Source organism: Coptis chinensis, chromosome 6, assembly GCF_015680905.1.
Source record: "Coptis chinensis isolate HL-2020 chromosome 6, ASM1568090v1, whole genome shotgun sequence".
In the NCBI taxonomy this organism is placed as follows: Eukaryota; Viridiplantae; Streptophyta; class Magnoliopsida; order Ranunculales; family Ranunculaceae; genus Coptis; species Coptis chinensis.
Genome location: NC_141461.1, coordinates 9920736 through 9991908, shown reverse-complemented (window position 1 = coordinate 9991908; position 71173 = coordinate 9920736). Strand labels below are relative to the sequence as shown.

The following is a 71173-nucleotide window of genomic DNA, read 5'->3' as shown; positions in this document are numbered from 1 at the left end:
CCTCTGTGTATTTTCAAATTCCAAAAAAAATGTATTTGTTATAGAACTATATGTATCAGAAGAGAGCATGTCGGCTACCTCAGAACCCCTTGCTTCTGCATGGTTAAGCAGCAATTTCATTATATCAATGCCATTTTCGAAGGTGGGAGGGGTTGTGCAAGATATTTTGGTGGAGAAGAGTGACCATCAACACCAGTACTATCGAGCCATGTACCTGTCTTGAACGATGACTCACTTACTCAAACCCAAACTTAGTTTGTGTTATGTTTTAAAACATATTTTGCAACCTAAACATTTGGTCTCAGTACACTTGGTTTCATCTTTTTGGATACATTCAAATTTTCTTGCTCTTGCAAATATCCTACTCAGATACTGGAATTCAACTTTTTATAGTATATCTTATACAAAAAAAAAAAAAAAATGTACTTTGTTGTTTATTTAGTAACTTAGTCAATCTTCTACATTTTTACTCTTATTGTTTTTATTCCAAAAGCACCAATTGAATTGTATTCATGTATCTATCTTCATAAACTTTGACTCATTATGAATCGCAATTTTAAGTTGGCAATACTATATTGGTTAAAGGAAAATTAAATTTTCAACTAGCTTCGTGTCATTAACTTTTAAATGTCATTGGTTGTCTTTGTTTCAATTTGTTATTGCTGCCAGTTACTTCGTGTTCTAGTTATTTGGAAATCTACTAAAGCACGGAAAGGATGCTTTTCTAACGAATGTTGGAAATATATTTGAAAGGAATTTTTGAACTTTCTAGATCTAGATATATCGATTCCATTTCAAAGTTTTATGATTATGCTATTCAAAGCTTTGAGCGTGGCATTGCTGCTCAAAATGGTGGTTCTTTTGCATAGGAGGTAGCTCCAGTGAGACTTCAATTATTATTTTGGATGGTCATGATTAGTATACTTTTATTAATATTCTTGAAAAAGATCTGTAAATATTCTTTAAAACTTATCAATGATAATTTGTTGATTAACCATTATTACATTGTGAATATTTCGATCCAGGAATTTGGAGTGGATTTGGAAACATGATTTTTGCTTTATGGACCTCCTGGTTGTGGTAAAACACTTATTGCCAAGCAGATAGCAAACGATGTTGAGGCCAATTTCATACATATTAAGGTCTATCTCTTTGGTTTACACAGTTTAGGATACAATTTGAGGATAAAACTCAGCCATTCAAATAATGATTTAGGATCTAATGGATTAGCTATAAGTTTATGGTGTTAGTCCAAAAAGTCACATTATATGGAAGACCTTGGTAACTTCTACACCACTAAGTTTTCAGTTCTTCTTTTCTATTTGATTCAATAATGTATCATTGATGTGAATTGAAAGACTGCTGCCACTTTGGTTTCTTACATTGCTATATTTTAAGTTGAGCACTACTGTTGTTTGGTTTTTTACCATACTTACTTGGTTCCATGTTGAGGAACTTCTTATCCCAATTCATCTATTCTCATGCATGCATCTCGATCTGTCTGGGGTCAAGTGTTTTGTGCGTTACTTGCTCAACTTTTTTGCTTGGTTGCAAGCATTTTGTTCTTACTTCGCTTGTTGATCTTTTTCGCCATAAGGGCTGTCACAATAGTTCATAATTGTTTTTTTCTTTCTTTTTTGTCAGCTGTTTTTTCTAAGGTTTGGTTTTCCGGATATTTACAAAGGGTCCTTCGAGGTACTCTGTCTTGCTTTTTTGCCCCTACTAAACAACTAAATTTTAGATAGTTTGTAATATATGTTGCAATTCCGTAGTGCAATTCAATGGATAAACTCATATATCTCAGATTATTGTGTATGGATTTTGTTTAGTTGTTTAGTTGTACGTCATAAAAATATATTCCGATTGATTTGTAATGCAAAGTCCATAGCTCCATTTTGTTTCTATATCTTTTGATTCAAACATTCTCTTTGTGAAAATTTCTTTCCATAGCACCATTCCGGTTCTATATCTTTTGAAAAAAAAAATTCCCTCAAGCATTATATGGTTGCCTTACTTTGTATTAGCAACTTGAGTGTTTTACGCAAACTATACATTGTACTAGCAACCAGTACATGGTTTCTATGGTAATGTCTTACATGGGGTTATTTAAAGATTAAATGTTCCCATGGCCATGTCGTATATTGGGTTATTAAGAGACTACTAGACCCACCGTTTCCATGTACACATTAGATATTGCAACTAGGGGTGCAAACCAGATGCGGATATGAATCCCAAAATTTATAATTCCGAATCGAATCCGAATCCGACGGATAGTAAAAAATTTATCCAACCGAGATATCGAAACGGATATCGGATAATATCCGATCCGAAAAATTAAAATTAATTAAAATTTTATTTGCTTTAAATAATTCATTTTACCACTATAAAACTAATATAAATATATATATTTGTTATTTATTATTATTATTTTGTTATTATAGTTTTATATTATTAGTTTATGATTTTATATAATATTTTATACAATAAAAATGGGGTTCCGAATTTGGTGCACATAAAAAAATTTAATCGAATCTGAAATTTTTAAGAATATCCAAAACACGAACTAATCGGATTCAATATTTGGATATCCACTTTTCACTTTTAAAGCATTAGATAGTTTTGTTCAAGGGGTTCCTATTTGGTGCTTTTAATCATAAGAATATCAAATGTACATTTTACAGGGAACTATGAGTGAGTTATCGGTGGCATTACCTAAAGGACATGTTTATTGATTGGGTTGATGTTCCCAGGTCCCTCTACGTGAGTAATGGTCATCACCTTAAGAATGTGAGCATTAGTAGGTAATGCCCATTTTAAGTCCTTTTCTCTTTAGAATATATGGCATGCAAGATTATTGTTTATGGAGCCTAGCTTACCGTATTGGTTTAGCACTTTAGATCAACATGTTGAAATTCTAATGAGTAAAGCATATGAACTTCTAGGTTCCTTGAAAAATGGTGATTGAGTTTTCTGTCATTATTCTATTATTCTAATGTGCTCTATTTCATTCTAGATAGTTGTTGTATTGGGTTTATTAGTGCTTGATTGTTTGATTATTTGTGAATTTATTGTTTGTTTTTTGGTGTTTGGGGATTCATGTTATTTGAGGAAACTGATAGGATTGGATGAACATATGTTGTTAATTAAAATTGAACGTTACATGTGCATGTCATGTTAAAGAAAACTTTGGAATTAGACTTTTTGTGCAGGAGATTAATTCTTTATTGCATTTGTTATGAAAGGTATATCTAGATCTCAGGGAAAGTGAGTATATATCAGTTGGGAAAGAAGGGTACATACTGAACTAACAAAAAGATATGCAAATTTTGTACTTCTTGCTAGCATTGCGCAATGGAATTCGTAATAATTTATATATACATATGTTAGGGGAAATTAGGGTCTCCCCCCTAAATACACACAAAAAAAATTTGGTCAACCTAATTTTACTTTTTTTGTTGTGTGTAATTAAGGGGGAGACCCTAATTTCCCATCTAATGGGGGGAAATCCTAATTGGCTCATCTAGTGGGGGGTAATATTGGTTAACCCTATTAAACAAAAATAACTACTAAACCATCTTCTTAAAGTTCTAGCCTTCTTAATATTAAGTTAAGAAAGAAAGCTTACCCCTAACGAGGCTAATACTTTTATAGTAATTGTAATTATGCTATAACTCTAACTTAATTACTTTGTTTTACCGATGTAATTTAATTTATTGTGTAGTGTTATTCTTTTTTTTTTGTGTAGAGGTGTGTTGGTGCTAGCCTCTAGGCATTAGCCCAGTTCTGGCACTCGAAGTTCATTCATCCATATAGCATTCCAACTTGCAATCTAAAAATCATGTTGCGTCTATGCCCTATCTGGCCTACTTCTCCAACTGATTCATGTGACTTCTAATTCTGGATGACGAGGTTGGTTTTGCGTATATAATCAGCATGAAGCACGTAGATTGTCTGATCATCAACATTTTTTTTTTCTTTTTTCTACTTTTCTTTCATTTTGTTTCGCATCTTGGTTTTGTGAAACTCATGATAAACTTTGGCTCTTTAACCATATGACAAATTTTGTAAGATTATTTCAGTCGTTAGCCTGTAAACAAGTTGATCATATCTAAAAGTTTCTATACGCAATTTTTTTTTTGTTTGTTACCATGATGGTGTCCTTTCAATTCATAAAGTTTTAGCATGTAAATTTCAAAGGTTGTATGTATCCTTACATAATTTTATAAACTGAACCTCTGTTCAGAAGCTCATTAATGAGCTTTCTTTGTCAGCCTCGTGGTACACTTGTATAAATAGAATTTTATATTGGACAATTAGAGTAGGATGCATGAATATCCAATGTGTCGAAATGGAAATTCAATCAACATCCCCAACCAAATGAAGCGAGATGATATACTCTGCACATGGAGGCCAAATTTGTAACTTTTCTTTCAATTATCTCGAGCCCCATCTTATATACTGTGATAGAGTCCTAAACATGTATTAGGCAAACTACCAGCTGGAGTATGTGAGTGCATGGTTTCGAGTTTCGTTTAGTTCGCTAGTGTATGTGAGTTCATGGTTTTGAGTTTCGTTTAGTTTCACACTTTAACATGCTTTTATGGGACAAAATTTTAGAAGAACCTCGCCTTCTGTAGCACTGATCAATTTGACGCCCTAAGGGAGTGCACATATGCTAGTATATGTAATCAATACATGTAATTGAAAACAATAAACCTTTATAATTGACTGTGTCTTTACTTATATCATATGTGCGGTGTCCATAGCCAAAGTGTGTCCTGCATACAAAAATACTTACATATGAACGACACTCCGGCCTAGACTAGATAATAAAACCACTCTTTGAACCTAATGATTGCATTAAATTTATTTACTCTATTCCTTCTACCATGATCTTCCATTCTTCATAGGATCATATCCCTATTAGAATCAACCTGCCAAGTGATTCTTCACCAATCACCTTTGGATTTGGTTACTTTCGTGATGTGGTGATATTATTTATCTGGGTATCAAGTAATTGCAGAGCGCAGAAGTAATCAATTCCAACTTCAATTACAAGATCATGAATATATATAAGTAGCTCACATCCAGTATGTCACATATACACCCAATGACCCAAGGGTAATAGTGACTAATATCATAAAAAGAAGTACAGTCCACATAAAATACCTACTGTAGGGGAGTAATATCCTCATTAAGGAATATTGCACACGCGTGGAGCATAAGCGAACTCAGGACATCGACCTCCAAGACCGATCTATAAGCAACTCCCTCCATGTAGGTGGTACGCTTAAGCTCGTTCAAGGATATCTCAAGACAAATAAAAGACTGGAGACAGAACGCTTCAGATAAAACACACACCACCAGATGTAATCATCACCAAAATCTTACTTTTACATCCCATCACCGGGAAATATGGACTACCGCACCAACTCCCAATCAGCACACAATTCATACTAAAACCAACCCAACACACATTCATAATCTCCACCCTACATATGTACAAGAGGGTACACGTGTCTCAAGGATCAACACTCCCTTAGGCCTATAAATACCACCTACTTGAACTACGTGAGACCTGATTCTTCTCTCCCCTTAAAAATCAAGAGAAGATACGTAGGCAGCTCGCTCATTAGCGAACTCGGTCTCTCCATAACCCAAACCCATCCTCCTCTCCTCCATTGCATGTAAAGAAAAACCAAAACACTCATTTACATTGGCGCCATCTGTGGTCTCGATTACTTGAGAAACCACTCTCACACAACTCAAAAACCAACGATTCTCAAGCCCACAAAGCATGGCAAGCCTTGAAGCTCAAGTTCAAAACCTCGCAAACCAACTGGGATTAACAAACGAGAGCATTTCCTTGCTCAAGCAAGAAAATGCTGCTTTACGAGCACAAGTAGATGCTTACCAACAACAACCAGTCGGTAACGCCGCTGAGAACGGCATCAACGAAGTTAATCAACAGATTAACGAATGCTCATAAAGGATCGGCGAGTGCGAAGAAAGGATGCGACCTAGATTGTTCAAAAAATTCTCAAGACATACCGCGCATCTCCGTTCAGTGCCGATGTCCTCAATAAACCCTCTCCTCAAGATTTTATCCAACCACGTTTCCCAATGTCCAATGGCAGCACGTTCCCCGGTCAGCATGTGGCTCGCTACATTCAAAGTCTGGCGCTTTACAGTTCACCCGAGTTTGATCACCTTCACTGTCGATTATTTCCAGTCAGTCTCAAGGATTGCGCACTTGATTGGTTCTTCTTACTTGAGTCTAATTCTATCAAAACCTTTGAACATCTTACTGATCTGTTTGCCAGTCAATACGTGCACAACAAACGAAAGAAAGCAGATCTTGACTCACTATTCCAGCTATCATTCAGGGAAGATAAAACTATTCGCCAATTCTTAGGACGGTTTAAGGCCAAACTGTTATGTATGGAAAGCGGCCTAAAAGAGTCTTTTGCCACACTGGCATTTTCTAACGCTTTGCCGAAAGCGCTAATCGACGACCTCTCCGGATCATTGATGAAAGAAGCGCCGTGAAATGCCGTCGAATATGCGCTTCGGGTAGACAAGTATATTAAATTGCAAGAAAGTTTGAAGCTCCATGGCTTAGCCAAGGACCAGGAGGTGGCAGCGATCTCTGATCACACCCCGTGTGCCAAGAAGCGATCCAAGTCGCTTGCACCAAAGGCAGGTACCCGACCGAACAACAGCAGAGAGTTCGCTGTCTTAACACGATCCCCTAGTTACATACTGGACAAGATCCAGCGAGCCTCATATTTCCGACCATATGTGAGGCAACCAATAGATCGACCTGACAAGCCCTACTGCGCATTCCACAAAGCAAAATGTCATGAAACCAATGCGTGCTGGGGGCTTAAGCACTATCTCCAGGACCTCGTGGAAGCTGGTCATATAAAACAGTACACCAACATTCCTGACGGAGACTTGCGCTATAAACTTATGGCTCACCGAGTACGCAGTCGATCTCCGCCTCACCATAACCGCCAAGAGGTTCAAGCTCGCCCCCAACGCAGAGGACGTCCCAGAGACCGTTCTCGCCACGAGCAAAGACAGCACTTGTCAGATCGCGACAATGCTAAAACCATTCATATGATTACTTTCCTAGATGATTCTGTAACCTCCTCCAGAGAGAAAAGACGTCATGTCGGCGCTCTTCAGGAAGTGTATCATTTCACTTCACAAGCAGCACATGCCCCGCGAAGCTCAGGTCGGAACACAGGAGATATCATTTTCACAGAGGCCGACCTCAACAAGGTCTGCCTCCCTCACAATGACGCACTTGTCGTCCATGTCAAGATTAGCGACTAGACAATCAAGCGCGTCCTGATCGACCCTGGGAGTTCGTGCGACATTTTGTTCTACCACACCATTCAAGAGATGAGCTTACCCAAATCAGTCCTCATAGATCCGATTGCCCCCCTTTACGGGTTCAATGGCTCCAGGACCAACCCCGTCGGTGACATCATACTCCCAGTATCGGTAGGGTCTAGAGAAGATAAAGTCAGCTACAATATCACGCTTCAGCGTCCTAGACATCAAGTTGTCCTACAATGCCATACTAGGACGGCGTTGGATCCATCAAATGCAAGCTGTACCGTCAACATTGCATCAAGTTCTCCGTTTTCCAGGCCCTAGAGGAATGATGGAACTTCGCAGCAATCAACTCGAAGCGTATCATTGTAATCAAATCTTATCAGCAAGTAAGACCGCCAGTGTACCAATCCACATAAAGCACGAGCCCACCAGTTATACAATGGCAAACAACTTAGTTGCCGGAGTCAAAGTCTAAACTACACCGCAGAACGCTGGGGGCTCCAGCAAGAAAACCTTCTCTCCTGTTTAGACGCCCGCAATCGCTCTACTAGTCGTTACTTCACCAGTCAAAACCTCATATGTCAATCCAGTATCCGTCGTTCCATCGATCAAAGCCCCAGAGGTCGCATCAGATGTTGTCGTGGCACCATTTGCGACCCCAGAAGTCGCACCATCAAGTATCATGCAACCAGCCCCGATTCCAGAGATCACGCATACCCCTGTTGTCGTTGCCACAGAGGTCGCTCCAACCTCAGCTGTCAATCACACCGTCTCTCAGAGCAATAAAGCAGTCCTAGAGATCAAATCGCCAAAAGACACATCGCCATCAGACGCAGCACGCCCAGCTACAGAAAAAGAGCGTGTGAATTTAGGAACAGAAGACGACCCCAAGTTAGTCTATGTAGGGGCTAATCTTGACCCCACAGTCAAGGCCCAGCTTGCAAACTTCTTATCCATGAATAAAGATGTTTTTGCTTGGTCGTATATAAATGTGCCTGGAATAGATCCTAATGTAGCATGTCATAGATTAAAGGTCAATCCCAATGCTAAACCAGTTCGCCAACGGCCTCGCCGACTATCCCTGCGATTTCAGAAAGCCATCAACGACGAGGTCAACAAACTCAAGCAAGTCGGTTTCATCAGAAAGGTAGACTATCCAGACTGGATCGCTAACATCATCGCGGTTCCCAAAAAGAATGGAACGGTTCGCCTATGCGTCGATTTCACGAATGTAAATCAAGAGACACCGAAAGATAGTTTTCCCCTACCTCGCATTGACTGACTTGTCGACCAAACCTGTGGTCATGAACTTCTCTCCTTCATGGACGCGTACAGCGGATACAACCAAATCCCACTCGCTGAGGAGGATCAAGAGAAGACCTCATTCATTACAGAGCAAGGAATTTATTGCTACAACGTCCTCCCGTTCGGCCTTAAGAACGCTGGAGCGACGTATCAACGTCTGGTAATTGACATGTTCCAGGACATGTTAGGAGATACCATGGAGATTTACATCGACGACATGGTCGTCAAAAGCAAGAAAGCAGGCGACCACCTCACTCACCTTGAGCAAGCGTTCTCCAGGTTACGCCGAACCCGAATGAAGCTGAACCCAGAGAAATGCCTCTTTGGAGCGTCCTCCGGAAAGTTTCTAGGATATCAGGTGTCACAGCGAGGGATCGAAGCAAATCCATACCAAATCCGAGCGTTCTTAGACATGCCCGATCCACGGACAAAGAAACAGATACAGAAACTGTCAGGCATGGTCGCTGCACTTAACCGATTCATATCCAAGGAGTCAGACAAGTGTCGACTGTTCCTACAACTCCTCAAAAAAGGCGAGCAGTTTTCATGGAACGATCAATGCCATCAAGCATTCGCCACTCTCAAAGAGTACCTCACCATTCCTCCCGTCTTAGCCAAACCAACAGATGGTGAAACACTGGGGCTCTATCTGGCAATATCAGACTTCACAATCAGCTCAGTTCTCTTCAAAGAGGAGAACAACTCAGAAAAACTGATCTACTTTACAAGTAAGACACTCATGCCAGTTGAAAAAAATTATTCTTTCCTTGAAAGAGCCGTACTTATTTTGTTGTATTCGGCAAGAAAATTCAGGTCGTACTTTCAAGCACATCCGATCAAAGTACTTACCGACCTCCCTTTGAAGAAAATCTTCCACAAAGAAAACAAGACTACTTGTATGGTAGTATGCGCCGAAGAGCTCGGCGAACACCACATGGAGTTCGTACCTCGAACTTCTCAGAAAGGTCAAGTCGTAGCAGATTTCCTAGCAGATTTCCCTGTCGATGACCCAAATTGGGAACCAGAAACAGAGCTCGCAGACACAAAGGAACGTATCAAATCAATCTGGTCTCTCTTTGTAGATGGCTCTAGCAACCCTGGTGGGAGTGGCATAGGAGTCGTCTTAGTGTCACCCGATGGAACTATGGTAGAGAAGTCAGTTCGAATCGACTTCGCAATTTCCAACAACGAGGCGGAGTACGAAGCATTGATCATGGGACTTCACATGGCGCTACAGCTCGGTGTAAAGGAACTCCAAGTCTTTAGTGACTTGCAACTGGTCGTTCGCCAGGTTGCAAAAGAGTACACTACCCATGAAGGTAACCTTTCGAAATATCTTCAAGTCGTTCATCATTTACTGCCTTCTTTTAAGAAAGCTACCATACATCATTTTTTGCGTGACGAGAACCGTCACGCGGATAGTTTAGCTTACTTAGCCACTCAAACACCGAACTGCGTCCCAAGACAACTACTCATTGAAATAGTCGACCGACCTACGTACCAAGTCAAGCACGCCCTAGCAATAAGTTTATCTATTCCCCTCACGGCGCAATCACCGAAGTCAAACATGGATGCAGCCCATCATAGACTACATCCAAAGATGGCGCCCCCGCCGAAGCGTACCAAGGCGTGCAAATCCCATATCGCATCGCGTCGTTATTGCTTACTTCATAACAAGTTATTCAGGAAATCTGCTGGTGGACCACACTTGCGATGCATTACTCCAGAACAGGGTCAATTGATTTTTGTGGAAATTCACGAAGGAGAATGTGGAAATCATGCCGGAAGTCGCTCTTTAGCCTACAAAGCAATTTCCCAAGGATACTTTTGGCCCCGTATGCAGATCGACGCCAAAGCATACATTCTCAAGTGTATAAAATGCCAAACATTTGGCCACAACATCACCCAACCCGCTCGCGAGCTGATCAGTATAGCGAGCCCATGACCATTTCACATGTGGGGCATGGACATCATGGGACCATTCATCCTACAGAAAAGCACTGGTTTCAACTTCGTCTTAGCTGCAACCGACTATTTTACTAAGTGGGTCGAAGCCATTCCTTTAGCGCATGTCAAAGAATCACATGTCAGAAACTTCATCTGGACTCACATCATCACTAGATTTGGTTTGCCACACACACTAGTGATGGACAATGGCCCCCAATTCAAAGGCGGAACAGTTAAAAAATTTCTAGCCAAGTGGAAGATCGTTCATGCATTTTCTACTCCACAATACGCCCAGAGTAATGGTCAAGTAGAAGCCAGCAACAAGGCAATCTTAGAAAATTTGAAGAAAAAGATTGAAAAGAACAAGAGCCAATGGCCAAATCAGTTGGAGAACATTTTGTGGGCTCATCGCACCACAGCTCGGTCCAGTACAGGCGAATCTCCATTCTCCTTGTGTTATGGCACAGAAGCCGTAATTCCCACCGAACTGATAGTCAATACGACTCGGTCAGAGCTCGTAGAGACGGGACACAATGACTCCATTTTAGCACGAGAGGTCGACTTGCTAGAAGAACGGCGTGACTTAGCCGCCATCAGAATCACATCTTATCAACAAACTCTGAAGAACTCCTACAATAAACGAGTGCATCCTAGATCTTTTCAACCTAGCGATCTAGTGCTAAAAAAGACGCAAGACGACTCTAAATTAGCACCTACGTGGGAAGGCCCATACATCGTTGAACACGTTGTAGGCAATGGAGCATAGTGGATAAAAACTCAAGAGGGGAAATTGTTGCCCCACCCTTGGAATACTTATCTGCTGAAAAAAATTTATCAGTAAAACCACTGATGTTGTATATTTCGTTTTTCGTTTAGTATAAACTCAAGGTTAAATTTCTTCGTTGCCTATTACAATCTACTCCATTTACTTGCATCGAAAAGTCATACAATTCGCACCGGAAGAACGACCAGTACACTTACCTTGTCCAACACTCTCAGCGAGCAATACGCTGTCATAAGCTAATACTCTCCGTGAGCAGACAGCTATCTGGAGCTTACAGGTTCCACAGCCTCTCCAAGTCTTGTCAAGTCGAGGACCTATATTTCTAGGATCGACCAAACGAGAACGCTCTCCGTGGAGCGATAACTGACTCTCCGGAGCTTTACAAGCTCCACAGCCTCTCCAAGTCTTATCAAGTCGAGGACCTATATTTCTAGGATTGACCAAACGAGAACGTTCTCCGTGAGCAGACAACTCTCTGGAGCTTACAGGCTCCACAGCCTCTCCAAGTCTTGTTATGTCGAGGACCTATATTTCTAGGATCGACCAAACGAGAACGCTCTCCGTGAGCAGACAGCTCTCTAGAGCTTACAGGCTCCACAGCCTCTCCAAGTCTTGTCAAGTCGAGGACCTATATTTCTAGGAATCGACCAAACGGGAACGCTCTCCGTGAGCAAACAGCTCTCTGGAGCTTACAGGCTCCACAGCCTCTCCGAACCTCGCTCGTCGAGAACCTATACTTCTAGGGTCGACCATACGAGAACGTTCTCCATGAGCATTATGCTTATATAAGCCAACACGCTCTGCTTGAGCAAAACACTCTCTTGAGTATTAATTCTAAGCTCAGATCAATCCACCTAGTGGAGAACTCTTAATTCTAGACTCAGATCATCTAGAATGCTCCCAGCGTTTCTTCTCTTATAACATGATGACCAAGAAAGAAAGCGATAATCACAGGCAAAACGTTTCTTTAATCTAAGTCTCAAGCTCCTCAGTTATTTCAAGTCACATGCATAATAAGCAGGATGCTAACTACAAGCAATTAAGCAAAAACATGCATTCCAAACCCAATCAGTAGCAATACTCGGCCAACGCCAAAACAACTAGATCCACCGATCTGCTGGGTCTACCCAGGAAATCCAGATCGGTGTTTATTACAAATTTAACAAGACATCGAATTGCCACTTCCGTGGAAACCAGTTCTCTGTACCAAAGTGACAAACTGCTCAGGCAAGCCTGAAGACACAGCTCTATTGTTAACTCTCATATAAGAGAGGATAACGTAAAGAACACTCACGATTTTCTTTTTAGCTGAAATAGACAAGGATAGATTGCACCATCAAACATCAGTCAAGACATGCTTATCTTCGGGGGTCGACTAGTAGAAGCGGTGCCGAAAGCAGATCTCAAAGATCACACGATACCTTGCCCTGCTCCTGCGCGCCCCGGTCGCTTTCTTCAGAAGGTGATACTTCTCATCTAGAGCGGCATATTCGGCACAGGCCATGGTATACGCCTCCTGTGCTTTGCGCGCTACCCCTTGACATTTTTTGGCATATGCAGTCACCTTAGCTAACTCCCCCTCTAGATCAGTCATATCCGTAACCAACTTAACGCGTTCGGCGGCAAAAAAGATTCGATACTTGTTGGTCATCACCTTTAGCTTCCTCTTGTCAGCTCCCCACGCAGCTCGCATACATCCCAGCTCGATGTGCGGGTTATCATCAGTCTCAACATTTTGCACAGCATCTTTCAGTTTATCATACCCTGCAAGAAACTGCGCGTACAAAGTTAAAGATCAAAATTGCCATGGAAACAAACACAACAACTTAGCACATCATGAGCTCACCAAACAAGCGGCCATATCCATCGTCCCCAACAGTGTCTCCATATCTTCATCTTTCACTTCCGCCTTGTCACCATCCAACACGATCCCCTTTAGAAGGCTAGTCGCTATGAGTGCCGAGAGTGGCTACAGTCCGAGCGTTTTACCGTACGCTTCTTCCCCGTCTTCCCCAGGTAGTAGAATTCGCTATCCACATCCCCGAATCGTGGGGACAAATTCTCACCAGCGACTTGGTGACCTTGCCTCAGGTCGCTACGCTTCGCAGCATGATGTTCGGTGTCGCCTACCCACTGTGGCGACCTAAATACAATGCCACCAGCCAGACGACCAACTCTCCTTGGTCGATTGTTGCCTTTGCCTCCTACAGAAACAACCTTCCTCTTACCACGATCACTGTGCACATGAGGGTCGAATTCCATCTCCTCCATTACCAGAGGCGAAGTCTCTCTCATACTCCCTTCTCCTCTCACATATTTGCGGCACCTTGCCATAATCAAACCTACGAACAGAGATAATACCGCATGAGTTAAAGAGCTATCCACCAACTCCTTTTCAAAAAGGTACATCCAAGAATGAAAACAAACGTACCTGTAGAAGCAGTGAAGAAGGTAGTGCACAGCGTTAAGGCAAAAAGGAGCTAAGACAAGAAGCCAAGCAAATACCTTTGGTATTCTACGAACAATTTTACTTATTATGTAACATCTTTTCCCTAAGCACATCATAATTACCTTGAGACGCTAAACGTCAGGCCATCTGCCCGCCATCATTACGCTCCTTGAACCGCTCATTTTCCTACACGTGTCACACACGTGAGGAAATACTACCGTTCGCGGCAATGAACAGAACACTATACGTCCTATTCTATGTACAAGTCACAGCGATCTGGTAACATCATTACAGGCGACACCTAAAATTGAAGACAATTTAACGACATGACGCTCATTCAAGCCTCTACGTGTTACTTGCGGTCGCTTATCACCGGTAGACATCCGACATGCATAGTTATAGCAGCATCACCGTTCATACATTCAATCAAGCAAACGACACACACAACAGGGAAACAAGCAACAAGCATAGCATATAAGCAAAAAACGACCTGTTCGGACAAGCCCCAACCACGGTTCGTTCCTTAGCCGAGTTGCTGAGCCTACTCAGGAAATCCAACCAGGCTGACCAATACTCATCCTCACATGGTTACCCCAAACCAGTACGGGATACCAGATCGTTCAAAGTCGTAGCACATAAATGCAAGAAAAGCGAACTGCCCATGTTACCCCAGGAAACCAGCTCTATGGTATCACAGCTTACAAGCATACAGATTAGCAAGACAAAGTTACAACTCGCCATCTCTACGCGCAACAACTAGCTCTCCAGCCACAAGCGACTCGTCAATTTCAGCATCCCTCCCTTCAACCACAACGGACACTCCATCCAAATCCAAACTCATAAGCACATCAGATGTAACAGCTTCAGCTCGCAGTACCACGGCCTCTAGCACGACCACTGAAGAAGCAAGAACACTACCGACATCTCCCTGCACCTATTCCAGTGGTACGAGACATCCCATGTATATGCTCCTCTTTCAAAGCTTTGTAGTCCGCTTCCAGCTCAACAAAGTCAGCATCCAGGTCGTCATAGGCCTTCGTAGCGTCTTGAGCAACCTTCTTGCAGTACGTGTAAGGCATACTCATTCAACCTACCAATTTCCACAGTCACTGCGATGACGTTTTCTTCAGCAGCCTGTAGTTTTAGCCTTAGATTTTCTGCCTCGGTATCCTTTAGCATCTTGGCCAGACTCAGAGCTTGATGTGCTTTCTTCAAGTCCTCGAGCTCCTCACGTTCCATCTTAGCGGCGTCTTGAACTTTTTTCAACTCGTCTGACAGCTTCACCACAGTCTCTCTATCTGCCTCCGCGAACTAAGCAATCTCCTTCAACTTCTGAAACCCACTCACAAGCTGCAGTTGCACACATATGTTAATAACCAGTCACGAGCGCATATAAGCGAAACGAGATACATCAAAGGGGACAAATCCCGCATTACCGGACATTGCGCGATTTCCATCCGCTTCGGGTTATCAGCCCGACCCTCGTCATCTAGCTCCTTACGGTTCGCCCGAGCTATCTCGTTTCTAGCGACAAGCCGATACCTTACTCGACCTGAAACTACAATCAGTTCGCCTCACAGTTCGTTGAACCCCGTTGTCGTCTAAATACACAAACTGTGACTCTAAGTCATCCGCAACCATAACTGACTTTCCACTAGCTTTGCGAGGACCCTTCGGCTTCGCCAGCGGACTAGGTTCTCGCACCACAGGAGACGGACTAGACCCGCCCCAAAGCTGGCCAAGTCCATGACTCGCCGCTCGGTCACACCCGACCGACGAAAGCAACCGTAGCACCGCCGACCACCACTAGAAGAACCCCTACTGGAGCTTTCCCCAAGAGCATGCCATGCAACTTTGGCAGCTCGGGTAGCATCTTGCTCAGGGGCATCATTTCTTCTCTTTTCCGACCTGCTCCTTACACGAGGATTGAAGACCACCATCTCCGGCTCTACAAGAGCATCAATCGACCCCCCTTCAGGTCGGGAGCTCGACCCACCATCCCCTGCAGCACCACCTCCAGAGGGTTGTCTCAGGCCGCCATGAGCCCGATTCCTATCTTCCCGCGTTACCAAGTAGGGGTGGGCAATGGGCCGGGTTGGGCTAGCCCGGCCCTAAACATTTAAAGCCTTTCAGTTATTAGGGCCGGGGTAAAGTCCCCATAGAGCCGGGTCGGGCCGGGTCATAAGTCTAAATTTCAAGCATTGACCCTACCCTAAGCCCTCTTTAACAGTTTAGGGCCGGGCCTATATATTTTCTTCTTTTTACTGCATCAGTTTTAAAACTCATTTATATTACAAGAAAATTTCAAAGATTTGCAAACTCAAAGTCTCACCATTTTGAAATTTGAATAACAACCAATCTAGTAATAATTCTTGATAAGTCCAACAATTTAAAATGCATATCTACAATCTAATAAACTGAAGTACATAGAGACTCATATTTATATTTCAAAATTACAGTTAAAATGCACAAGACACATTTTGGAATGAGCTTTCACTAACATAAATCTGTTATTTCTTGTACTCAAATCTCACCAAAATTACATTTAACATTGAAGAACACAGACAAATAAGAGTATGGAATGAGTTTTTACTGACGTCAACCTATTTTTCATTAGGCTAGTGCCCAGTGCTCATTATTGTTCTTGGCGACTAGGTTAGACGGGGAGTTGTGAGGTATACGTGAGTTGTGAGATAGAAACAATTAGGTTTACAAGTTTTTATAATATAAGACAAGTTATTAGAAGTACCCATACGGTAAGTGATAAATTACAAAGGACAGTGTTATTTTAATTGAAAATATGTAACAAGGAGTTGGATAGTTTTAGTTGTGTATTTTATAGTGAAATTATAACTAGGGTTTGGTTAGGGCTTAGTTAGGGTCGGGCCTATGTTTCAGAACCTTAGCCCTGACCCTGCCTTAGAAGGCATTAGGGCCAGGTCGGCCCTGCCCTAAAGTCTGTGAGGGCTTTATAGGGCTTAGGGTCGGGTCGGTCAGGGCCGGGTTAGGTCGTTAGGGCCAAATTCCCACCCCTATTACCAAGTCACTCGATCTCCATCACCCCTCTCCTAGTCTAACCTCGAGCTCGGTCCTTTTGAGCTTTTCTTTTTTCACGGATCGCAGGCCCACCCTTTTCCACAAAGAAATGAGCAACTTTGGGCAACTTCGCTTGTTTTTGTGCTCGAGTCAGCCGTGCGAACCTCTCTATCTCCCCACGATCAGTTCGCGTTTTCACAGAAAAATCTACAAACAAAGCAAAGACACGAGTCAGTTTGAATCACAGGAAATCACCGAGTAAAGCGAGAAAAGCAAGACACTCCCACCCACCAGAAATGTTACAAATCCTAGTTTGCAACCTACATCCGTTAACATAGTAGTTGCCAACTAGCAGCAACGGCCTCTTTGTCCAAGCCTCATTGCTTACACCGTCAATCACAGCAGAGCGCGTCGTCATGGTTTGTAAACTAAAGTTGAAATTACCAGATCGCCTCACCACAAAGTGCTCAATTATGTCGGATACCCCTATGTGGTATTCCCCACTCGCATTCAAGAGATCGAACACCCTAAACAGTCGCCAGGTGTTACCAACAAACTGACAGGGAGACTTCCAACAATGAGCCAAGAAGTCACAAACCAATTTCGAGAACGATATCTGCATATACGCTCTCAGCTGGCCCTCACATATGATTACCCCATCATTCGGCGGGTTGTACTCCTCACTACGTACATTTTCACTCAACCGTGGTTCCTGTATCTCCAGATCGGTAACGTTGATCCCATAAGCTGCCCTCAGTTCGGGGAATGACCTCGCAACACGACGATCCACCGTCCTAGGGAGCAACCCACTTGACGACGAAGCCTCCCCTCGACCTGACGTGCTGGCCACAGCACCTTCCGACCCAGATCGTACATTACCCTCGTCTACCCTAACTTCCTCATCCCCCCCAACCTGAATGCCAAGACTCACCAATTCTTCCTCATCATCCTCATACTCACCGCAGCTTAATGAGACATCCCGAACCTCTTCAGATCGAGTATCGTCAGAATCCGACATTGTGACGTCTCCTTCTTATCAACTACCCAAGCTTAAACCCTACATCCTAACACCGACCTACCTACTCAACAAACCGCACTTGAACAAGAGGAAAACAAATTGAAAATGAATAGGCAGCAGCAACAGAAGCACTAACCTGAGAAACCTTAGCTTGCGTTTTTACTGGAGAAGAAAACAGGAAATACTTTTTCGAGTGTCCCAAATTTGATTTTGTACAACCGCCCGTTCAGTTACCAAGAAGTTATGATTACAGCCTATGCTCTAGCCCGCACACGTGTTCCAAGGACCTGCCTTTTCAAAGTTCCGAATAATACGGCGACACGTTTCTTTACCAACTTCTACGATTATGTCACGCGCCAATCACGTGCCAACTTCCCTTTCCCGCCAAATCATTATGCCACACGATTCAAACTTTATGGCATCTCAGTCAGAACGTTCACCATAGCTCGCTCATGTTCCGCACGAACTTCCGTTTTTCTCTCAGCAGATCGGTTCCATGGACATAAACAATCTACTGAGAGGGGGCTGTGTAAGGGAGTAATATCCTCATTAAGGAATATTGCACACGTGCGGAGCATAAGCGAACTCAAGACATCCACTACACCAGAAAAGGCGTTTACTAACAGTTATATCCGTTACTTATATTTTTACTAACGGTTATATCCATTAGCTATGGGGCGTCACTCTCACTTAGGCCAAATTTAGTAACGGATATAACCGTTACTAATAATAATTTTAGTAACGGTTATATCTGTTACTAAAATTCTTTGTAACAAATAACCATTTGTTGGTGGCAAATTAAATTTGTCATTTCAAACGGATATATCTGTTAGTAATGGACATGTTATTTACTTAACTATTGTTTGTAACGGAAATATCCGTTACTAATGGTCGATATATTTTTTAAAAAAATCAATTTTAATTTTGGGGATACTTGCACCCCTACAAGAAAAAGTTAGTACTCCATGTGACTTTGGGTTGGCATCCATTGTACACTCTACCAAATCTTACTAAACACATAACTTTTATAAAAAAAATAAATAAAAAATCAACCAAGTAATAACAATATAAAACCACTTATATTTCCACAAATTACACCAACTCTACCATTCAAATAATTTAACAAATAATACTTCTAGTGTATTTTATTCATCCACAAAGTAAACTACTTGCAAAAGAATCCATCTCTGTGCTCTCATTATCTTGTTTGTGATTTATACTTTTTGTGTTGTCTGAAAGAGGCTCCTCTCTGCTAGGAGTAAAATACTGTGAACCCACCTCATTATTCTCTTGAACATTTTCGAACTCATTTCGAGATGAAACCTGCATTTCAATCATGTACCGGTTTAAATACTATGGAAACAAACAACTCAATTCTTTAGCAGATGAACAATAATTTAATAATGGAGGAAAAAGTATCGGCAGTTTGAATAAAATACCTAGTTTGAATAAAATACCTTATTTTTTACAAGTGTAGAACAAAGTTCAGGAGAGCATTGTCTTTGTGTCCATTCAAACATCTCACAATCAAAAGCATCTGCAAGTTTGGACTAAATATCCATTTTCTCCTTCAAGAATAAAACAATAAGAAAGTAAGACATCAAATACACTACTAAAAAAAGGGTTTATAAGCTCAGCTAAAAGGTGAGATGTTAGAGTTTTTACCTCGGACTCCCTTCATCAACTTTAGTAAGTGGAGACAAATATCCAAGATGGTCCACGATCCATAAGAGAAACATCATTTCTAACAAACTCATCCTGTGCTAACTTCGAAAAGAATGACCAATGTTTAGGATCATGGTTTTCCATGTTCATGCTCAATCCAGTTCCATCACTATACAAACCGGACTTATGCTAGAGGAGTCTTGATCAATCTTTCCTTTGAAAATATATATAACGAGGAAATCCGAGGGAGGGAATCCGGTCATTGATGTCAATAAGAATATGTCTATTTCTCGGAACGCTTTGGCAACCGAGGACTTAACTTGAGGTGCATATTTAGTGGAGGCCCCTACCTAAACAGAATTATTTGATTGCTCGAGGACATCATTACTATGTGTGTCACTTTGGAAGCTATCTCACCCCAATGAAGCTCTAGTAAGATAGATGCACTTCTAAGCAATAGAACCACACACACTATGCACTTCGTAATTTTGGTGGCCGAAGTTAACACATTATCCATACCCAATAAAAATAGTGATGCTATGAATTCAGTGACAACATTGTTGTCACACGGACAAATAAAATAGAGATGGAATTCATGAATAATGGGGCCAAGTAAGAAGCACAATAATAGTTGAGAGAGGAATTAGGCTGTACTACAAGGAGGCCCTTAATCTGCTTTTTAATAATGATGGAGTGATCTTGTCAATCTCATCGCCATGACCTAGAGTTCCACAAGAGCCTTTGCCCCATGTATAAACCTACAAACGGGGAAATAGAGCTTTCGTAACTAGGACAATGCCAACAGGCCAATCATGTAATTTATAAATACTAACATATCCACTACATGCTTATCCCTAGCAAAGACGCACACAACATGAATATTCTTGCTTTTAAAGGATTGGATTGATAGGTGCGTGTGTGTTTCCATAAATTTCTACCAGTCATACCATGAACACCCATATCCATGTTGATAAATTCAAGGTCCAAACACACATTTTGACTTTCATCAACATATTATTTATCACAAAATCAGTAGCTACACTTACTTATCTTTCAAACATGCTATACCTAGTCTGATGAAAATCGTGAAAGACAAGCTATGCATCTCAATATTACACAAGTATCCACTTTCTAATGAAAGTTCAGAGCATACCTTCTTTGATGCCAAACAAATTTTTGCATCCTTCACATATACGTCCAACATAGCATCCAACACCAAACTGTATGACAAAGCAGACAGGTAAGCATCTAAGCATGCCCAGTGGTAAGAGAATAAATTATATTACAACTGGACTATGTTTCATTTCAAACCAATGGTTCCAAAAACTTTCACGAACTTTATCAATTTCCATTAATTAGTTCTTGTGTGTTCCAGGATTGGTATTGAACTCCATTCAAGAGGATTGTTTATTTCGAAGCCATGGATCCTTACCTTCAGCAATCTTAAGTTTCCACATCGATCACAGACTGGTATACCTGAAAATAAAACAACATTCACTTTAGTATATAATAAATTGAAACATTTTCAAGAACACACAGTCAAAGCATTAAAAGAAAAAGTATAAACGAAACAAATTTTAGGTTTAATCCAAATGTATATGCCAAGTTCTCTCAAACTGAAAAAGCGGCGGATGATTAAAAATAAAAAAAAAAAGTTCGCGATGAGAGAAACCAGTTCACGAGGAAGAGAAATCAATTCGTGAGGAAGAGCATTATGTTCAGTAAGGGAGAGAAGGAGAGTAATCTCTTGAGCGAGTTTACCTGGTTTGTCTAGCTTCCTCAGCAGTCAGCTCCTTCTTCAAGCTTTCCTATTTGGCCTATTTGTTTTTGGAAAATGAAGAACTTATTAGGGTTTTAGCGAGATAAGGGAAACCAAAATTATGACTTTTGTTAAAAAAAATTAAGAGGGAAGATGCGGACGCTGTGGTCGAAATTAGAATTTCAATTGTTTCAATTTTAGTTTTCTTTTCTTTTATTTTTATTTTTCTCTTTTTTGACGGATATAAACGTAAGTAAAGAGCAATATAACTGTGACCTAATTATCTAATTGTTACTCCAAATATTTGGTAACACTTGTTTCAATATGTAACGGATATATTTGTTACTTCATTAGTAACGGAAGTAACTGTTACTAACGTAAAATTGTCTCCATTACAAATTGACCATTTTGGTGTAGTGATCGACCTCCAAGACGGATCTGTGAGCAGCTCCCTTCATGTAGGTGGTACGCTTAAGCTCGTTCAAGGATATCTCAAGACAAATAAAAGACTGGAGACAGAACGCTTCAGATAAAACACACACCACCAGATGTTTAAATCACCAAAATCTTACTTTTACATCCCATCACCGGGAAATATGGACTACCGCACCAACTCCCAATCAGCACACAATTCCTACTAAAACCAACCCAACACACATTTATAATCTCCACCCTACATATGTACAAGAGGGTACACGTGTCTCAAAATACCACCTACTTGAATTACGTAAGACCTGATTCTTCTCTCCCCTTAAAAATCAAGAGAAGATACGTAGGCAGCTCGCTCATTAGCGAACTCGGTCTCTCCAAAACCCAAATCCATCATCCTCTCCTCCATTGCATGTAAAGAAAAACCAAAACACTCCTTTACACCTACTACAAATTCATCTCAAAATGTTGAGAACAGAAACAGGGAAAGAAAAAGAAAGATAACAATCATAACACGTCGTTTATTTCATCAGGTAATAAATTACACTACATTCTTTATCGTCTAAAATCGTATCCGTATTCTTAAAACTTTTTTTAAAACATATGAAATACAGTACAATACAAACACAAGGAATAATACATAGACTAGTATGGAAAACTCAGTAGTCTTTTTAAAAGACAAAAAGAGTCCTTTAATGTTTAAACTTAGGTGCTTTTGTTTGTTTGTTATGTTTTTTATACAAAGATAATAGAGGAACCAAAGAATATATCATAAAGAGATGGTAGTGGAAACTTAATGGACTCTCAAAGTAAGTTGTAGTAGTCGACTAACTCCCTTCCTTCTTATCTTTCTTAACTATAGAAAGTTATTGGAAACTACTTAAAGTTGCTCTACTTACTTTCTCTCTGTGGGATTCTTATTCTATTCTTGGTTAAAGGAGATATTTTACTATGCAGTTGGAACAAGTGAACAACCAAGGACTGAAAGCAGATTGGGTGATGTTCCGTAGTTGGTTTTGAAGAAAGAACTTGGCAAAAAAGCAATGGGTAACGCTTGTTGTGCAGTGCATCCTAATGCAAATCTTCACAAGCACGCATATTCCGTCTCTGGGGATAGGACAGCAGTTTCCCGGAGATCCAACAGCAGTGTGGTTCCAGTAATCCTCCTTCAACTTCTCTGTTTATATTGTTTTTAGCTTTGTCCTTGTTTCCAAGGACTCTTTGATCACCATATTGTTTTGTGCTGCATAACTTATAGCTACCTAACAATCCACTAGTATAGGTAGATATATCTTTATAAGGAATAGGAATTGCACATTGATGAAGGCTTTTTTATGTAGGATTTTTGTTCTATATGATGATTGGCAAAATGATATTCTTGTTAATTGTGATGCTGCTATGTTGATTGTTGTGTACAAAATTTAAAAAAGATCAATCAACCTGTCGCAATGCCTGACGAAAACCGGAAATCGGTAACAGAATGTGTTAACCAAGTATCTGGAGTTAGAATCAGAGAGTCTAGACGAGCTTCACATTCCCTGCCGCTCTCTTTTCTTTGTTTTTTCCATCTTCCTACTAGAGAATTGCCCAACTTTCTGTTTACTCATTCTGCAAATTACTTAGAACACTTTTCTCATGTGTTACCCATATAAACAAATTAGTGTTACCTTTCATCTCTATTCATCCTTACTGCAAAAAATTGTGTATTTATTCCATATAACTCTCGAGATGATCCAGTTCTTATAGAACACTCAAGACAATAACTCACTGAATCGCATGTATGCATATGTTATGTGATCTGGAAGGACAACACACCAAAAGAAACTGCATTGCTTCAACATGTATAATGGCACTGTTGTTTGCTTTCCCGTCAAGAAATATCAACTTGAAGTAAATGGTGTGGTGTGATTTTTGAAGATATACTGTTACTTTCTCCAACTCACAAGTTTCGGAATACTCATGCTTGTATTGAAAATAACATGAATTTTGTTTGTTCTGCAAACCAGGCACAGTCTGCTAACAGATTGGGGAACCCAGTATCGTCATCAATCCATGGTAATCTTGGGTCCAATATAGTCATTGAAAATAGAATAATTGATTTAACCAATTTTCCTGCATTCATAAACCAAAAGCCCTTTGCTGCAGGTGTAATTGCTCAAAGGGTGCGTGACGAACACTTAACAACGCCCAACAAGATTCAGAGACCACATACTGAAGACCAACAGGTTGCACGAGTGACTGGTGCTGCAAATGCAAATCAGGCAGATGAACTGAATATCCAGACAACACATGACGAACGCTTAATAACAAGGGTGCATACTCAAGATCAACAGGTAGCACGAGTGACTACTGCTACAAGTACAAATGAAGCTGATGAACCCAGATTGTCGTCAGTCCATGGTATGCGTTTTTGTGGTCCACTGTATGTAATTGCACATAGAATAGAATGATATATTTAACCAATTGTTATGCAGTTAACGATAAAAATACCCTTTTCTGCAGATGCAGCCCGAGACAGTGCTGAAGAACTTTCTCCGGTGTTTCTAAACTATCCCACAGCACCTGATGTCGAATGTCAGGTCGCTCCAGTGACTACTACTGCCACTGCAAATCAGGCAGATGAACCAACTCATATCATTGCAAGTAACAAAGAAGAAAATAGATTCTATGAGAACAATCTTGAAGCAGATGACGCCTGCAAAGAATCTAAGAGAAGCGACTTGCTTCCTCCACCTACAATGGAAGATGAAGATAGAGATGAATGTCCAATCTGTCTAGATGGTAAGTGTTCATTAGCTTTCTCCTTTTAAGAAATTGTTTTTACCGGAAGAAAAAAGTCAAACAGGCTGATTGTTGGGACTTGGGAGGAATAGGAACACTTACTTCGATATCTTCAATTCACTAGCAAGACTACAATATGATTAGTTAGAACATCGTTATACCAACTGTTGTTTCCTGATCTCGCATTGATTCCACTAGCAAGACTACATTATGCTTAAGAAAAAAAAAATTATGCTTGAGAAAGTCAGAGTTGGCATCTGTACTAAGGAAAGATATTCTAGGTTGCAGAATGCTGGTCTGACAGTACAACCTAAAACGATGACATTTTCTCTGTTCCTGTTTGTTAGTTCTGCATGAGTTTCTTGGTGTTCTCTTCAGAATTCAGCTTATTGAGGAAAATCTAAGAAACTAGAAAATTGAAGTAAACTGATTGCAATAGTTTAGAATACAGGATAGTCTCAATATGATAATTAAGACCATTGATTGGGATGCAGAAGAGTTGAGCATGATTTATATTAGTCGCATGAAACACAAAGCAAGTATAGTTTGCTTCTTAGTCAAAAACCCTCTCAAAATTGTACACCAAAAATTTGGATGATACTATGAATATAAACACACACCAATATAACTTCCCTAATAGGCTGACTTGTTCTTGTTTTATTAACCTAATAGGTTATGGTCCTTGCAGATTATGACGAGGAGAACCCACAGATAGTCCCCGAATGCAAGCATCATTATCATCTGGGATGCATCCTCGAATGGATGGAAAGGAGCAACACTTGCCCCGTGTGCAACAAGGTTTAATGCTCTAACCTTATATCCTCCCACTCTGCAAATGTTTTCCTTCTCCTCTATCGATATCTTCAATTACATGACTAATAATGCAAGTTTCAGATGATAACAATCTGCTTACTAGTGCTAACTGGAGTTTCTGTTTTTGACAAGTCTAGGTAATGATTTATGAAGAGACTAGTTAATTACAACGGTCGTTTGCTGGTCAAGTTCGAGAGTCGTCAGAGCAATAAACAGTTCATAATTACAATGCTTGCGAATGATTACAACTCAGCAGTAGAATAGAAGATCATTTTCTTCCAAACTTCATACTTATTATGTAGAAGATTTAGAACAGAGAAAACTACAAAAGTCTTTCATCTCATAGTAAATCAGGATGAGTAGTGACTAGCTGCTTGTAAAGTTAATCCAGCAGCAATTTTGTGTACTTATTATTGCTTTAGATATTTGTTTTTTTCTTCAAATATTGTCTCTTATTATTCTAGATATGTTTCACTACATGGTACATACTATCCCTTTCATGTTAAAGCACCACTGTGTCACACTGAAATAAATGTACTACTCCACTGCTATAGGTAAAAAGTATACAAAACAGGTACACCCTGTTTTCCAATTACACAGATAGTGGAATGAAACTAGACTATATTCTTTCCAACAAGAATGCCAAGTCCTACTAACGAAACATTTTCTTATTAATGTATATAGGGCTAAAAATAACTCTTCCAAGTATTTGTAAGTGAACAACAATAAAAAAAAAACAACTACATTACAAACAAAAATCTTATGAACTATAAGATTAAAAAAAAAGTATAGAAAAATTACATTACATTACTTATTCTCCTCTTGCAGATGAATCTCTTGTAGAAGCAAAGACCTGGCGCGATTAACGGTCGCGAAACAAAGACAAACGTGTTCCTCAAGGTCTTTCAACTGATTAAAAAAATTCAAATGGTTCTTCCTAAGCTGTTTGACCACTTCTTGAATTGGATATTTATCTCTACCCCTTTCAATACCAATCCTAATCAACACTTTATCACTCTCAACCACTGCATGCAATCTCGAAACGAGTCGGTCAATAGTATCAAGATCATTATTCAATACATAGACTCCTTTAGCTGCTGCATCAAGTTGTGCTATATGTTTCAACTTATTTTTATCTAGTTTTGATGGAAATGATATTTGTGATGGGTTTGACACCAATGTGGTTAAACAAAGTACTGAGTTGCGTATAAATCTGTTCTTCTTACGCGTCTTTTTGAGACGTTGGTCTAGTTGTTGCTTCAGTTCCACGAAACCCAAACGCGTTTCTTTAAAGTTTTCGTTTATTGGGTGTGGAAATGGATTGTCAAATAAATTGAATTCCACGAACACATCGTAAACTCGGTCACATTGGAGTTGACTCAGTGAGTCGAGTGGGAGGATTTGGAGTAAATCGTTGAGTGGGGTGTAAATAACACGGGCTTTTTTAATGCTGTGTTGAACAAGCAAGCAGAGAAGGTAAGAAGTTTTTTCACTGTGCTCGAAATAAGTGGAAACGAGTTTAGTCAAAGTAGTTGGTTTGACTCGGTGAAGTGCTTGGTCAACCAGTTCGCGGTTTGGGTGAAGGACTTGTGAGACTAAATGATGAGATGAGGAGGTGGACGTACTCACTTGATTTTGGTAATGATTGATATTATTGTGGTGCTCCTCCTCGGGATTGTGAATGTGGATTTTAGACCATATCTCGGTGTAGGAATTGGTTTGGACAGCTAGGGAGTATTCATGTGTGAGGCTGACTGTAGGTGAGGGTTGAGAATTAGATCTTGTTGGTGTTTCATCGTCTCGTGAATTTGGGTATGGATTTGGTAAGGAGAAGCAACGCAGCATAGTTGAAATGGGTAGAGCTTGGAACTTGTGTTCAAATTTGAAACCAACATGGTTTTTTTTTTATTGGGGAATTGGTGGAGCTGCTATGTTTTTGTCGAAGGGGGTTTGAGCCATGGTGGTGTGGAGGAGAAGCTAAATGGAATTGTCTGTAATTAAGTGTGAATTCTGACTTATGGAGGATCTATATTTGTTTTGTTGGGTCAATGAAGTACAAAATAGTTTTTCATTTGGTCCAAGTTACTAAAATGAGAAGATTTCTAAATCTGTATTTAGGAATTATTTAGTCGGCATAAATGGAATGTTTTTGAGATTTTACAAAATAATTCACCTCGTTTAAAACCGGGTCGAGGGATCAAATTGCTACAAACGTGTTCATCCACCGTTTATGTGCATCGAGATTAGCACCAAAAAGCTTGAGATGTGTGTACATTGCACGATAGCATTGAGGGAATTGGGTCGGGTTGACCCTGATCCGATCCCAAACTGAATCAAATTTGGGTAGGGTTCGGGTCAAGAAACATATCTGTTTTTGAATTCAGGTCGGATACAATATGACCTGATCAGGTTCGGGGAAATAATAAATTATCCAATTCATTTCAATTAAATACGAATTTCTAGTTATACTGTTTGGATTCGAATTTGGTAGAAATATTTAAAAAAATTCGGATTTGAAAACTATGAAAAAAAAAAAATATGATTCAGATATGGTTAAATTCGACTTGAACCCAGCCCAATCTCTACCCTATTTGAACCCCCTCAACCCAATTATAGAGGATCTTCACAAAATATTTTAGTTTTGGGTGGTGGATATTCATTTAAAAAACAGAGTGGTGGATATTTTAGAAGTCAACACAGTACTTTAAAATGCTTATTCATTTAAAAAGTTGGGTTTTTTAGACCTACCCCCTCCGCGCTTTATAATTAGGAATTAGACATAACTCCTCCCTTTTTATAATGAATTAGACCCCTAATTTTCTTTAGACATGTACCCCCAACCCAATTATAGAGGATATTCACAAAATATTTTAGTTTTGTGTGGTGGATATTCATTTAAAAACAGAGTACGTGGTGGATATTTTAGAAGTCAACACAATATTTTAAAATGTTTATTCATTTAAAAATTGGGTTTTTTAGACATACCCCCCCCCAACCCACAATTTATAGTTGGGAATTAGATATACCCCATTCTAATTTTCTTTAGACATGCCCCCTCTCCCCACTTTAACACTTGATGTCGGTCAACTAGATTTAACTCTCATTGTCCGTTAGTACAAGTTTTATATTTTATTCCAATAAAAAATATAAATAACAATCTAAAACTCTCATGATGAAATACCGAATATACCCTCAATGATTTCTATTTCGTATGCAATTTGCTATTTAAAATCAAGTCTTTCTATTATACTATTTTACAAACATGAAAACTCAACGGGTGTTTAAAGTTTTAATTCATGTATTTGATGGGCATTGAGGGCATATTCGTTCTCATGGGAGTTTTAGATTATTATTATTATTTTATTAGAAAAAAAAATAGAAATTTGAACTAACAATTAATGAGAGTCAAACCTAATTATTAACCGGCATCAAGCGTTAAAAATGGGGGCGGGGGCATCTAAAAAAAATTAGAGTATGAGGTTATGTCTAATTCCCAATTATAAGTGGGAGGTATGTCTAAAAAACCCTAAAATATTTTATTTGGTTGTTACAATAGCTTCAATTTGTAAATGTTGATGTATATACACATAGGATAGGACAAGAAATCGGGCCATGTATAACCCAAACCCAAATGGGCCAGGTTTGGGTCCATTTCTATATATATCATATTTGGGTATGGTTCGGGTGGAACATTTGGATTCCATTTAGGTTCAGTATGGTGGAAATAGTCGGGTGTAGAGTATGGCCATATCCGACCTGAACTCGACCTCGTTCCGTGCCGCATAAAATGGTGATATGAAAGGGTGTAGTAATTATAAACATTGACATCGTAATAATAATAATGCTGATGTCAGCAAGCATTTTTGGTTTATTATAATATTGTTTATATTTTCAATCATTTAATTAGTTTTATAAGTTCTTAATTAATTAGGAGCTTGGTTTTTGGTTTAGGTTTCCTATTTCTTTGACTAAGTACAGGATCGATTCAGAGTTTCCCTTTCGGTATATGTTTCATCTATTATTTTAATTTAGGTTTGCTAATTAGTTAAGAATTCATAAAGCAAATAGGATTTCAATTGTTCTAAATTTGATTAGTTAAAGCATGATTACAAATGTTTGAAAGTTTTATTGTATCTTAAGAAGCAAGTACAATTGTAAGAAAATTTTTGCTCCTCGGCGTTTTAGAAGCGAAAAGTTTCCTGAGCACCCATCCACCATCTTTTTAACTAATGATTAACTATATTTAATTAAAATCTAACCAAATATTTATTTTATTATCTCTTCAAATCATTCCATTTTTTTTTTTCTACAAATCTTTCATTTATTTGCTTTTCCACACACATATATATACAATGAATTTTTTCAAAAATTATTGTTGGTAAAACAAAAAAATAAAAAACCACTCTAACATTTATGAAAACAAATGCCTAAATTTTATCATAATTATTAAAGAAACGTAAATACAATTACAAAATGCAATTTTATTACAATCCAAAATACCGATGATAATAGTCAATAAAAAATAAATTTGAGAAATTCGTGTTGTAATTGAATGAATGAAACCCCTTGAAAAATCTACAATTGAAAATTAATAATTTAATTTTATTTTATTTTTATGGAAACACAAAAAATATATATATATATATAGAAGAATTAATATAATGATTTGGAGAGAGAAACAAAATAAATATTTGGTTAGATTTAATTTAACTATAGTGAATCAATATTTAAAATATAATAAATGTCTAGTGGATGAGTACTTAGGAGATTTTTCGCTCCTAAACGCTCGGGAGCGATTTTTTTCTCTACAATTGTTGTTTAAAAGTGTTTCTAATGAGTAGTCCAGGAGTTATCGATATAAAGAGCTCCTCAAACAATTCTTGGATTCAACTTACTATTTACAAGAAATTGGGCCTAACACCCAATTTTAGAGAAAATGAAGTCTATAGGACACGGTTTTTGGTGAGTAACTCACAAAGGACCAAATTCTACCAATTAGTAACTCACGAACCCACGATTTCAAATTTTGTAACCCTCAAGGACAAAATAAGTTGGCCCGACCATTTTTTTTTTTTTTAAATGCCAGTCATATCACTTTCGTGAAAATAACCCTTAAAGACAAATGGTCCGAATTTAAAATAAATATTTTCCAATTTTACCATTTATATTATTTTACTATGAACAATGAGTGTTCATACCTTCTGCTGGTGTATGAACAATGATTGTTCATATCCAAATAGGTGAATGTACCTTATACAATATATTGATGTATGAACATTGAATGTTCATATCCAGAAAATGATGAACATTGAATGTTCATACGAATGTTGAATGTGAACATTCAATGTTCAATGTTAAATACACTAGTCGTTTAAAATGCGAATTGGTGCGTTTAATATTTCGTTCACGAGTATACTTGAATTTCATCCCAATCCGTTTTATTCATATCAAGGGTATACTGAACATTTAATTTATCCGGTATTTGAGAGTTATAAAAATAAAAAGTGTCATACCCAATCAATATTCATTTTCGACATTTTTGTACTTGAGAGTTACTCCCTATACTATTTATCTATCAAATTGATTTATTTTGGTTACTTTCAGTTTCAGTATCGATGTATCGTGTGACCAAATTCTTCTTTATCACCAAGATGTGAAATTTAACTTAAATCACTTTTGCATGTCGTCAACTCCTATACAATTTAGAGCTTTCCTAACGGTGACTTTGTCAGTGAGTCAACAAAGTCATATTGTTGCTAAAAAAAAGTTTTCCCAATACAATGAAAGGTGATTCTTGTTGAATTTATGGGGAAAAGTAAGATGGTTATTGGTTTGTAATTTTTATCCATCAAATTGATTTATTTTGGTACCTTTGTAGATAAAAACGGAAATTTGTAGAGCAACAATATATATATATATATATTATATATATATATATATATATATATATATATATATATAAATATATATATATATCATCAACTAATAATAAAACTTGAACGTATCAATACGAACCTTTATACAGTAGCGTGAAATGTTGTTTTATTAAAAGTTTTTATATCGATTCACCATTTCATACTCAAGAAAAGGAAATTTTAATTGAAATGAAGGTTGGGAAAACTATAAGATGGTGTTTGGATCCTATTTATTTATTGCCAAAAAAGTGTTTATGAGTGAAAAAACATTTTTTAAAAAAATAAATTTGTTTAGAGCAACAATATAAAAATAGTTTTTCATAGTTCGTGATTCCAAATGAAAAAATTGTTTTATGAATTTCGGTTTTCAAAAACATGTTTTCGAATATAAAAACTAAAATATCTGAAATTTTGAAATCATTTAAAATTTTTCTTTGTGAAAGGCAAATGAAATTTAATGATGTTTTAGATTTTAGTGATTTATCAATATGCCAAAAATATCGGTAAACATAACGCGAAATACATTTCATAAAATAGTTTTAAGAAAACTCATCTAAACTATCGAGTAGGCAATTTTTATTGAAAAGTTGCTTTTTTTAAAATACCTCTTTTCACAAAAATGTTTTTAACAAAAATGATTTTTTAAAAATTTAGAAAACCTCTCTAATATCACTTAAATTATATAATTATCCCCAATAAATCTAGCTAATATTAGAACAAGTTCTTTTTATTTAATTTAGAAAAATCTTTCTAATAACTATTAGAAAAGCACATCTTTTGACATTGAGACTCTTAATGAGTTGCCTGCTAGCATTCCTCATTTTGAAATCTTTGGAAAAATAATTATTTTAGGATTTTAGAACCAATTTGTATTTATTCCCAAAAAAAACGATTATTTTAAATTAATTTAAAAAACAACAATTACTTTATTGAAATTAGAATTGTTATTGATTCCCAAAAAAATAATTTAGAAACCCTCATTCACTTCGTTTGGAAATTATATTCAACCCTCCTAATGTTTTATATTATTTTCCAAACAATTATACCGGTTAAATTCAAAAATCATTTTATCATTTTTTTGAGATGTTAGATCTTTAATTGAGTGTTTAAAAATTTGAAAAAAACAGTCCAAAGCGATGTAAGCACGGTTCGACTTATATAAAAATTGTCACATGGACTTAAAAATCAAAACTTGAACGTATCAATACCGAACCTAATATACAGTAGCGTGAAATATTGTTTTATATCGATTCACCATTTCATACTCAAGAAATTTTAATTCTTATGAAGACCGAAAACTATAACGCTAGCAATAAATTTGCATGCATGATATACGCCACTCACGAAAAGCACATCTTTTGACATTGAGATTCTCAGTAATGAGTTGCCTGCTAGCATTCTTCATTTTGAAATCACGAAACCCAAAAAGAAAAATAATTGATTTATTAATTAACAGGTGAGAACTGAGAAATAAAATGGCCAAAAGAAAATATACCATCACATTGCTACAATGAAACATGAACTCCAATACATTAATATTTTATACTTATATATGTAAGTAAAACACCATTGTGGACAATGTCAATACACGATTTTGTAAAGAACATACAATGAGTGTGGAGTACTTATTGGGATTGATGAAGTCATATAACTGTACGAACTTGATCAAGGTTTGGAGGAGCTTTTGGGATTTTGAGTGGAGGAGGAGCCTTCATTCAGTTCAATCTTAGATTGTGGATTTGTTTTTGACAATTTCTTTTTCATCAGCTCATACAACAAAGCCTGATTCTCTTGGTCAAGAAGCTTGGCTTGCTTTCTTAGTCTTTCATTCTCTTGCATTATGTAACAGTTCTTCAAGAAAAGTTCTGTATTCAGCTTTTCCATGCTGTCAAAACTTGATTATATTCCTGATATACCCTGAAACCAAATAGAAGTCGAAAAAATATATTATAAATAATTTGTCAGATTTCAAGAGAATTTAATATGAGATCAAAGTAAATTACAAAAAGGAACTAAATATGTGCTCTGAATGAAAGAAAACTATAAAATCACAAAGACAAAAACAAAAACAAGAACAAGAACAAATAATTTAAAATGAAAGATGACTATATGAGTACATCTTGGCCGTGATTTTTGCATTAGCACAATCTCTAGACCGCAATATTAATGAGAAATAGATGGAAAAAAGAAAAGAACGAAAATTACTCCCAAATCTCAATTTCGGATTAAAGAAGAAATGTCAGTCACCATTTAATGCAACTATTTTGTAAATGAAGAAGAAAATCAATCTCTGAAACAAAACTAGATTGAATATATGAGATATACATAAGAGTATAACCTCGAGAATAGAGATAATTTTGATGTAGTAAATAGGCTGAATGGCAAAGAATAGTTGTTGGTGAGGGGTGAAGAGTTATGAATGTGTATTTATAGATCGAGAAGGGGCGAGGAGTAAGTAGGATGCCTGAGGGGAGAGTGGGGTACTTGATTCTTCTACCACCACATTCATGCATGGAAGGGAGAGTTCATGTGATGATATATGTTCATTACGCAGCAAGGGTACAATGACAGTAAATCCTAGTTTGCAAACAATGCGCTGAACAATCCGAAGATTCCCTATGATAAATGTTGAAAGGAATGCTTAATGTGACTTAGGTAACATAAAATGCAATTCTAATAACGAGATCGACTATAACAGGAAACTATGAAGCACTTTGACGCCGTTTTAAATGTGAAATCCAGGTTTCAAGAGCACTTTTAGGATATGGTTTAAGGAGCGCAGTGCATGTCGACAACATAACAATTTGTCCATGGCTATTCTTCCAGCACACCATTACTCGCGTTAATCATTTGGCTCTCTTTTTCCATGTGATAATGTGATGTATGAATGATTTCCCTAAGATTACATTCATTATTATTAGCGTCACAATATTATGCATTCTTCCCAGCCAAAATCTCGTGCGTTAACATGTATTTTAACGTGAATTTTATGTTCAGATGACCTCAGTTATTCAGAGCTTATTTGCACGAATATTTTGACTTAAATTAGAACAAAAAATGGCAAATACAATTTGGTGCCTTATGAAACTTGCTTGATTATAAAAAAACTTAAATTAGTCCTAGGAACGAAGTTGGAAGTTGAAATTTCAACACGATATATTGGTAGACAATCTCTTATTTAAGCGAAAACAATAATCGGCCTCCACTCACAAAAAGAGAAAAAAGAAAAGAAAAGAAAACAGAAACAAAAACCAGCAGCCAACCGAGTTCGATCTCGGAACCTCTCCATCTCTCTCAACACCCTATTAAAATTTCCCGCCACTTTATCCTCTTAAAACAAATAATAAAAAAATGGCAACCCCATTCCAATCAACAGCACTTATCGCACGCCCCTCATACCCGAATTCAGTTGCGTGGTCAGATGAGAACTTGGTAGCTGTTGCAACTGGACACATCATCACTATTCTCGTAAGCCCATATATATATTATTTACACCTTTTGAGTATGTACTTCAAATTCATTTTGTTTTGTAGAATCCAGCGTCATTGTATGGACCACGTGGACTAATCACACTTCCTCCAATCAAGCCATTTCAAATCGGAGTGGTTGCTAAACAAGGTTCTTTTTTTTAATTTTCTTGTTAAGTTGCAATAACATTTATTTCCGTGGTCGAACATTTTTTTTTTATGTTTATGTATGTTGAATACTAATGCAGATTTACTTGATGGATGTATGTTGCCCACGTGTTTATCTCGTGACACATCACCTTGTGTTCGATCCATCTCGTGGTCTCCTATAGGACTGGCTCCTAATTCTGGGTATGAACTTAAATGTAGAGGTTATGGATTTATGTTCATCTTAGAAGTATGAGTGCATTGTGGATATGAACTTAAATTTGGTGTAGGTGTTTGCTTGCTGTTTGCACCACGGACGGTCGTGTGAAGCTTTACCGTCAACCAGTTTATGAGTTTTGTGCTGAGTGGGTTGAGGTATGATGTTGGTCTTAGGTTGATAGTTGTATATATATACTGTAGCACTTTTGACAATTAACCTCTTCATTTAGTAACCAATATAGACTTGTCCATCTTGAATGTATTGGATTGTGCCGATAATCATGTTATGTGTTTCTTACCTTTATATTATAGTACTATAACTTTTATGTAATAACATGTTGTGAGCGCACACGCCCACGCGCACTCCTAAACTGTTGTTAGAGATGTCCATTCCCATGTTAGACCACAGGCCCTTTGATATCTATTATCGTTTGCATCTCACCAGTATCTCAGGCTTTTGGAGTAAATTGGTTGCTAAGCATGCACTTGCGAGCTGTGACCGCCTGCTCCATTATGTTGTTAGGCAAGTGCGTGCCCCGAGTTAGATCTGTTAGAGTATCCCTTTAGTGTATATGCCTATGATTTTAAACATTAATATGTAACAGATGTATATCTGTATAGGGTAAAGGGCTGCTCTAACAAGACCTACAGTCCCTTTGATATAAATTCATATACATCTCGACTTTTAGAGAGAAATGGCTGATTACATAATAACTTTGAGGGGGAAAGATAAGTGGTGATTCAGAGCAAATCTTAGTCGATACATTCAATAATATGAGGCTTAGATGTTGTTGAATGATGTGTTAGTAGAGTACGGGGTTGGTATTCTATCTCCAATCAATGGAATAATAATTGGTTATTAAGTATGCAATGGCAATTATAATCTCATACTCATTCATTTCCTATCTAATTACTAATGTTTAAGATCCTGGGTTCATTTTAATATTACGCAATTACAAATATATTAAAGCAAAGGCCAAAAGGAAGTGATACACTCTTTGCTTTCTGTCTATCTTATATCTGCATGGTGTCACGAAGCAGATTGTCTACTTCTTCATAGAGACTTCTTCCTGCTCAGGTAGACAGCCAGTAGAGGGCATTGCAAAAGGAATTCCTTTTCAAAGGAAGGCGAGTTGCACTCATGGGATATTCCTTGGTTCCAACATAGGAGTTCTAGGTATGATAATTGCAACCAGGAACAAAACAAAGCACATGTTTACTATCACAATACACAAGGAATTTATATGCCTTCTGATCACAATAGGCAAGAGATTTATATGCTCTCTGATCACGAAGATTTAGGTGGGAGACTAGGCAGGTCGGGTGGGCTAAGCATACCAAAAAAAAAAAAAAAAGAATCCAGCCTAAGAGCCCCAAATTTTCCTAGAGCGAATAATGTTTGGAGAAGCGTCAGGAGAGGATAGTGTCTTAGAGCCTAGGAGAAGAGCTAGAAAATGTTGATGAATGAGAACTTCATGAAGATTTTCTATTGGATGAGGACGCGGAAGAGGGCGGAGATAACGAGTATGAGTTTGACTCCAATGGAGAGACTCTCTTGGAGGGTTGTGGTGAAGAAGAGTTAGAAACCTAGTTGACTACTTCATATTTTTGTTTGTGTTTGAATTATTGGAAATGTTTGGTTGGAGAACTCTTATGCCTTCTAAGAAGTATTTTGCTAATATTTGGACTTGAATGATGATAAATGTTTGGTTGGAGAACTCTTTGAATTTGATGAGGCAAAATTTGATTTCATTTTTTTCTAGTATTGTACTGTTATATTTATTAGAAATAAACCAACCTCCTAGGCACCCTCCAGCTAGCGCTTTGTAGAGCATTGTTTTCTATCATCTAAAACATTAGTTGTTGTTGGGAAGTCTTTGAGCTCACGAGAATGAACATTAGTCAGATTGTCTCATTAAAATACATCATAATTTAATAAAACTAAAGTTTTTGTCCTTTAACATTCAAATTGTCTTAATTTTCAATTCGTGCAACTTAGATTCACTGTTGCCCATGCAAATTTCGTTACATACTGATTTGCATGGGTGTCTCAATGAAGACATTACAAGTGCTTTTAGCAATATTTGCGATGAGAATAATGAGATGTAAAGTTGATGGATCAACTGGTATTTTTTATCACTCGGTGTCTTAGTATTTGTCATGCTTGATTTTTCTTTACACTTATATCTCTCTCCCCTCCTCTCAAGTGTGAGGAAAAGATCGAACTATCTGCTTAAGGATTAATATTTACATAGCTGAGATATAGATATGTGATGTATGGTACACTGCTTCTGTGTAGGTTATAGATATTTCTGACTTGCTACTTGATCATCTTTTGCCTAACGATTTGGGGGAAGCTGTTGTGCCTTCGTCAAGTGATTTTTGTGTAAGTTATTTAGTTTTTGTAAACTATGATTTTCTTGTGCAAGAGATGTTGCTGAAGTCTATAAGTGGTCTTGGACATCTCATGTAATCACTCCCAGAAGTCTTAGAATCAGTGAGATGGGAATATACTGTCCCACCTTATTGCATTAGTCCCCAATTGCATAGTCATGGGGCTCTATATATCACACTACCTTATTGCAATGAAAATCATGTTCAATTGAGGAAAAAACTGAACTAGAGAAGAATGTGGAGAAGAGCTTGGTGCATGGATTTTGTACCCATCCTGGTCACACTGACAGCCGTGTCGTCATTTTTATGTTAAATTTATTGGAAGAGATCATGTTGAGGGCCATCTCAGTTGCTCAGCTGTCTACAAGCAAGTCCAGTTTGCTTCCATAGGTGTTATAATCTGACTAGCACTTGAGGTTGGACTAATAGTAGTTGCGTGGCCGGGATGACCTTATTTTGTTATTCAGTATTCCATGGTATACAGGCAGGGATATTTATGTGTTCCATTTCATCTATGAGAAGACACATAACACGAGAATCACTTGCAGGATTGGGGAGTATGGCAATATATATAGACATAATTTGTAAGGATTTCCTTTCTGGGTCGCTAATATACTATAGAGAACAAGCAAGTAGTGCTGGTTAGTGGTGATGTTCATCTATGGTGGACTTTGGAGTCAGCAACCTGTATAGCTAAGTTCCCAGGCCCCTCGTTAGACATACCGCCAAATAAAAAACAGTTAAGCCAATAAATTTTCTGAATAAATCTCTAGTTATTATTATAACTTATAAGCAAATATATCTTTTAAACAAAATAGAACTACCATTATGAATTTGTTTCCAGAAAACAATTGATAACAAACTAACAAAGTGATTTTTGTTTGGAAAATATCCAACAAATGGGCCTTCTCTTTTCTAGGAACAAACAGCTGAGTACCAGAGAGAGTCTGGGTGTGCAAGTGATGCACAGTACTTTATGTCGAGTAAGGGATGTAAGAAAAGAATGGTGAACAGTTCACAAAAAGGGTAACTCGTTGATTTTTATTTTACTTTTCTTTCATCTTAATGCTCAGTTGGCAGTTTGCTATGAGCTGTCTTTTCCAAGAATTAGTAACATGCAATCACATGGCTTGTGATAGTTTCCTCGATTATGCCTCGTCATTTGTTTATTGTTAAAGATGGTTTGAGCATACCTATACTCAATCAGACTTGTTCTATTCTGAACGTGTTCACTTCTCAATTTTCCGCTTTATTGAAAGGAAGGAAAATGCAAACGGTGGCTGCATTCCACCCAACAAAAAGCAAGTTACTGTGGGCATTGAAATATCAACTTTTCCGTGCTTGTTCAATAAGAATACGTCAGTAGAGGTTTGCCGTATTTTTATTTCCTCGCAATTAATATTTACTGCATTTGGTTCCTAGGCCTCTTATTTGGTTTAAATATCTGCTTTCACAGTTTCTGAAACAGAATGGGGACCAACGTTTCTGGATTAATGGCAAAATAGAGCATATTGATGGTGCAAAAGCACTTGTTCAATATCCAAAAACCAGGACAAGTAATACTCTTGAAGTTTAAATTTGAGTTGAGTTTTATGTAGGTAACAGCGTGATCATATACTCATTACGATTGTTTTTTCTCTGGTTAAACTTCTTTTCAGGAAAGGAAAAAGAATGGGTTGAACTCAACACAAAATCTGATCAAACAATAGACTTGCATGTCCAAAGTGGTATTGAACCTGCTTGCGCCGCTCCATTTCCCAAAGTTCGTCCTTCTATGAACATGGGTAATCTTCCTGAACAAATTTCTCTGCTTGAATTTCATGAAATGGAGAGCATTCTCAGCCAGGGACAAGCAGTGGAAGCTTGGTTAGATAACAGGTAATACCAGTTCATTTGTTCTGATATTGTTGTGTAATAGTCTCCTGAAACATGATTTTATGTTGAAGTTGATTATTATTATTATTATCCTCCAAAATAAATCATACAAAGGATTTAAAGGTCAAGCGCGCTACAAATTGCACCGCAAGCGCCATCTTGAATAGCAAAACCTATCCTCCTGAATAAATACTCATACTAATTAGAACCACACTGTTGTTCATTTTTTTTTTTTTTTTAACTATTCTGTTTTTGTACAAGACTTTCTCTTCTCTTTTTAATGTTCGTCTAATTCTCAACTCGTTAGCTGGGTAGGCTTTTTATTGTGTGTAACAACAGTTCAGGGATTTATGGCGAAAAATAAAAATGTTTATTGAATATTTTAAGGCTAAAAAAAGGGGGAACTAGAGGGATTTTTTTTTTGGGTTTTTATCGTTTATTTGGTTATATTGATTGGCTGACAAACATTCATCCACTTATGAAATTTCAGTTTGACTGAGGGAGGTAGAAAACAAAAACTGCCCAACTTCAAATAACTTTGAGAGGGTTATTCTACAGTACATCAAGATGATATATTGTATTCTCATTAAAACTTTCTGTTTCTTTCTGTTGATCAATTGTATGTCTTCTGAATGGGTTGTAAACTTTTATTTTCTGAGCCTTTCAATGATGTACTTTAAAGTTTGTATGTGGTGAATGTAAATGCTCTCTTTGGAGGCCTACTAAAAATTGGAAAACCACAGTTAAGATTAGCTTTGTCTTTGCACAAGGATGGCACACAATAATTGAATAGTGAATCCAAAGGTCATATAAAACCAACACTGTCAGAAAGTTATTTGTGTGAGGTGTATCCTTAGTCCGATTTTTTTTTCTTCTTTTTTTGATAATTGAAAGATAGTATATGAATATAATTGAAGAGGATTATATTCACACTTGAGTAATTAGCCAGTACCTAATTATTCAATTATAATGTTGTTATTTTTAATGATGATAGAAAGTTTCATTAAAGACAAAGTAGGTTAAGGTAACTGGAGGCACATGAAACTAAAAGGAAAAGTATGTCCAAATGAGTCTAGTTAACCCAGCTAAAAACACAGCCTATCAATCCAGATACAAAAAGGATCTCCTGGATATGGAATAAGCAATCTTATACTATCTTTCTAACCTTGTACTTATCTGTTTAAAACTTTAAATATAGCTTGTATTCTTAAACACCATTGATATTTTTCTTTTTGGATTAATGTTTTCCTCGACATGGAAGGAGAAGTTAATGGAGTTTTCAGTTTCTCCTTTTGTCTTTTGGTTTTTCAAATTTCGTTACTTAAGCGGTTTCTTTTGTCTGTTTTTAAACCACTGTCTTCTCTGGTAACGGTAACGCCCACAAATTTTAACAACTAGAAGCTGATAGCTGCCTTCGAACTGGGTGTCAGTCCCGGCTGTAGTGGTTTTAATGATTCAGCCATTAGTCCATTAGCAAGACAATGAATTTCATAGGTCAAGTTTTGCTTCTTCTTTTTTATTTGATTAAAGAAATAAAGTACCAATTATAAGCTTATATATATCATATATGCTGTTCGGTTTACTCAATATGAGTTATTGATACATGAATGTGCAGATGGAGGGAGGGCTTATTTGTGGGTTGTAATGAGAATGGTCTTTTGGTGAAACTTTCTGGTAAGGTTTAGCCTAACTATTTACTTGATTATGAAATTGAAGTTGGTTACTGTTTTCTCATATATTGACTCACTAGTTCTAGAGACTATACGTAACAATATAACCAGGACCCATCAGCTGATGGCTAGTTATAATCCTGATCCGGGCCTATCCCATTCTCCCTCACCCCCACCCCCACCCCCATCCCTAACAACACACACAAACAGTTCCCGCAGTTTGCATGGGAAGTAACTATCACACAATCTTCAGAAGGACTGCCTTCTAATGCAACGAGTGAACATGGGAAGTTGGGAACCCAGCCATTATTTTCCAAGGGCAGGAGAAGGCTTTCCTCTTTAGTCGTTGTTTACAATGGGGCTGAGACGCTGAGTAGCTAAAGAGGAATTCTAGATTTGCAGATAAAACAAAATCGATGTCCTGGTGGAGGACTAAATGTTTTGAGACTGTGAACCTCACATGCGGCCAATGCTTGTCTTCAGTCTGTTTAATATTCGGCTCCACGTGCAAGAACATAGAGAAATTCCAAATGGAGTATTAAAATTTAAAACTCTGTTTGGTCTACCCTCAAACAAGAAAACTCTGTTGCAATTCATTTGAAACATGTAGTTTACAGCCTTGTCTGCTGATGTGTTCGACTCTCTCCATATACTGGTTATAAACAACTTTGAATTTTCTTCTTGCGTTGTCTGCATCTCTGTTTCATCTGCCATGGTAAGTTGCCATTCTTGAAGTCTTGAACTGCTGAACTTGAATCAGATTCAATCCATGCTCTTGTCCATCCCTTAGTCAATGCCACTTCTAAACTCTCAAGAATCGCCGAACACTCCGCCATGTAGTTGGTGTTGACTCCTATTTTCCTCCACATCACAAGGTTAAAGTCACCTTCTGAATTTCTAAAAGTTGCTCCTATTGTTGCTAATTATGGAGTTTCCCCCTTGATGCTCCATCACAATTAATCTTAATGACACTAGTTCTAGGAGTTTCCCAGTAGCAAGCTTTTATTTGTGGTGCCTTAGGGTGCTTAGCTTTTATGCACCATTGCCTGCTCTTAATGAGATTAGTTGCATGTTCAATGTTCGTAGCTGCATTCAGGTCAGGTTATGTTACCATGGACACTGTATGTACCACTGTACTTGTACCCCTACGAACGACCATCATGGGGTACCACTATAAGAGCCGCCCACTAATGAGACGGGCTTGCTTACCCGCTACTGTGGCAGTCCCGCTTGTCTACTAATGTGGTATTCGGGCATGCCCTCTATTCGAGCAATGACACGCCCACTAATATGACACCCAAGTTATATATAGCGTGTCCGGAGATATGTCAAGGGATTTTGTCCATATGAAGCTTTTGGAAAGATTTTATACAAAAGAGGGAAATATCTCGTCAAATAAGAAAGGGTATTTTTTTGAGATTCCTATAAATACCCAACAATCATTTCAAACAAAGAACTACGTGCATTTTTGAGACTTGATTCGAGAGAACAATTTGGATAATTTTTACCATTGGTGGTACGGTCTCTTTCACTCTCTATCAACCTCTCCAACGAGATCATTGGTGTGTTTGTGTGAGTCATTACCCAAACATAATAACCGCCCCGTGGTCCTTATTGACGGGCCCTCTTCCACGTTCCTTCTTCCAAGCACCATTAATGGCAAAACTACAAGGTAGAAAACAAGAATGCAAGAACACAACAACAACAACAAGGCGAAAATCCGGAATACTAATCAATCGAGGAGGTGATAGAATGCAATAGATCTGCCAAGATCAGCCTTTTCAACTCCCGGTGCCCGCGACAACCCGTGATCTAGACGTCCGACATCGGGCTCCAAGAACTCACCTTCAAGATCTAGACGTTACAAATGCAAACGGTAGATCCGGATAACATGAAGATAGGAGATGAAGACATGCCGTTAAATCTTTGCGTCGCCGAGGTTCGTAAGAGAGAAGGAGCATTTACTTGCGGAAGCAACTAGACTTTACAAAGGGATGACGATGATCTTTGATCTTCCACACCGCAAAGAGCTCCCGTGATCCGTGAAAATCGGAGTGTATCCAACCGACTACAATTTGACATCCCGATCCATCGAAACCGCCCCCACGAGCATGGTCAAGCGGACATTCATCCCATTCAAGAAAGGCGATCCGGATATCGAAATACCAACAACACTAGCGATAAGTGGTCATAACATGACAAGATCATTGAATGTTGATCATAAGCGATCGTAAAGGTGGACAACATCCACCATAAGACGAAATCTTTCGGACGCCAAGATCGGGACCTCGAGAGCGAATTGCAGCATGACCTTAGACATGGCTTGAATGCAAAGCGAAACCGATCTGAGAAAGGTTAAACCCGAATATGGCCACACCAAAGAAATGGGTCCCCGGTTCGGCCGGCTAGCCCGCTTTTATCGGCAGACAGTTCAGCGTTCCCAAGGAACCGCCAAAAAAGCAAGCAACAACTGGGGCACAACACCGTGAGATTAGTGAAGTTACTCCTCAAGTCAGAAGTTGTGCACCATTGAACAACAAATCAAAGACATCATCAAGAAAACAATGACTAATTGGGTGTCACCGAAGACGATGGAAAGACCTTTTGCAAGAAATGAAGATGTCGCCGGAGATTTCCAAAGAGCATCGAGGAAAGGATTCAAACAACCGGACCTTCCTACGTTCAACGGCGAGGAGGAGACCCAAACGATCATGTTATGGAGTTTAAAAGCGGTGGTAATTCTATGGCAAAAGATGACCCCTTGCAAACTTTTTCCGTCTACGTAAAAGGAGAATCTACGTTGGCTTTCCAGCTTGCCGGCTCAATCTATCGCGTCATTTCAGAATTAGCAAACCGGTTCACGATCGGTTTAAGCATAATTGGACACGCCCCAAGGATGTCAACATCTTGCTCAACACCAAAAAAGGATGAAGCATTGGCAAAGTTCAGAAATTCGTTTCCGCCAAGTGCAAGCAGAGGTCACCGATGTCCCCGACGTAATGATTATTCATGCATTCAAGGAAGGAGTCCATTTCGATAAAACGAATTTACAACTCCCTTTATGCAGGACCCCCACAATCAAAATCCGATTTGTTTGCACGAACAAGGCGCTTCATTAACGTGGAGAAGATGTTAGATCAAAAGCCTCAAGAGACAAAGACTTCCGGAGTAAAGACTCAAACGAAGGTAAAGGCAAACGAAGCAAAACATATCGGAAGGACCACAACAAGAATACAACAAGGTTAACACGCTCGTGAGGAAATGAAGCTCACGCCATTAAATGCCAAGTACAATGTGATATATGAAAAGATCAAGGGACGAACTTACTTTTTCCACCATTACCCCTTGCACGAAAACACTAAGTCTACACGCGTGACAAAAATCTTTGGTGTCACTTCCACAATGATTTCGCCATGAACAGAGAGAGGATCCTCAAGGAAAAATACGAGGCTAGTCGACAAGGGACAATTAGATGAGTTTGTGCTTTCAAAAACGGTGAAACAAAATGTAGCAATGACTAGCCACAATGTCATACTAGTTGGTCATGCCAAAATCAATGATGTTTCACTTAACAAGGCAAAAGTGTGAACAACGAGCAAAGTTTGGTTTCTTACGGGGAATTTTATCACGCCAATAACATTGATTTTGTCAAGGATTTCGTAAACAATGAGCTTGGTCCCCTATGTTTTAGTGATAGAGATCTAATGGCGCCCATCATCCTCATTATGATGTCGTCATCTCGGCTTTCGTTGGATTATGACGAAGTTCAACAAGATCATGATAGATATGGAAGCTCTGTGTCATTCATTTTGCGAAGTTGCTACAAGAACATGCATTTTGTCGAAAAATTTAATTACTGAAAGTACTCAATCATCCGAACCGCGAACAACTCCAAGTAGGAAGAGAGTCTCTCTACCAACCATGCCATGGACAAGTCTATTGACATTGAATTTCTCCGATGAATTGCAAGTCCCCGCATTAATGCAATCCTAGGAAGAGATTGGAAGATGGGCGCAGAGTCTCTCTACCTTTCACCGGCAAGTAAAATTCCCATCTCGACAAAATTTGTAAGGTGCGGCGGTGACGGATGGCTTTGTCACGAGAAAGTCTTGGATGAATATCGTCCGGTCGGATATGCGGGAAATACAATTTTGAATTATGGCGTTGTCTAAATCGAGTCGTCACCACGATAGTATTTATAACCGCTAGTTCACAAAATGAAGGACCACCGACTATCGACCGCCTCTTAGAAGTTCAAATTGGGAATTTAGGCGGACAAACAACTTTTCATTTCGCGAACCGACGGAAAATGAACAAAAAGAAATGGTAGCACTCCTCGGAAAAACAAAAGATCTTTGTTGAATTCTCGAGCGGATTGGATCGACCCGAAGTTGCATGCCACACACTTGACATGGAACCATGGAATTAAACCAGCGCATGGCCCGGATAGAAAACTCAAAGTCGAGAGGAAATTGATGGTTACTTTCAACTCGGTTCATGACCCGGTTTCATATCCGCGGTGGTTGTCTAACGTGGTTGCAAAGGTCTACGAACCTTAACAAAGCTTGCCCGATTCATCCCTACCTCTTCCACGAATATCGAATTGGTAGATGCCACGCCCGGCTACCCACGCTTATCATTTATGGATGCGATTCGATACCACCAGATCCCGCTAGCTGTTAAAGACCAAGAAAAATCTGCATTCAATCACCAAGGGATTTTTGTTACCAAGTTATGCCTTTTGGTTTAAAAACGGGGGCTACGTACCAAAGGATGATCAACACCATATTCTGAGATATGTTGGGCAAGACAATGGAGGCTTACATTGATGACATGGTTGTAAAATTGGCGATCATCATCTCGACTTACAATCGGTTTTTGATTGAATTGACAAATTCAACATGCGGCTAAATCCTTTGAAATGTGCTTTTGACCGATATCGGGGAAAATTTCTAGGGTATTTGATGACTTCGTCGAGGCATCGGCTAACCCGCAACGCATCCGATCCATTCAATCCATGCCTCTCCAAAAAAACAAAAAGGAGATTCAACGTGAACTTTAGCAAAGACTAAATCGTTTCATCTCTAAATACTCGGACCGGTGTCATCCTTTCTTTCCGGACGTTAAAAGACTCAAAGCAAAGTGGAATGATGATTGCGGAAAATGCCTTTCAATCAATTAAGAACTACCTTGTCGCAAATCTTGGCGGCTGTGAAAAATTTCTGGCAACCCGTTGGAGCTTATTTGGTCATTTGATCTGCCGATAAGTGCAGGATCTGTTCATCGATGGAGAAGACGGTAAATCCAATCTTCTTCATTAGTAAAACACTAACGGGCGGGAAAGCGGATATTCGAGAATTGAAAAAAATTGCTTTAGCCTTGGTTCATGCCGCGGCACGCCAAGCCATATTTCCAAGGAAGACCGATCAAAGTATACACGGAATATCCTCTACGCAAAGTTTTCCGAAGTGCCCGGGAATCAAGTAGACTTCTGGAATGGGACATCTACTTAAGTGCTTATAGCATCCATTTTGAACCTCGTGATTTCGTAAAAGGGTCATGCACTTGCATCCCTAATGGCAGATTTCCCTATCGACGATTTTGTTCCCGAAGTCGACCAGGCAGCAGATCTATAGCTTTAAACGGCTATAGTAGTTGGGGAAGCCCCGCCAAAGCATACGCACCCTTCATCCGATTTATGGATTGTTTACACGGATGGCTCACACAACAAATCCGCTCACGGATTAGGATGTGTTTTTATCAAGCCGGATAAATCAACCATGGAGCACTTTCGGTTAGTTTTGGGTTCAAGGCCTCCAATAATGTAGCGTAATATGAAGTCATCATGTAATGCGAATGCATATTGACTTTTGGACTTAGGAGTTCGAAAATTACAAATTTTCACCGACTCACGGTTGGTGGGGGGCAATTCTCCCGCTCTTTGAAGCCCGAGACGATAAAATGGCAAGCATACCTAGACTTAATTCACGGACTTGCTCACCGGTTTGAAACCATCCGATTATACAAAGGCCTAGGAATGATGTTCGACATCGCGGGCGCCTTTAGCATATCTATCCATCGCCATGAGACATTGATGGACCAAGACAAGTTAACGTTGATTTCAAAGAAGACCGAAGCATTGACTTGTCCCCAGAACAACTCGCGGACATCTACATCAACGCGTATGTTGCTTTTTCTATATGGATAGGGAACATCTACCATCGGACATTAATGTTGTCAATAACGAGGAAAAGGAAGTATGATATTCCCCCACAAGACAAGCCTGAATGGGAAAAGATAGAAATAAGACTCTTCAAGAAAATGATGCATCGGAACTCTATACCCGAAAAGTAACGATCAAGGTGACAACGGAATTGCGTAAGAGCCCGACAACTTCACTTACCCAAATGTCGTGGCAAACATCGACGATTGGCACACCGATCATTGCATTTCTACACAATGGCATAGTCCCTTCGGAACCCAAGATCGATCGAGATAACGCCAAAAGAGACTCATGGAAGTTTATATCAGTATCTTCATGGGAACTCGCGAATTGTACAGAAAGGTAATTCATTGTCTCCTATGCCGAGGTGTCTCACAAACAGAAGGATTTACGTGCTAGAAAGAAATCCATGCAGGGGATATCGGAAATCATTCGGTGGTGAAGTTTGGCTCATAAGGCAATGACACAAGGATATTGGTGGCCTCATATGCAATTGGATCGAAAAACATTTTGAGACATGTATTCCTTTGTCGTAAAACACTATCATTTGGGTACTCTTTCCACCAAGCTACACCCGATTTTTCACTATGGCCATTTGCAAAATGGGGTTTAGACATCATTGGGCCCCTACCTAGAGCTCGGGGAATGTTCGCTTTTCCTCATAGCTACTGATTATTTTTACCAAGTGGGCGTATACAACCTTTGGTGCACATACAAGCTTCGGACGTCAAATCCGGTTCCTATGGAAGGATATAATTTGCCGATTTGGTATCCCCTACGAAGTTAATATCGACAATGGAAAACAATTTGATGCGTAAGAAATACGGGCTTTGTGCTAGAAAGAATTTTTTACGCACCTATCACCCCCCAAGCAAATGGGCGGGCCGGCGACAAATAAATCCATCTTAGCAATCCTCAAACGTCGACTTAACAGGCTAAAGGCAAGTGGACAAGGGAGTTACCAGTACCGTTCTATGGCATTATAGAACAACTCCAAAGCTTCGACAGAATGTCACCATTTAACCCGGGTATGGAGAAGCGGTATTACCCACGGAAATTTTCTTCGAGACTAATCCGCGACCGCTGCTTTAAATGATGGCCATAATGATTTAATTAGTAGCTCATTCAAAGGCCAATCTAGATGAAGTCTTGCTGAGGAAAGTATTGCTCGTCTCCTCCATTACCAAGCACAATGAAGAAGCAATATGACAAGAAGCCCGGCTTGAAAGTTTTTCATCCCTACGACCGGTCTTGTGTAGACAATCAAAGATCATCGGGGAAGCTAGGCTTAAAACGGGAAGGACCTCTTATCATTGACCGCATCGCGCCTCTAAGGGTGCATATTTCCTTGACAATTTCGAACCCTCTCCCGAAACCATGGAATGCGCTCCATCTTAGGCGTTTCTATCGTTAAATTGGTTTCCCATTAGTACAAATTGGTAGCTTCGAGTGACTCCTTAGTGTTTTTCCATGAGCGGACTAGCTATGTTGTTTCAAATTTCAAATCATCAATAAAATTTCATTCTTCCATATTTGACTTCCATTCAAAACGTTGTATATAAATTCCTCAAAAGCAATGTACAAAGAAAACACTCTAGTTCACCACCACCACCTTAGTTTAGGTGAGGTTGGTATTTAACCTACACAAATTTGAGTTTTGCGTTTGCAAAATCTTTCCACGCATCAAAAGTCGTGGAGTTTCGCGTTTGCAAAACCTTACTCCACGATCAAAAGTCGTGGAGTTTGGCGCTTTGCAAAACCTTACTCCACGATCAAAAGTCGTGGAGTTTGCGCTTTTGCAAAACCTTACTCCACGCGATCAAAAGTCGCGGAGTTTGCATTTGCAAAACCTTACTCCACGATCAAAAGTCGTGGAGTTTGCGTTTGCAAAACCTTACTCCACGATTAAAAGTCGTGGAGTTTGGCGTTTGCAAAACCTTACTCCACGATCAAAAGTCGCGGAGTTTGTGTTTGCAAAACCTTACTCCACGCATCACAAAGTCGCGGAGTTTCAGGGCGTCGCAACACCTTACTCCACGCATCAAGAAGTCACGGGACTTGCATATGCAATATCTTAACCCACGCACCAGGAAAATCGTGGGGTTAGCATTTACAATACCTTACCCCACTCATCACAAATCACATAGCAATCAAGCGGAATGACTATATAAATGCAAACCGGTTTATCGTGGTCTATCAACAAAATGAAATTTTCGTTTCCCAAATTTTACATTATCACCTAGGTGTTCTTCATTATAAAAGAGGTTGTGCACGATCGACACTTAATTCAAAGCATTCTAAGTTAAGTACCTTAACTAAGTTATTAGCGTGGCATCGCAGAAATTGTTTGTTTCATTCTTTTATAGTAATATGATGTCTATTCTTCGCCGCAAGGAACGAATTCCATCCGGCAAAGAGGGGGCGGTGTATGTACCACTGTACTTGTACCCCTACGAACGACCATCATGGGGTACCACTATAAGAGCCGCCCACTAATGAGACGGGCTTGCTTACCCGCTACTGTGGCAGTCCCGCTTGTCTACTAATGTGGTATTCGGGCATGCCCTCTATTGGAGCAATGACACTGCCCACTAATATGACACCCAAGTTATATATAGCAGGTCTGGAGATATGTCAAGGGATTTTGTCCATATGAAGCTTTTGGAAAGATTTTATACAAAGAGGGAAATATCTCGTCAAATAAGAAAGGGGTATTTTTAGCAATGAGATTCCTATAAATACCCAACAATCATTTCAAACAAAGAACTACGTGCATTTTTGAGACTTGATTCCAGAGAACAATTTGGATACGTAGGCAGCCATTGGTGGTACAGTCTCTTTCACTCTCTATCAACCTCTCCAACGAGATCATTGGTGTGTTTGTGTGAGTCATTACCCAAACAGACACCATTTTCAGTTTAGAAAATCGAATTGATTAACTGGGTATGCCTTAATTTTGGAATACACCTCTCATGCTATATGCAACTATTGTCGGTTCTCTACATTTTGCCATTTTCTATTGTGCTTATTCGGAGTTTATACTTTCTACTCTGTGTATGAAGCTTATTAAGATGCATAAAGCTCCTAATTTTTATTTCTATTTCGTAAATGTTTCTCTTATATTCAGATGATCCCGTAATACTTAATAGAACCTTCTTTTTGGGGTTATCACAGGTGAGGATAATTGTGTGACATTAGATTCTAGGTCCATTAGATTGGCGCCATCATGGAATCGCAGCCTGAATTCATGGGAGGTTACTCTTCTCAAGATGAATTTGCAAGATTTAGAGTCAGAAGAGGTATGTTGTTTCTTATCAAGGCACACTATCTGTTCTTTGTCGATTTCAGTTTAGAGCTTCCATTTACTGAATCATGTCAAATGTCAAGTTAGTCTCTAACTTTTATGTACCACCCAGGTAGTAGAGTTGAAATCAAAAAGGTTGAGAGAAAACATTACACGCCGTTGTTTTTCAGTGTCACAGTTTGAAGGAAAATCCAGCAAGAAAAAAAGTGAAAGTGGTTCTTGCCCACAGATTAGCGCAAGACAGTATGTCTCTTTGAATGCAATGCTATCATCTACTATCGTTGCTTGGTCACCAGTGTTGCGGTTATCACTTGAAACTGATTCCACTCATATGAATAGCTTGCCCAATTATTTCTCTTTGTTGTCTGTTGGAGGAAAGTCGGGTAAAATATCTTTTTGGAGAATCCATGAGCCACAAAGCTACTCTATTGTGCAAAATGGGGTTCATGTTGATGTCATCCATGTGGGCCTCCTTCAGGCTCATAACGGATGGATTACTGCAATCTGCTGGGAAATTTTTGCTATCAATAGTTCTATATCACAGGTTGTTTTAGCTACCGGGAGTTCTGATGGGAGGTGAGTTAGGTATGCCAGTTTATCTGATTAATATTTGACCTTAATACTTTTCGTAACTAAATTTTTGTTTGTTATGTTCACTTTTTCCTTAACAAAAGATGTCACACAGTTACTAGTGAAAATGTTGTGCTTCTAGTTTTGATTAAACAACCGGAGTTTTACTTGTTTAGACTAAATTTAAAGTAGTTTCAATTTTCCTGCTGTATAAAGTTCTCCCAAAAAAAAATTATATTCTTTTTTAGAAGACGGACTAGAAGTCAACTACTTACCCTGCTGTCTAGGAGGAGAGAACCCTTTTAACAGTTGGAATTTCCATTTAATATGATGTTCTAATTTGTACTAAATAGCTTTCTCACTTTATCTCTCTCTCCGTTGTTAGTCTGAAGATCTGGGAGGTAGATACTGAAGAGTTGCTCACTTCATCAGAATTGAACTGTTCATCCATACGCTTATTGATGGAGGTGAGAAGTTTTCAATAGTACACTTCAATATTATCGAAGATAATGTGCAATTTATATCAATCAGGGAAAAGCATAATGTTTTGACATATCTACATTCCTTTTAGGTGACACCTGCTACTTCTACCCCAGTGTCTGTACTTTCTCTTACTGCACCTGCAGAATCTCTGGGGAAAGTGCTTCTAGCAGTTGGAAGGGGATCCGGATTGTTGGAAGTTTGGATATGCGACATCTCAAGTTGCGAATTTCAAATTTCTGGATCATATGATGCGCATATCCAAGTTGTAAGTTTTAAGCTATGTGGAATGTTCTTCTGTCACATTCGCGATATTTGACATTTATATGTTGTTGATTCCCAGATAACAGGTCTAACCTGGGCTTTTAATGGACGCTCTCTGTATAGCTGCAGCCAGGTATTTAAAGAGAAAGTCCATTGTTTTACTTCTCTTTTGTTTTTCCTTTTCATATCTTTTATAAGCATTCAGATAGTGGGCCTACTGCTATTTGCTATTTTTTTTGTTCTGCTTCTATTTGCATGAAAGAAGTGGACATGGTGTTTATCAATGTCAAAAGTCAGTGATGGGAAGTATATGATGCTCGTGTTGAATGTACTCTTTAGCACAAATAGACTCTGTAAAGATGTTAACTTTTTAGCTTTAGACTTCCTTGTTTATCTTTGGCCCATTTCGGATTTCACAATCTCCAAGCTGCTGGACATGCAGTGCATTTAAAGTCAAAGTCTTGCAAATAAGAAGCAAGTTTGAGGCTCTGATGCCTACTGAGGTAATTCGTATGAGAGGGGGTCATGTATCAGTGCATATGAGAAATTAACCAATTTTAGAAGTGGGAGCAGAGGGAGAGTCTGAAAAACTCAGAAGATGGGGTTGGGGGAGGGGATATTGATGTAGGATAGGACACCTATCTCTAGTTGGTTCTAAGAAGAGTTTTAATTAGTAGTTAAGTTATTTCTTAATTTGTGTCGAATTAGAATTAGTATTAGTATTAGTTTCTAGTTGCACTGCTTAGAGTCCAAAAAACCATATCTATAAATATGGCTTCTCTAGTAGTTTGTAAGAACCAACCCATTATGATTATTATGATTTGATTATTATTCAAGAATCTCTCAATTGAGTTATCTTTGTTATTACCTATCTTTCTACTCTAAATCTTCATCTTCTTCTTACTTATTGTTCTTGTTCGTCTAAATCTCTTATATTTTTTTTCTTCACTTCTCTACTAATCGAGATTTCCTAATCTCTTTCTTCCACATCTCTACGTCGTTCTACATTAGATATTGCCTGACGATTTTGGGTTTTGCTAACGTATGGTATCGGTTTGCCCTAAGCCAAGTTTATTTTCCAACAGACAACAATTTAAGGAGTGTCATTAACTCCCTTGTTGCATTCACTTACAACAAGAAAGAACCACCAGCGGTTGGTGCAGCGCCTGCATTTTGGTGCATTATTCTTCCCTTCCTTGGTCTTTCGTTCCATCATATTCCTAATAACTTGTTCAGTTACTACGTATTAACTAAAGAATATAAGGGGGGGCTATTTGCCAGATACTAACTTATAATTTTGAATGTTGTTAGGGCTCAACCATGACTTTGTGTTTATACCATCCGAACTACTATTGAATTTCTTGGTACCCTTTTCTTTGTGTTCATGAAACTGCTACTAGACATTTCTTCAAATTTTTAGATCTTTATTGGCATCAGTCTTTCTAAGTTGCACTTAGTATTAAATTTGGGCATGCTACTCAAAACCAATTGGCTATGAGTGGAGCAGTCTAGGATCTATTTATTTTAATTCAAGGCTTTAGATATGTGATTTGGGGTTACAAATTTCAACACGTACCCTCATGTGTGACGTATCAGCATTTATTTCCTTAATGCAATTTAAGCTATTAAAATTTCAACATTTTACCTAGTTTTTCACGGTTGTCTGTGATCTTGAAAACATTGAAAGCTGATAAAATTTCCGAAGATTATCTATTGTCTATTGTGTAGGATAGATGGTGAATCTGTAAATCATGTTTTGTTAGGGTGTCCTTTTTCTTGGAACATTTGGTCTTCTTTCCATTTAGAGTCTTGTTTTTATTGGGTGAGTCCTGGGCGAGTGGTGGATTTGTTGAAGGGTTGGGGTCATGGTCCTTTTACCTCATCAGGCAATCGTCTTTGGAGCTTATTACCATTTGCTATTTTGTGGGGTATTTGGATTGAGCAAAATCGTCGACACTTTGAAGGCGTTTCCGCATCTAAGCAGGAGCTTATCATATCAATTAAGGCTCTATTATTTCAGTGGTCTAAGATTTTTAAAGAGTTTAGGAGTATCCCTTTTGAGTATTTTGTGGTGAGATGGGATAGACTTTTGTATTTAGAAGTAGAATAATTTGTAGTTCTCGGGTTAGCCTCCTGTGGCTATATTTTTAGTTTTATTTTGTTTCTTTGTAATAGTAGGCTTTCTCGGCCTACTTTCTTTTCATATTTAATGAGATTTCATCTTTACCGAGCAAAAAAAAATTATAATAATAAAATTTCACCATTTATATGATTTCAGGATGATTCCCTGCGTAGCTGGATTCTCCATGGAGGATCTCTTTATGAAGCTCCAATCCCTTCTAATTCTTTTGTCCTTCAGAGCTCTGTTAATGTATGATGTAATGCTTCTTGCTGTCCTACTTTGAGCCTTTCTTCTCGTTTGCTCACAAAGAGAATCTCCTTTTGCAGCTTCCCCAAGCATCTGATTCCTGCTTTGGCCTTGCCCTATCACCTGGAAACTTGGTTCTCACTGTGGTAGGAATCTTATCATGCATTTTTTTTTCATGCCTTTTAATTGGACCTAGTCTTTTAAATTTTGATGCAGTTGGTCCTGTTCTGCATAAATATATTTCCAGATCCAAGTTTTGAAGGGTCTTTTTTTTGTAGTTCTCATATATCTTTGCTTCCCTAGGTACCTTTTATATGTAACCTATGCTGTCTAATTTAACTAATTTATAGTAATAGTGGGGCTTTCCTTTCCCATCTTCTCTTCAGGCTCCCTATTTTCCTCACTTTTCTCCTCTGTTGCATGGGTACTTCATATTTTCTGTTGTGTCTCGTGTCGCCGTGTCCGACACTCCCGTGTCGGCGTGTCGGACGCTGACACACGACCCAGATACGACACCTACACTTCTATAGTAAGAGGTGTAGGATAATGTATCTTTTATAAGATATGACCCACAGAAACATAAAATATTAGAATTGAGATCCTATAACCACATAATTTTACTTATATTTTCAATAACCTTATTGCCAAATAGTTTTTCTAATAAAAAAATTAAAATTAAAATAAATATTAGCCGTGTCCGCGTATCTGCTTTTTAGACCATGTTGTGTCCAAATCTCCGTACCAGTGTCCAAATTGGACACTCGTACCCGTGCAACACAGCTTTTCTCATTTATAATCTCTTCTGTTTTCTTACTTTCTCTGTTTTGATTTGTGTGTGTGTGTGTTGGGGGGGGGGGGGGGGGGATAACATACATGGACACATGTTAAGTTATGTTTGAGCATGCTCTAGAGTATTCTATGTAAAATCCATGGTATGCAGAGGGTTTCAAGCTTCCAAGATGTGGCTTTCAACTTGAGAAATAAATCTTCAGATTTGTTGGAAGTTGGCAGTAGAATCATTTGAACACAGCCTTGTAATTTGCTTGTGCTGTTTAGGAACTCGGATGCTCTTTTTCTTAACCCCCTTCCTCTCTCTCTCTCTCTCTAATGTACGCGGGGTATGAAAGCCAGCCTTTGCAACTTACTTCCTTACATCATTCATTTTGAGTTTTTGACCAAGGAAAGGGGGTTAGAGGGATGATGAGCTAATCAGCGATGATATCTTTGCCTCATCAAGTCCTCTTTCACGAGTTCATCTCCCTTTAACTTATAATGTTACATGCCATTTTTTCAAGAGGTAACATATATATATCTGATCTTTTCAGGTTCATGGCTTTGATATTGATCTTCTAGATCCAATGTATGAAGTCAGGTAATGTTCTCTGCATAGATATTACTCTGCCAAAGTGGCACCAATCGATAATGTGGTGAAGTTTTTTATTGCTATATTGTATTTTCATAACTTCAATAATAGTGCCGGTTGTTTCACTTTTCGCCTGCAGATTTGAAAACTTTTTACTTGCACCAATGTTTTGTACCTTTGCAAGAAAAAAAAATCTTTAAGTTTTTTTTCCATTTCAACACTTGCAGGACTCAAAAGGCAGGTCTTGAGTTCTTCTTGATAGGTGGGCAACAACTAGGACCTTCACCTGAAAGATGCCTTGAGTTTGGTGCTGAAAGATGTCCTGATTTTTCTGAAGGTGAAATGGTGTGCTGGGAGTCTAACATTTTGTGGTCTCTAAAGCAGTATGAATGTGTTGATAAACCTCTGGTTATTTGGGATGTCATAGCATCGTTCTTAGCTATTAAGCATTCTGCAAAAAGTTATGAACTTTGCATAATGATGAAATGGATCTCAAGTTGGTGTGGAGGCTGTGATGCGGGTTCATCTATGAAAAAAATGTTGTTCCATGTCTCACAAATAACATCTAAACTTCCTTCTCGTCAGTTGCACCTTCTCAATGTGATCTGCAGGCGTTTTGTACTATCTGGACTTAAGGTGGATATACATAACAGCGAAATGTACGATTTGGAAGGTGTTGGTGTTGAAGATGAGCATCTGAATCTGTGGAATAATGTTCTTGATAGCAGTGAAAGAGAACTGCGAGAAAGGCTTGTAGCATTTAATTTTGCAGTTGTTTTATGGCAAGCATCTTTTTCTGCCACAAATGTCGCAGTTGGTAGACAATGGCTCCCAGTTGGCATTGCACAGATGGAACAGTGGATAGCAACCAGCCCTGGTGGGGTACAGGATCCACTTAAACTCCTTGCATCAAAAATTAAAAAACTTGGCAAGAGGTATATTTCCTGCCTTAAGTTTTCTTCTTCTTAATCTTTCCATGTTATTCTCAACGTAATTCATCTTGAAAATACTGTGTACTTTGGAATTTGCAGTATCAAGTAGTAACAAAAGCCTTTTTACCTTGTTAATCTTCAATTCAAAGTGTTTTCCTTGTGTATTCTTTATGAATCAGCGTTTATATGTATATATAGGAGAATTTTCTTGGGAAGTGAGAAGCCCTTTTGGCATCTCTTGATCTGCAAAGAATTCTCGATGCGAAATCACAACAAAAGGCTGATCTACAAAAATCAAAACTCTGACAAGAAAGGAAAAATTTATAAACAATTCGACAAGGAAAAGGATAGAGATAAAAGTTTCTACTCTTGTTTAAAAGTATACTAGGGAAACATACTCGCTGCTCGATTACACTATAAAGTTAGTACCTCACAAGCATAACCTTTGAGTGATGCAATAGTTAGAGATGAGCATTTGTAAATTTAAGTGTATACATATTATGCACATCTCATTCCTATAGAGAAGGACCTCTCTCTTTAATTACTTTTGATGCTAATTATTTCAGTTTTCCTACATTATGATGACGTTTTAAGGTTTATTCAATTGCAATGGCATTGGTGAATTTTTTGGGGTCTTAGTGGCATAACTGCAAAAATATATGATATCCTTAATGTTAGAGTTCTTGTAAGCCGTAGATAGGTAACCCCACAACCCGGATTTTTTTTGAGGTTTTCTATATTGTAAACAGTCTATTTTTATTTAGGAGGCCGAAACTAACTGAGCCGAACTCTCTTTTCTCTCTCAACTTTCTTCTTCAATAGCAATAATATAATTTTACTCTTAAACTGTAAATTATTTTTCCTTTTTCCTCATCTCTTTCTTTTGGGCAGACTCCATTCCATCTGTGGATATGTTGCAGAAGAGCAATGTAGATTTTGTTCTGCTTCAGTTCCTTTTGGATCTCCAGAAACCGCTTCTTGTGTTGGTGAAAGTTGCAATAATGGAGTCCAAAGGCATAAACTAGTACGCTGTGCTGTATCTATGCAGGTTTGCCCTACTACTCCACTGTGGTACTGTATCTGCTGCCGGAGATCAGCTTGTCAACTGGCACCTCAGTGTCTCTTTACAATATCCAAACTTCCTTTGGATCTAAAATCTCCAATGGCATACATTCTATTGTCAAGACCCCTGTGTCCTTTTTGTGGTGTACTACTTCAGAGACTGCAGCCAGAGTTTTTACTTTCTGCACTGCCAGTGTGAATTATTGGCCATTTCCCCTCCAGTTTAAAGTTTGCATCCATTTATCTGAAATATAAGCGTAAATTTTCATATATGTCTGCTCTGAGCCTGGAGAGCGTAGGCGAAGGTGAAATCTGTCAGAGTGATTGCTACCTCCAACTACTGACCGTCTAATTTTATCACACATGTGTGATTGTCTCGTTACTTGTGCTAATCTTTTGGCTGCCTTACTATCTAAAGTACTTATGGACAAAAGAAGGTAACTCTGGAAATATCATTTCATCATTGACGCTTCATGAGACCGCCTCTATTAGCCCCCTTCAAGAGGTAAAAATTGATAACGTAAGCAAGCAGGTTGTTCTCTTCCTCCTAGTCTCCAATGACTACTGTTTACTAATATTGGTTTCTGCCTTGGACTTTGTTCACAGATCGGCTCCTCACAGAATAAAAGATGACATAGGACTTCTACTGTAGAGACCATTGAGCCTTACCTACTCTTAAACTGAAGGTCTTTTGGCTACTGATAAGTATGTCCGTGGAAAGATAGCCTGATTCACGGTTCGTTATCTTGATGGCCCCTCCGCCCAAGATAATACGCCTATCTGGTTTGGCGTTTGCTCGAGCAAGTGGGGTTTCTTTGTTGATGGATTCTTGTGCTGTCTCCAGGATAAGCTATAGGCCAGTGATCCTTAGTTGTGCTCCAATTTAAAATGCCTTCACTGCTGGCTTCTACAAGTGTGGTCGTTGCCTCGGCGCAGAGCTTAGATAAAGGCCTATCTATTCATCTGATTTTCTTATGCTATTCTTGGTGGGGTTGTGGTAGATCATTAGTGAATAGTTGCATCCAGTTGGGTCGCATTATGTTAATTAATCTGACAAGGCATAGTTCATCAAAGTCGTCCACGTCATTGCGGCACATTGCCAATTAGAAGATTATTTTGCTTTGGATACAGAATGTTACTAGGGTGAAATGTTTGGTGGATCACAAATCCATTTCTACCATTCACAACAATGCTGGCTATACACCGGTATCTTATTCTTGTAACTGGTTATGCAAATATTTCATATTTGATATTCACTTGATTGGAAATTAGTAAAATGTGGAAATGAAATGAAATTGAAAGGTCCCTGTGTGATAGCTGAGATGAGTATTTTACTTGGGAATCAACTTGTAAAACGTCTGCATAAATCACGTAGTACGCAATTGAACTTTGTTTCAAACTTTTATCTTCTGCTTATGATTGATTCTTAATTATTAGTTTTTATTTAGAACATAATTTAGGGTTAAGGCAGACCCTGACCTGCATTAATTTCTCATGTAAATTTTTCCCTTTATCCTCCTTGGCGGACATACTGAGCTTCTTAGTTATTAGTTTGATACACGGACCACTGAAAATACATAATGTCAAATCTTCTAGGCAGATCCTTTGGTGTAAAAATAAATGAATAAAGTCAACATTCATGGCCATACCAATTCCATCTCAACCAAATCACCACCGAGTGCTAGCTTCTTAGAAAATGCGTACATAGTTCCTATCGAAAAAAGAAAATGCGTACACAGTGAGGATTGACTCAATTCTGTAACCATTTCAACACTATTCCTGACCGGGCATCTCAAATGTCAAACTCATAGGATCCTACCCAGCAGCCCCCACTACTATATGCTCTTTTACCTCCATGTCTCCACCATGCAAATAAAAGTTTATTTTTCTTCTCTTTTTTGGCTTATTCATCTGATACCAAAACTTCCATTGACTAACCCCAAGCTCCCAAGCTTCACTGGTTGCTAAAGAAGAGAGGTTAGAAGATGGGAAATCAATGGAGTAACACTGGGACTAGTGCTGTAAGTCCAAGGGAACAACTTTCACACGTCCAGCTTTCGACAGAGGAGCTACTTACATATCAAGATGCCTGCCAAACTGATCAAGATGTCCGCAAGTTCGACAGTGAGTTGCAGTCCCGAACAACCCGAGCCATTAATGCTTTGGTTGCCGATGTTCATAAGCCCAACTCTTGCTCTCTGGATTTGCTTAAAGAAGTAACAGGCTGCATGGTTGAAACAGATCAACAAGTTGTTGGGATCATACTTGCTAGCAAGAAGGATGTATGGAAGAATCCAGAGCTCTTCTCTCTTGTTGAAGACTACTACCAAACGAGCCTTCACACCATGGAATTTTGCAACAGTCTTGAAAAATTCTTGACTGAGGCAAAGTATAAGCAGATAATACTCCGTACAGCACTTCGAAGGCTGTCAGAAGCTGTACCAGGAGAGGATGATTACAACAAGGCAATTGAAGACTTGGGCTGGTTCAGATCTTCAGAGGTCAATTTTACAGAAGAGCTACTGAAATCGTTCGAAATAGTTTATTGTGAACACTTGCAGATGTTACAAAGACTGCAGGCCCAGAGAATTCAGTTAGATAAGAAGATGAAAAGAGTCAAGTCATTGAAAAAAACGGCAAATATAATATTTGCAGCGACGGTTGTCACAGTGTTGGTATGTTCGATTGTAGCTTCGGCAATTACAGCTCCTCATTTGGTGACTGCAATGGTGGCAGCACTAGGAGCAGCAGTATCCGTTATTCCAACTGAGAACTGGTTCAAGCGATTGTTTAAGGGGTTCGAGGATGCAGTCCAGGAGCAGAGGGAAATTGTGAGCTCAATGCAGGCGGGGACCTGCATCGCAATCCGAGATTTGGATATTATCAGAGTTCTGGTGGAGGGACTGGAGATAGAGATGGCAGATTTTCTTAGGCAGATTGATGATAATCTTGCTCTTGGAAAGGACAGTGACATTCTGTTGGTCATCAAAGACATTGAGAATAAGGTCGATATCTTCACCAAAAATGTAGACGAGCTGGGGGAATGTGTTGATGGTTATAGCAGGAACATTCGTCAAGCAAGGGCAGTGGTGCAACGGAGGATTATAAATGTCCCAAATAGTGAAACTGAAACTGAAGTTATAGCTTGAATAGATTTTAGTGACTTTGTTCTTGACCTGGTATCCTCTGAATAAACATAGAATTTTCAGGTTGAGTTGTCTTTCTCATATTACGCCGAGTAAACGACATAGTTGTCTAAAAATGAAAATGGTCTGGCTTCATGCCTTCATCATAGCGGAAGGGTGCCATACGCTACCAACTTCCATTGCACAACTTTTCCACTTAACGGTTACTGGGATGGGGATCCCCACTACCCGATTATTGCATAGCCCTACTCGAGTGAGAGATCGATGTGTAAAGTTTCATTGTTGTCTTAGCAATTCATTTGAGTGTTGTTGGGCGTGTACCAACCTCAAGGATGTTGTTTAATGTGTACGCATATACGCCTTGGCGCCTGGTTAAGCTCACAGCGATTGATATGTATGGCTAATTGGCTACCTTCCTCCCAACGGCTGGTGCTTTCGGAATGAAGCAATAGCTAAGTAGCTAACCAGGCAACCTAACAAGTTACTAATCTTTCTTACACCCCTGGGTCGATTAGCTCAGTCGACTGTATAAGCAAGTACCCAAATCCACAAAACTGAAATATATTTCTAGTATTGACAATAATCTGTGAACAGAAGTTCTCCCACTTGTTCAACATTGTAAAGTACTAGCAAAGGAAGTAATAACCTGGTTGGTACGAGAGTCTGAGAAAAGCCTATGCAAAATGAAATGACAAAATTATGATACATTGCAAGGAACATGGTCTTTATCAAACAACTGGACCTCGTAACAAAATAGTATTACAATACACAATTACAAGATGTTCAAGAGTAGCTTAACATTTTCATCATACTAACAAAGCAATGGGGGGAACCGCCACAAATCTGTGGCAACGAACAACCAATTCAAAGTTCTACTTGTATTGATTCAAACCAACTTAAAGGAGCATCCTTTTCACTGCTTTATTGATGTATTCCGGTAGGGGGTCTTACTACCATCCACACTATCTGCATACATAGCTTATTAGGTGGTTGCAGATGTTGGCGATGATGGGTTGAACGGTACTTGGTCGGCGCACGCCAGAACTTCATGGGGTCCAGCCTCTTCTCTTCCAACACCCATGAGATCAAGGTAATATTGATAATGGGAGATAATGTTGTTCATGGGATCAATTTCACCCTGACCGCATGTCTGATCACCATAAAGAACGTTCATCGTGGTGCCAAAGCCAGGAAGTCTTTTGGCCAAGGTGTCATTTTTGGTGGGTTTCCAGTTACCAACAAACACATCGTGGGCTGAAGGCTGCTTCTTTTTCATTGGATTCATCCACCTCCACATAGCAGCTCGGAATGCCAAAGTAGCGTTCTGTTCCAAATATTCCGGGTGATTCAACAGATCTGCCTTTAATCCCTCCCCAATTGTACCATAATTGTAGTTCCTAAAACATCAAAATCAACATTTGCCATTCCTAAAATTTAGATCTAAAATCAAGGAAAATAAGATCTAAGAGAGAAAAAAATAATCTTGCTACATACCAGTAAACAAGGAGAGCACCCCTGCCATAATACTCAGCACCAGGAGTACACGGATAAAGATAATCTTGATTACAATAAGATTGACTAGGACTCATTTCATGATTATAACACAAACCCCAAGCCAATGGACCACCAGTAGCAACTCCATAACCACAACTAGTAGCACTCCCAACATGTCCAAGAAAGGCAGATACTTCTTTCATCTGCATTAGTTTCCCACCTGTTGTTCCAAACCCAAGTGCTTGAAACTCAGCTGATGCTGTTATGAATGACCTGTAATCCCAAAACCCAGCTGCATGTGCTACTGGTGAGTTTCTTTTTGAGAATAAGTTCTCAAACTGGTATGTTTGGAAAAAATCTGTTATGGTCTGGTTACAACAGTATTCTGACTTCTGGCATTCCCACCCCTTCGTACATATCTTCTTCCCATTCACCCCATTAACTAGAACCACCATTAACATTATTACAAACAATTTCATCATACCCATTTTCGAATGGAGAAGAAAAAAATGAGGAAATGGAAATAAATACTATAAAGTTGTTTGGGAACAAGGAGGAGGAGGAAGGTTTGGTTAGGAGAGTTTTCTTTTTCAAGTGTCAAGTGTGCGTTGCCAAACAAGGCCCATGTGGGTAAAGGTCGAGCAAGTTTTAAAAGATCGAGGGGTTGGGAATTGGGGTTGTTTAATGATGAGAGGGAAATGTGTTCGTGAGATAAGGGTACCAGGCTGGAATTTGAAGCAAAGGAAAATATTATAGGGAGTGATGAGTGACCCACCACCATTCTCACCGACACTTTGTGTATGTTACGTTTTTTGTCATGTTGAGTTCACATACTACCTGGGTGCAAATATCTGTGGTATCGGCATGCGATATTTCGGGGTTTGGATTGTCGGCTGCCGTATCGATTTATATCAAGTTTTTTAAACCTCTGCATCAAGATCTTGACTATGATTAGAACCGCCACTTCTTGTCCAAATTCATTTTTGGTGCATAGATCATCAATTACGAGAACACAATGACAACATTGTGCTGGTTTTAGTTTTTAGTTTTTCCCCATAGGACTGGGAAAAGAAAAGCTTTTTGCTATTGGAAAATCCCGAGTTTTAAGTCCAAGTCATGGGCTGGAACCAGATACTGAAGACCATGGTTGAAGCAAGACTACTGCACACTTTACTCCAGAAGAAAACACAACTGTTTGCAGAATATGTTAGCACATTCAACAGGTTAAAAGATGATGATGCCAGCGTCAATAAACAATTTTTAAACAAAATACGTTTGACAAATAGAAACTTAGAACCTCAAATATACATGGGAGCCAAACTTTCAAACCCTTAACCAATACAACAAAACGGACTGATTACAAGGGAACCCAACCTGTAGACTAGTTTGGACATTAACACCTGCTGATCCCAGTCATCTACATATATTTCTTTTAGAGAATGTATTTATGCTACACAGCAAATCTGGGGTTGGGGTTTCTTCAGCTAAAATATTATCTATTAAACAAGAACACATACGCTTCAAACAGATATTCTCCAACCCCCTGTCCCAATTGGTGACGGCAACACATTTAAGAGATTGCCATACTACAGACATCGCGCAATCTGATCCCAATGACGCATTCTCATTCCCTCCCAGCAGAAGAAGCATGTCTCTGTGCACCAGGTGGTGCTGTTGGCATGGGAAAGCTGTAGCTGTACTGCACACCTGTGAACTGGGGAGCTTCCACATACGGGCTCTAATAGGTACAGAAGTGAAAGAAATACATACCCAAAAACAAATCAGCAAGCGCTAAAATGGATTCTGAAAAGGATACTAACAACTAAATTCTGATAACTGAATAGACTTACTGACATGGGACAAACAAATAGTGAGAATGCACTCAATTTTAGTTGTTATATAGTACTGTAGTTCTTTTTTTTTCCAAAAAAAAATTCAGGTGCCTAAGATTAGTTCCAATAATAGTCATCTTACTGATAGTTTGAACTGAGTACAGTAAGTAGTCAACTTCAGAAGGGCTTCATCGAATTTTTAGACCATGTATAATAAAATATTGAACAGCATGTCGCTTACAAAGGAATTACCTGGGTAGCACCAGCAGTATACATTGGCTGTTCTGGAGGTGGAGATTTCGGTGAAGTATCGGGAGAACTATCACCTGAGTGTTTACCTTCCTTCAGCTTAGGTACTGCACTGCTGAATGTCGGATCACTTTCCATTGCATTGGACGACTTTACCCTCTGTGTCCCGTAAGAGTAACACTTGAGGAATAAAAAATAATAAAAATCTACGTGATTTATACCAACACCAAAACTATACCTGGAATATTTTCCCTAGGGTCTTCAACCCCTTTGCACGAGCACGGAGCTCCTCTCTCTTGACAGTAGTGTCCTGAAGAACCTGCAATTAACCAGGTCAAGCATAAGATCTCAGTCCTGTAAAAATTTCAAATCTACTGCTCTCCACTGTCATCTTTAGCAAACTACAAACAAAAACTAACCAACTGACAGACACGGGAAAGAGTTGCTTCAATATCAGCAACATTAAGTTTCCATAAAGAATCAATCATAAGTTTTTTGTGAGATTGCATGTAAGCTTCAAGTTCTTCCTCTGTATAGTCTCCACTAGCATTGAGCTGTCGTTTCATATCCTCCTGTAGCTGTATCAAAGCAATTGCACCTGCCAAGCCACCACGGACCACAATTATCAGTTTAACCATATAGCCAATATAGACATATAGTCGATGTGCATAGACAACTTTCTTATTGTCAAATGCAATCCAAAGCCTTATATCATCACAAAGAAGTAATATGCATTAGAAAGTAATCAAGCAGAATACAGTTATGTAGACACCAAAAATTGTATCACCTAACATGACAATAAGTTAAACCAGCTGGCGCTAGCACCTTGGACAAAAGAACAGAGGGGTGAAGACGGATTAACGTCAGTACAGCACTGTACGACAGCATAAGTCCGACAATGACAACACACATGGCAATGCTTGCAGGGAGATTCTTGCCAGAACTACGCTACCAAGCCTTTTCCATCTGCAGCTCAGATGGAAAAACAGTAGACTTGGGATAGCACAATTATGTACAATTCATATTTCTCCTCTTTGGTTTTGTCCATTATCTCTGGCATGTCAGCTTGTCTCTCAGACAATTAGTCTGGGTCATCCCTTTGTCCTTTTAAGTCCTTGTTCATCTCCAACAGTAGACATGCAATATCTGCCAAAACAAGTTCGGTTTACCTGTTGCAGCCGTTACTTGAGACTTGATGAAGTGGCCTTTGTTTCTGAACCACTCGGCAACGAATGGCACTCCCAAATATATGGCCTTCTTTCCAAGCTCCTTAGCTGCCTGTCTTGCATATATGTAGCCGATTGTACTCAACATATCAACACCATATGCTGATGAAAACACACGAAAATATCACTAAGGTGATAATAATACACATGCTTAAGCACACGACTTGGAGCAGATAATGTTATTCTGTTTATATAAAATAGGAAAAATGTAGTGTACAAGGATCCTAAGTTGAGCTTAAATGTACAGTAAAAGCTGGATTTGGGTCAAACCCCCAATGTTCTTGCCCAACAAGGAACCATTGCTTGAAGCCATTGTGAACCACATCCTGAATATGCTACTAATAAGCGTCATTACAGCACTAAAAAGAAGCTTCTTCCCCAAAATAACAAAACTTTGGGACTTCTTTTTAGCTGGAAACAAGGAAACTTCTTTTCATTGACAGAGATAAGCAGGGAACCTTTATGATAATAGGAAGCCATCAACAACTAAATCCTCCTGTAAAAAAATTATTCCAACTTCAAAAATAAGGATTGTTTAGCAGCCATTGGCAGCTTCAATCTTTTAGACCATATCAGGAAGTAGCCAAAAGGTATGGCGCACATCAATATCACTTTATCGCCATCGAATCTAAGCATCAAAATCCATAGACAGTAGTTCCTTGATGAACACTGATCCAGATATTTATTTGGCGATGGTGGCATTTTCTTTCGTTTTTTAATAGTTAAAACTTTATTCCTCAATCCCCTTAGATCCCTTTTATCCCTGATGAAGGTGGGAATTGAACCCAAGACCTTGGGCCCAACCTCCCACGTTTTGACCAGTAGGCCACTGGACAACTTCAGATAGTGGAATAAAAGCGTGCCTATAATCTTCATATACAAAATAGAAATAGGGATGCAGAAGGGTAAAGATTAAATGAGGATTTACCCGCATTCGAAAGCCTCGAAACTTCAGCTTCCGCATGACTAATGAAACCCTCTTTGTTTCCTTGCACATACTGATTGAGTCGGTCTTTCAATGATTCCGCAAGCTTTTCTTCTCTTTCCTTCTGAACTATCTGATGTAAATAGAAAGCAAGATAACAACAAAGGCAGTAAGATTTTGAACAACAGGGAACTAGAGCCAGACCACAAAGAAATCGAGAAAATAAGTATGATATCCAATTGGGGAAATGCTGAAAGATTCTGATTATGACACACTGAAACCAGCACATTAGTATGCCCTTGTATGAACACTATTGCGGTATTGCTCATTCGACTTCAGATTACTTTTGCTGATTTCATTTTTTCAAAAAAGTTAAAACCCTATTACCTAATCCCCTAAATCCCCTTTTACCCAGTAAAGGTGGGAATGCGATACAACCACAAGTCCTTTCAAATGTGAAGCACACTGGCCACCACAAATATGTTTAACCCGACTTGGCAGCTGTAGGAATTATTTGCAAATAAACGGCCAGCTACAGAAATTCAACTATAAAAAACAATAGAAGGGAATATGAATCTCCCAAAAGTAAGAATGATGCTATTAAGAAAAAAGTAGGTGGTTCACTCATTGAGTATGAGTATAAGGAATCCAGGATAACTTTGTTGTGTTCTAAGCAAATTATCAATAATTCCCAAAAAAAGAAGGTGAGAACAAATTTTTATTATTGATAGTAATTGTTGGATTTCAACACAAGACATTTGGTACTTTTAGAAAACTAACTAAAATGCAAAAAAGGGATTAATTGGTATTTAAGCACAGAAAACTCTATGGCTTTCACTATTTTATTTGAGAAGGGTCTAGACAATTCTTACCCTCATCTTCTCTTGTAACTTTTTAGTATCAACTTGTTCCCCTTCTGTGAAAATGTCAAGTGAAGCCATTGATGCCATTGCAAGCTGACCAATGTACTCCTCAAAAAGTTCACTCCCAAAAAGCATCGCAAAAATTGCTGCTGGGTCAATAATAGCATCACTGTAAAATACACGGCAATGAGAAACAGGTTCATGAGATAACATTAAAATGCATATTAGCCTCTATTTATTTCATGTACACAATACCACATTTATATAAAACTTATTCATCATATGGACATTGATTAGAAAGAACTTGCGTTGAAATTCCTGCTTTCCCATAAGCATCATAGGCCTGCCGTTGTGTTGGATCACTCAGTACTTGGTAGGCCTCCCCCAAAACCTGAAATCATCCACACACATGATATCCATATTACACAAATATACAAATAGTTGTATTTCTCTTCTCTGTAGGAAAAAATTAATCATCATAAATGTATCCAAAAACTTACACACAATTACAACTCAATCCAATACATTAAGTCATAATGTACAAAGTATAAACTCAGGAGAAGTATTCTCTTTTTACTTGTTTAGCTGTGAAATGTAAACTACTCATTCAAGGCCACCAACTCCATCAAAGTCTAAAAATACAAAAAGTGTTTTCTCACATCTTCGACCCTCTAAGAAAATTGTTAACTTAATTGTTTACCAAATTTCCGGTACTCAAACTATTAATGGACAAAAAACAAAAGGAAGAAAGGAAGAGAAGGGAGAGAGTGAAGAATAGTAGGGGTGGGGCAGGACTTGTCGCGCTTTCAGGAATACAAACCTAATGACCTCTAGTCATCAATACCCAGTGATTACATAACTGTCAAAATCAAAACAATATCCCAAAAGCAAATACGTGTGCAACAAGAGCATTACACGTCTTACAATTCAGATATCAAATGCTTGAGATAACGTTAGTTCTTTCAAACAGAAGAAAATTTATTTATCATCTATTAGCAGGTTAAATAAGACAAAACGTGTGACATCATGTCGATATTAGAAATAACTAATTAAGTTACAAGCACAAAAGTAAAGCCCATTTCAACTTAATGTTGCCAACAAATGAAACAACACTTACTTGAAAGTTTTTTGCTGCTTGAGGATCATTTGGATTTTTATCTGGATGAACTTGTCGTGCCTAAAAAGCCCCAATACAAACAACACATGAGATACTCCAACATTCAAAACTTCTAACACTACTATGTATAAATACTCAAAAGAACGAGCGCCTTATTTTACATACATAACCAAAAAATGAGCAATTAAAGTAACATTCTTCAAGTGGCAATTAGGTTGGCGTTTTCATTTGGCGATAAAAGATGTCGTATTCATTCTTCAATTGAGCTCTCAACTACTCTCTTTCAAACCAGCGACATCACAAAACCTTTCATCAAAATCTCTAAAATTAACAAACAGGCACTTCCTCTAAACCGATCTAACGTAATACAAACGCAATTTTTTTATTAATAAATAATAAATTGAATTTAATAATAATGGAGAATAATGAGTACCTTAATGTAATAAGCTTTCTTGATTTCAGCTTCTGATGCACTTGGGTTGATCCCCAATACATCATAATATTCTGTTTCCTTCACCATTCGATTCTTCAAACTGCTTTGAGAGCGTTGAATTGGAGATTCAAAATGGAATGGGGAGCAAGAAAGAGATAGTGTCTCTGCTGTAAGAGAGGAGAGAGAGAGAAAATAAAAGGAATCATCGTAGATACCGCGTGGGATTTTATAAGACACGGTTAAGTTTTTTTTTTTGGGGGGCAAATTATTATATGGTGTTTGATTAAGGTATCAGATTTTGATGCCGGTGAGATAAGAATCAAAAGATTGCGTGGGGTTCTGTTTTATTGGGTACGTGGTTAAGGGAGATTTAAGCTTTATTTGTGGTCCCGTTTTTGTTGCTATGGAAGTAGTAATTGACTGCTTTTGCGAGGAGTACTGAGTAGCGTGAATTCCAACTATTTGGGAAGTTTTATGAGGGGTGGAATTTCGTTGACATCAACTATATGTGGTACAACAAAACACTGCGTTGTCATTGGTTGGTTTTTAACTTTCAAAAAGGTCTGTAATATAGTACTACTCCAACACAAAAAAAAACGCCTACTTACGACGTGATTTCTGGTGAAGATTATTAACAATAATTTCGTAGTTGGAAATTTGAAATGAATGATCAGTTTTGTTTTATGATTATTTCCGTGATCATTTCACCAAATTTTTGACTAATTCCATGTCTGGACGATCACGAGGCTTTAATTTCCGTAAGAGCATTCCTAATGCAAGTGAAAATAATCTCTCTTTTATCACCGCCACCGTTTTGGTGAAAAACAAGGTGAAACTGTGCAATGCAAAGGTGAAAAAAAAAATCTTGGACGGGATGTTAGATTCCATCTGGAGGCTTTTTGATCGAGACGGAATGTAACATCCCGTCTGATATTTTATGTAAAGTTAAAAAAAAAACCGAAAAACACGCGAAACGGAATGAAACATTCCGTCCGAAAAAAAAAACCGATTTTTTTTTAAAAACACACTAGACGGAATCCAACATCTCGTCCGAAATTAACAAGTCAGCCACTATCTCAATAAATGGTTTCACCTTGAAATCAACTGGAAAAAAAAATCACCAGTTTTTCACCCTCATTGCACACCTATTTTCTTTAAAAACTAGTGACTTTTTTCACAAGTCCCTGCATTGGGAATGCTCTAATAAGACTGGAAACGCGAATTTGTTTGACATACTCGAATGCTCAATATATGGTAAAACATAATCGGTGAAAAGGACCAATTAAAAAAACAAATGAACATAAGATTAGTCATTAGGTGTGCTACTCAGATGGAGTAAAACAACAAAGTGTTGTTTGGAAACTAGATCAGCTACTAACAAGTTAAATACTGATGATGAGAGTCTAGAATGTGTGAAATACATGGTAGTTGTTCACTTGGTCCAATTGGTAACTACTTTCTTAGTTTGAGTCAACGTCTTGAATCTTCCACGATGCCAGTAACGGTCTTTGGTTAGAAGCCGACAAGAACACGCCGCCTTACGTGGACATGGGACCTACCTGACATATTGTTTTTATTTTTTCTATTGAAAAAGGGAATAGCGAGGTATCGTGCCATCGCGGTGGTGGTGAGTCAGAGGTGGGCCAGATCCTTTGGTGTGGTTAGCTATGAATCCGGCTATGCAATAACCGGTTATTGGGATCCTAGCAACCGTTGCAATTTGACCTACTACTAGTAAAATGACATCCCAAGTGAGGCAATAAGCCTTTTTACCCTCAGGTGTTGGAAGAAGTTAACTTGTTATTCATATTTTGTTTAGGGAGTTATTAAGTCACAAGCTGTATGTCTCTACAATCCTGTACTGTACTGCAATTTGCAAGATATTTTCTCTTGTTCACTTGAGATAATTGTTCTCTTTGATCTTGGGCAGCTACCATTTCCATTGGATTGCCTTTATTGTGACCCTGACCGTAAGGTAACAATACTGAAGCTCTGGCCATTGTGATTAGTTCGTCACTTCGTCTGGTCGATAAAATATTCTTACATCATGACTCGATTTCAGGCATATGATGTTTTGGGCTTATACTATGGTTTCGGCCGCACATTCTTCAACCCCCACCAGTGTATAAGTTTTTTAACTTCTATTTTCTGGTTAGGGAACCGCCATTTCTAGAGCTTGCCATTTTTGGTTTCAACGTTATTATGCATTGCATCAACACTTCGGGCAGATTCTCTGTGAATACCAATATGCCTGGTTCAAATGAAACTTACTAAAATCAAACAGTTTTGACCAGTTTCACTT

The 71173-nt window shown here is 38.6% G+C and overlaps 6 protein-coding genes and 1 non-coding gene across 16 annotated transcripts; 4 read left to right on the top strand and 3 right to left on the bottom strand.

The window, feature by feature from the left end:
* Positions 1–22515: 22515 nt before the first annotated feature.
* On the top strand, positions 22516–25776 carry LOC147491372 (uncharacterized). Of its 6 annotated transcripts, XM_086565665.1 has the most exons (7): positions 22516–22548; positions 22697–22896; positions 23746–23794; positions 23885–24139; positions 24242–24520; positions 25209–25318; positions 25471–25776. In XM_086565665.1, exons 2-7 carry the CDS (start codon positions 22783–22785, stop codon positions 25495–25497), a joined length of 834 nt encoding a protein of 277 aa, XP_086421791.1. In that variant the 5' UTR covers positions 22516–22548; positions 22697–22782; the 3' UTR covers positions 25498–25776. The 6 variants fall into 6 exon arrangements, 4 of the variants coding, with proteins under 4 accessions (XP_086421791.1, XP_086421792.1, XP_086421790.1 ...); XM_086565666.1 differs by lacking the exon at positions 22516–22548 and having other exon boundaries at positions 22594–22896; positions 24248–24520; XR_015198455.1 differs by lacking the exon at positions 22516–22548 and having other exon boundaries at positions 22598–22896; positions 25193–25318.
* A 204-nt stretch (positions 25777–25980) lies between these two features.
* On the bottom strand, positions 25981–27398 carry LOC147491371 (transmembrane protein, putative (DUF677)). Its single transcript, XM_086565663.1, has one exon. The coding sequence runs from the start codon at positions 27176–27178 to the stop codon at positions 26141–26143; it is 1038 nt and encodes a 345-aa protein (XP_086421789.1). The 5' UTR covers positions 27179–27398; the 3' UTR covers positions 25981–26140.
* Positions 27399–34439: 7041 nt separating this feature from the next.
* Positions 34440–58891, top strand: LOC147491369 (Transducin/WD40 repeat-like superfamily protein). Of its 5 annotated transcripts, none has more exons than XM_086564246.1 (21): positions 34440–34716; positions 34782–34866; positions 34964–35066; positions 35153–35237; positions 37381–37467; positions 38395–38501; positions 38735–38843; positions 38932–39031; positions 39134–39353; positions 40966–41024; positions 50418–50542; positions 50660–51123; positions 51503–51584; positions 51689–51865; positions 51941–51994; positions 54140–54232; positions 54310–54375; positions 55555–55601; positions 55820–56527; positions 57416–58091; positions 58193–58891. In XM_086564246.1, the coding sequence occupies exons 1-20, from the start codon at positions 34600–34602 to the stop codon at positions 57783–57785; spliced, it is 3258 nt and encodes a 1085-aa protein (XP_086420372.1). In that variant the 5' UTR covers positions 34440–34599; the 3' UTR covers positions 57786–58091; positions 58193–58891. The 5 variants fall into 5 exon arrangements, with proteins under 5 accessions (XP_086420372.1, XP_086420373.1, XP_086420374.1 ...); XM_086564247.1 differs by having other exon boundaries at positions 57416–58106; XM_086564248.1 differs by lacking the exon at positions 37381–37467.
* LOC147491370 (U6 spliceosomal RNA) lies at positions 40055–40157 on the top strand. The gene has a single exon (XR_015200563.1). It is a non-coding gene; the product is annotated as a U6 spliceosomal RNA (small nuclear RNA).
* A 438-nt stretch (positions 58892–59329) lies between the features above and the next one.
* LOC147491368 (UPF0496 protein 1-like) lies at positions 59330–60800 on the top strand. The gene has a single exon (XM_086564253.1). It carries the CDS (start codon positions 59572–59574, stop codon positions 60733–60735), a length of 1164 nt encoding a protein of 387 aa, XP_086420379.1. The 5' UTR covers positions 59330–59571; the 3' UTR covers positions 60736–60800.
* A 656-nt stretch (positions 60801–61456) lies between these two features.
* On the bottom strand, positions 61457–63006 carry LOC147491367 (chitinase-like protein 1). Its single transcript, XM_086564254.1, has 2 exons — positions 62227–63006; positions 61457–62129 (listed from the first exon to the last, which is right to left on the bottom strand). The coding sequence occupies exons 1-2, from the start codon at positions 62712–62714 to the stop codon at positions 61715–61717; spliced, it is 903 nt and encodes a 300-aa protein (XP_086420380.1). The 5' UTR covers positions 62715–63006; the 3' UTR covers positions 61457–61714.
* Positions 63007–63464: 458 nt separating this feature from the next.
* LOC147491366 (chaperone protein dnaJ 10-like) lies at positions 63465–69086 on the bottom strand. The gene is made up of 10 exons (XM_086564252.1): positions 68872–69086; positions 68439–68498; positions 67630–67712; positions 67331–67490; positions 66462–66591; positions 65477–65635; positions 64727–64905; positions 64546–64626; positions 64311–64466; positions 63465–63964 (listed from the first exon to the last, which is right to left on the bottom strand). The coding sequence occupies exons 1-10, from the start codon at positions 68956–68958 to the stop codon at positions 63851–63853; spliced, it is 1209 nt and encodes a 402-aa protein (XP_086420378.1). The 5' UTR covers positions 68959–69086; the 3' UTR covers positions 63465–63850.
* Between the last annotated feature and the right edge of the window lie 2087 nt (positions 69087–71173).

Excerpts from the sequence above, each read along its gene's own strand:
- LOC147491372 (XM_086565665.1), top strand. The coding sequence starts at position 22,783 with ATGGGTAACGCTTGTTGTGCAGTGCATCCTAATGCAAATCTTCACAAG. Across the intron at positions 24,140-24,241 it reads CAGATTGTCGTCAGTCCATG|ATGCAGCCCGAGACAGTGCT; the intron begins GTATGCGTTTTT and ends CCTTTTCTGCAG. Across the intron at positions 24,521-25,208 it reads ATGTCCAATCTGTCTAGATG|ATTATGACGAGGAGAACCCA; the intron begins GTAAGTGTTCAT and ends TGGTCCTTGCAG.
- LOC147491371 (XM_086565663.1), bottom strand. The coding sequence starts at position 27,178 with ATGCTGCGTTGCTTCTCCTTACCAAATCCATACCCAAATTCACGAGAC.
- LOC147491369 (XM_086564246.1), top strand. The coding sequence starts at position 34,600 with ATGGCAACCCCATTCCAATCAACAGCACTTATCGCACGCCCCTCATAC. Across the intron at positions 39,032-39,133 it reads ATATCCAAAAACCAGGACAA|GAAAGGAAAAAGAATGGGTT; the intron begins GTAATACTCTTG and ends ACTTCTTTTCAG. Across the intron at positions 39,354-40,965 it reads GAAGCTTGGTTAGATAACAG|ATGGAGGGAGGGCTTATTTG; the intron begins GTAATACCAGTT and ends ATGAATGTGCAG.
- LOC147491368 (XM_086564253.1), top strand. The coding sequence starts at position 59,572 with ATGGGAAATCAATGGAGTAACACTGGGACTAGTGCTGTAAGTCCAAGG.
- LOC147491367 (XM_086564254.1), bottom strand. The coding sequence starts at position 62,714 with ATGGGTATGATGAAATTGTTTGTAATAATGTTAATGGTGGTTCTAGTT. Across the intron at positions 62,130-62,226 it reads GGTGCTCTCCTTGTTTACTG|GAACTACAATTATGGTACAA; the intron begins GTATGTAGCAAG and ends TTGATGTTTTAG.
- LOC147491366 (XM_086564252.1), bottom strand. The coding sequence starts at position 68,958 with ATGGTGAAGGAAACAGAATATTATGATGTATTGGGGATCAACCCAAGT. Across the intron at positions 67,713-68,438 it reads AAGCAGCAAAAAACTTTCAA|GTTTTGGGGGAGGCCTACCA; the intron begins GTAAGTGTTGTT and ends GGATGATTTCAG. Across the intron at positions 67,491-67,629 it reads GGGAAAGCAGGAATTTCAAC|TGATGCTATTATTGACCCAG; the intron begins GCAAGTTCTTTC and ends TGTATTTTACAG.